The 68,438-nt window shown below is 39.9% G+C and overlaps 2 protein-coding genes across 3 annotated transcripts in view; both read right to left on the reverse strand.

The window, feature by feature from the left end:
- Positions 1-1,812: 1,812 nt before the first annotated feature.
- LOC308361325 (choline/ethanolamine transporter flvcr2b-like) lies at positions 1,813-51,655 on the reverse strand. 2 transcript variants are annotated; one of them, XM_080833636.1, is made up of 11 exons: positions 50,458-51,655; positions 40,409-40,550; positions 29,651-29,791; positions 28,596-28,663; positions 28,369-28,472; positions 26,233-26,343; positions 9,071-9,176; positions 8,740-8,851; positions 6,839-6,894; positions 5,417-5,573; positions 1,813-2,644 (listed from the first exon to the last, which is right to left on the reverse strand). In XM_080833636.1, the coding sequence occupies exons 1-10, from the start codon at positions 51,046-51,048 to the stop codon at positions 5,505-5,507; spliced, it is 1,500 nt and encodes a 499-aa protein (XP_080689762.1). In that variant the 5' UTR covers positions 51,049-51,655; the 3' UTR covers positions 1,813-2,644; positions 5,417-5,504. The 2 variants fall into 2 exon arrangements, with proteins under 2 accessions (XP_080689762.1, XP_080689761.1); XM_080833635.1 differs by lacking the exon at positions 50,458-51,655 and adding an exon at positions 43,058-43,979.
- Positions 51,656-67,049: 15,394 nt separating this feature from the next.
- The window catches only part of batf (basic leucine zipper transcription factor, ATF-like), a gene marked incomplete at both ends in the record, with an annotated part of 4,272 nt that continues 2,883 nt past the window's right edge, over positions 67,050-68,438 (reverse strand). Inside the window, one exon of the mRNA XM_080831971.1 lies at positions 67,050-67,253. Within this exon, the coding sequence (XP_080688097.1) occupies positions 67,050-67,253 (204 nt within the window). The remainder of the gene's footprint in view (positions 67,254-68,438) is intronic.

Raw genomic sequence — 68,438 nt, forward strand, 5'->3', positions numbered from 1 at the left:
AATGGTGGCAAGTCTGAAGCCATTCTTATTGGCACGCCCCGTCAAACAAAAAAGGCCGGTATCACCCAATTCACCATAAATGGTCACCCCACCCCCCTCTCCTCACTCGTCACAAACCTTGGTGTCAAGCTGGACTCTTCATTGTCCTTTGATGCACACATCAAATCCATCTGAAAAACTTCATTCTACCACCTGAGAAATATCAACAATCAACCAGAGAATAATCTTCAGAGTCCTACTCCTAGTTCACAAGGCCATAAACACCACCGGTCCAGCCTATCTCCAGGATCTCCTCACCCCTTATCTCACATCAAGGACTCTTAGGCCCCCTTTATACACCTATCACACCTATCGAATCTTTTAATTTCGTAAAGACAGAGCCTGGTAACGAGAGATTTGCGTAAAAACAGAGCCACCAGATTGTGTTGAACGGGCTGTAGTACATACCCCACGCCTGTGGGTGGCGCACGGTAAATGAGCACAGCACACGGATAAACACATTACACATTCACGCTCCAATTAGCAACATTACATTATGGTGGTTAATAAAATCAGTGGTCAGACTAAAGGATATGCGAAAATGAATTCTATTTTCTACTGATAATAAAGAGTTTGGAACAGTACAACATGACATGTCTGTCATCCCATTTCCCATGAGGCTTTGCTCCGACCAGTTTACATACATTTATGAATAAAAAAGCAAATTAAATCGCTGGCCAATTTATATTTGTGGTCATGAAATTTATGTAACTTCTGAATAAAAAGAATTAGATCAATATAGGAGGCTAATCAAAAATCAGTAGGCTGGATTATTGAAAGTGAGTGAGAAGTTGAGGGAGAACAAGTGATATATATATTGGTTGGAGATCGCGAAATGATCACATGGGGCAATGACATCATCAGGTTGCGTGAATCCGTGCAGCCAAACACCAGCTCCGAACACCAAATCTACTCACTTTCTACCCCAGATTTGGATCGTTGCGTATAGAGAGTGCGGATAGAGAGTGCTCGTCTAAATGATAGGGCTATCTGTATTAGTTTGACAAACTAGGCTCCATGTAAACGACCTCTTAGGTCTGGACATGCAAACCTGCTTGCAATTCCCCGGACAAATATGACCAGAATGGGAGATCGTGCCTTCTCCTCGCTGGGGCCTCGACTCTGGAACAAGCTCCTAGAGAACATTAGGGCTTTGGATTCCCTCACTACTTTTAAATCACACCTCAAAACCCATCTATTTATATCTGCCTTCACCTAAAGTCCTGGTTTCTGTTTTTATTTATTTTCTGTATTGTTTTTAGAATGCACTGTTTAAATTGCTATTGTGACCCTGTCAAGCACCTTGAGACCTCTTTCTATGTGAAAGTGTGCTATAAAAATAAAATCCATTATTATTATTATTATCTGCCACTTTTGGGTACCCTCCCTACCTTCACGCCAAGAATCAAGTTTTAAGCTAGAAAACGAGAACCTAGATAGATTTGGCCAGTGCACGGCCAAGGCAAAGTCCTCACTCTGATGGGCTAGTGTGGTCAGGCACTTCTTACATTTTGTAAATGTGGTTGCTCTGGATGTCTGGCTTGGATACAAATCTTAGTTATGTTTATGTTCTATGACTTATCACATGAGGCCCTTACCATCCTGAATCCTTATATAACCTTTGAGCTCAATGTAGGTCATTGCAAGTGACATGTTCTAATGATGTATTGTTTTATTTACTAGCATAACAATCTCCCAAATGTGAGCAGGGGATAGAAATAAACATCAAAACTCAAATCAACTTCTCTCCCACTTATACAATTATAGGCCCAACTCATGACATTTCAGGTCAACTTGACTTTTCATGATGCTGTGTTATGATCTGTCTACTTAGCTGAAACCACTGGATAGATGGATGTCAAAGACTCAACTTAATATCCTTTTTTTATTACACATCTTTATCTGTGCAAACAGATACAAATCAGTTAATGTCAAATTACAAAAACACTATCATATAAAACTTTCGACTTGTTATCATTGTCATAAATTTGTGCCAAAGTTTAAATCACTTCACAGAGGTGGTATAAATATGATAAAATTCATGTGCTTTACAGAAAGAATACAGTGATTGACCCCACTGTAAGATACAATTACATTTTCTTCTTCAAACTTCAGTCTAAGCAGAACACATACATCTTTTTCAAACAAAGATATATAAAGAAAAACCACACCCCTTAAACATGAAGAAGATAGTGATAAGAACTAGATAAGAGATTTCTATGGCTAGTGTTTTGTGGACACGTCTGATTAGAAGAAATAAGTCATGTATCTAAATATGTGAAAGGATCGTTTTGAACCGAACACTAGGCATTAATAATTTATGATTTACAAACCATTATCCGAGAAATTATACAAAAATCAAGTGAGCGTTTGACACATTTCTATAGATGCTAGTAATGTAATGGTGATAAAAACGTTAAACAAACAAACAAAAAATAAGCCCAGCTGAAGTTTCTTTGTGCTATGAGATGACTGCAAAGCTTCAAGTCTGGTTATGTGCACATGTGGTTTCCCCTCAGTACAACAGAAGGAAACATCCACATCTTCTCTACAGCCTGACTTCATTCAAAATGGCAGAAGAAAGAACAGCTCCGTTCCGGTTTTCCTGTGTGCAAGAATTACATTTTTTAAGTGCCACATACCATCACTTGTCAGATGTCTGTTTGGCAACATTTCGCTGTCATCTTCAGGGTAAAAAAACACAGTTTATTTCTTAATTGTACCTTTTGATTTTCTAAATTCAGCAGTGTATGTACAGTGACTTGCTAAATTATTCAACCACCCTGAAGGTCATCTTACACATACATATTATTTATTTTACATATTTTTACAATCAGCATTGTCTTTGTGAACATTAATTCTGCAGAATATTTAGTATTAGTTTATTTTTTGTGTACTAAAATGTTAAATAAATAAATATAAAAATATTCTGCTTGCATTAGTAACCCCTATACATTGATACTTCTTGGTTGATGGGATGGCGGTCTTGGAGTGTAATGCCACAGATTCCCAGTAGGATTTTAATCAGGCCTTTGACTGAGCCATTCTACAATATTCACTTTGCTGTTTTTGGGCAGTGTTAGATTTATGCCACATAAAGCGCTTTAAGAATTGGCCTCAAATGTTGGTCCCGTACGACTATAAAATCCTTTCCCCACATCTAAGGGCACATCCAAACATGCTTTCATGTGGATCTTCTAAAACAATGTTTTTTTGCTAATAGCTCTTAAGATTATGGACTCCTACCAGCCACTGAATTTGATAGATTTTTCAGGGTGCTGTGTGGACAGTGGCTGCTTCAGTCACCAGTAAATATTTCTTTAGATGCTTGGTTTTGTGGACAGGTTTTTTTCTACAAAGCATCTGGTTGGTGTGATGCAACTTCCACCTTATTAATATGGATCCAGTGGTGCTCGATTTGACACCTGGATATCATTGAAGTCTTTTCATCACTTTATTCTTTATTCCTTCGGTCATTTCACAACCTGGCTGACAACCCTTAAACAGACTTTTTTTTTATCCAGAAGAAGATATCTACTGTAATTTTACTATCACAGACCATTGCCCGCTGTTTATACATTGATTTTGCTAAATCTCTGCAGCCCTGCAGTTAATACGCAGGTTCGGCCTGTACACATTCTTTGGCACAGGAACTCTTCCAGGTATAGTGTGAATGGGTCGCTCTATCTCCCTCCCTTTTTCAAACATGGATTTCATTAATGTATCAGGTCAAAACAAAATGAGATAAAGATGAAAAAAATTAAATAATTCACACTAAGTCTTCCATAAGGATTAAGTAACGGGTGTAATGCATTTTCACCTAACCGTATTTAGTGGGATGTTCTGGAGCACGTACCTCTGCAAGAAATGTTAAACATGCGATGTCTCAAGCCAGTTAACCTATTGTAGCAATGAACTATCCTAGCTATCTCTAACTTAGGGATCTATCTTAATAGTTGATGGTTGCTAGCATGTGTAATATGAACTTATGTTAAAATATGAAGCTTCAAAAGGCACCCAGAGGGTTTCTACCTATCGTAGCTTTTTAACTCTCCTAGCCATCTCTAGCTTAGTTAACAATCTTAATAGTTGGCAGATACTTGCATGTGTTAATATCTACTCGTGTTAATATGAACCTGCACAGGCACCATGAGGGTTTCTGCCTTATCCATTTATAATTATATCAGTTAAATTGAGGAGACTGTTACATCAGCTAAATAACTGGTATAGCTGGTAAATTAATAGGTATAATTTTATTAAAATGGCACGCTGCCATTTAAACAGTTTTGGGTTATTTAACAGTTTCCCGAGCTACCTAGCGTAGCAACTGGACAACCACACCAATCAGGAATTATTGTTTGTTGCATAGACTGGAGCAACGTTTAATTAAAAAAAATCAGCTCACCAATTTAAGGCAGTCTTGCATTCAAAGTCAGAACCTTGAAAATGTACTAGAGCATAAATGTTCTCTGATTGGGAAATCATTTGTAATTATCTTTTGTAATTGTAAAAATGGGTGATGAATACTTTTGCAAGCCTCTGTATATGTACTGCCTATTTTACTTCAGATAAGTTTGTTCATTTATAAAGTTGATGACGTCATATTTTTCAATATTACAAGCAGTACACATGTTTCAACAACGTCTTTCTGTTGCTCAGCTGGAAGAGTGATGTTCCAACACCCCTTAGTTTGATTGCCAGGGAGCTTTCTACCAATGATTGACTGTAGATCATTTGCAATATCAAAATGTATGCCAAAGGGATAGAATTTACATTGAAATATTATCACTATCCTGGGGTATCTGAACCTGTTTCAATTCATGTAGACTTTGGCTGGTAAAGAATAGCATGAGTGAGTTCAGTCAGGTGTGATAGAGCATGGAAACTACAGATGGCAGATATTTAGTGCAGCTGAATGCTTTTCATTAATAGCATCACATAAATAGCCCTGTATGTAAAGAGTGCAAAAGGCTCAGACAATGTATCTGGAGGCCACTCTGAACCATACTGGAGCACAGGGGTCCTACTAATTATAGCAGAGTAAGGGCTTTTAAAGTGCTCCTATATGTGCCCCTATGTTCAGTTTCTTAGTTAGCCACAAGGGGGCAGACAAACTCCTTGACTTAGACAGTCATGTGAGAATAAATAAGCTTGATGGCGAAACCTCAGCAATCAAATGGTGAACATCATGTCAGTGTATGTGTCTGTGCAAACAGGTGTATATGTATGTGATTGTGTTGAAACATGATTGACTATGATTAGCAAGCAGATTGAAAGTAATGGAGGGAAGGGTGAGAGTGGGAAGAGGAGGGGATTGGATCAGAGGTGCAAATGAATGAATGAGTGGGAGATCAGCAGCCAGCTAGCTCCTTCCTACCTTGCGTGTGGTGGCGTGGATTTGAAGGACAGGGGGGGAGTTCAAAGGGGAAAAGGGGGTGGGGAAATGGGGTGAGGTGGGTTTATGATCAGAGCTGTGGAGGGGTGATCAGAGCCGCGGTGCCGTAGTCTCTCCCCTCGATACGTTCTTTCGCAGCCTGGCAAAGGAGGTGGGGGAGGGGGAGGTGAGGTGGGGTGCAACAAGAGCAGGAGGTGCATAAAGAATGTGGGTAGTGTAGAGGTACACGGATATCAGACACCCTATACCATCAGAAGCATTCTCACGCCGTCTGGTAACATTGTTTACACTCATGGGTAACACTACCACAACCACTGTGCAGAACAACTCTTTGGAAGGTGCAAGGTCAAAGTAAGAGGACTACTTTCTCCCCCCGAAGTGAGTACTAGTACAGAATCCCGTGGCTATAAGATTGGCACTATTGCTATGGATCCGTCCACAGTGCCGATGGTCTGTGGCCCCAATGTTCAAGTGTATCAATTTATTATAGCCAGTTACTTTAATCAATTTATGATGTCACAAAGTTACTGACTAAACAAACAGCATGTGGTGTATACCCGGTCAATGTCACCAGATGCTTTTTGATGGCACTGAGGAGCCAATAGGAGGATCCTGCAAATGTGGTTCACAGAGCAAAACACAATCTTTATTAAGCTGATTGGTGGAAAAATGTGACTAGTGATTCTGTCATAATTCACAGTTCAATCACACATAGTATGTGGTAATATATGAATCAGCTGCGACATCACATGCAAAACAAGGTGCTACTATTGGACAGAAGTAGTCTACTTCTTAACTTATTATTTCTGGAATTGTGTCATTAATTTGCTTATCACAGCAAACAGTCATTCGTGGTTATGTAAATCTACTTGTAAATACATTTGTCACCTTTGAAATGTATGACTAAAATATTGGCCTAACATTATGTAACGAGTTACAGCTAATTTGGTGTTATGTACTTTTAGGCATAAACATGTTTTGAATTTGAGAACAAACAACAACCGTCATGTTATCGCAAACTGACAAAAGACAAATACGCTCCCCTATCAGATGAAGCCATGCTCCTCACAACATGTGCAAAAATCTATACCTTACACGTCCACATGTGGAGGCCTATTGAGTTTGATCTTTACAAACAAGTGAGAAGGAAAAAAACAAGGAGCACATGTTAAAAATGGAGGAGGAGGAGGAGGAGGATGGGGAAGAATGGGGAAGAACTGGCATACTCAGCTAAGGATTACCTTTGTCAAGGAACACACAACCCTTGCTCTCACACCAAGACATGCACACACACACACACACACACACACACACACACACACACACACACACACACACACACGAACACTCTCACTCTCTCACACACACCTCTCAGAGGCAACGTTTGTTGACTGTCATACTCACAGCTTCCTTGGCCAATGCATTTGCCTTCTGTCTCCGCAGGTCTGACTTGATTAAGGCTTTAAATGTAGTATGGCAGGAGATAAGAGAACAAAGAAAAAACACCCGTCATAAATCACCATCACACAAACACATTCCTTTTTTAAAATCTCCCTCTTATGTAAAAGCATGTTTAACAAGTTTCTGACAGGGTATGCCTGAGGAATCTAACACCTTAACTCCAAAAGGAACCCGACCGACTTGCTGACAAAGTTCTGGACTGGAGTAATGCATGGAGAAATAAATAGTCTCTTTAACAGATCAAACAAACTCTCACAGTTATACAACAATATCAGAGAGTGTTTTGCTTAACACTGACCAAACAAATCCCCACCCGCTGTCCGAGGTCAGTGCCCTGCACTGCTCCCAGAGACATCAGAGAGCAGGTGCTCCCAGCGAACCAGGCACTCTTCCAACTACGTGACCTAATGAACCCTTCTAACTGTGCACGAAGTGTATGTTGGCAGATGTAAGGGGCAATGGAAGCACGCTCTGTGTTAGCTAGAACAATAATCCTGGAGATGAGCACGATTTCAGAGGCCCACAGGACCTCCCAACTGTGGGCAAGAAATGGAGAATGTGTAGGAGAAAGAAAAAAAATGTCCTTGCAGAGCAATCAAAAACCTTTTTCCCAGTATAACAGTGACCGGTTATATTCTGAGAAACACCTCTTGGTTGTTTTTAAGACGTTGTATTTGTGTTGCATACAATCCTAGGAGTGCCTGCTGACCAGTTGGTCACTGCCGGGTGACCTTTCATTCAATGAACTTGTGTAACTTGAACTGTGAAATTTAGTGTGTTCTAAATGTATTTAATAATAACTGCAGTGAAAAACAAAAGGATTGTTGCAAATCTGTTTTAGTTTTACTACACCTTCAGATGTAAAAATCTCGTTGTGCATGATGTATCCTTAAACATTGCTGACAATGTTTTGTCAGAGTGTGCATGTACTAGTGAAAATAAGTTTAAATAGTAAGTGCTTTTTTAAGGCTCACTGTGATTTAAGCTTAGGTAGATCAAACAAATTTTGAACACTGTGCGATGTAGTTTAAAGACTGACTAATGGAGGATCGAGTTTAAGAAAACAAACCCAAATGTAATCCAACCCGACCTTATGCCCAACATGGGTCAGCCGACCGCCAGTGCCAACGTTCTCTGAATGATTTCCAGAGGGGTCGCTCTGTCGCTTTTTTCAGCAGAGCTTGTTGTTCAGTAGCTCAAAACATTTCCAACACGCTCTCTGTGATGAACCATGAATGTAGTCTGTCATTTATAGCAATGCCGACAGTGTTTACCTTTGAAAGCGATGGAAAACAATTGAAATATAACCACACAGATGGCTTTTGCCCCAGTGGGTTTAATGAGAACACATATTTCTTTAAAAAAGTCTCTTCCAGGAACTACACTGTGTACTTGGATATGGATTTCCCAAAAAGAAATATAAACACAACATGCTGCAGAAATTTTAATGCTACAGTCATAATAAGTAATAATAAGTGAACAAGATATAATTAAATTGTAATTAATAACATGACTCATCTTAAGTTTCAGGAAAACTACGTAAAATGACCAGTTTAATGTGAGATCTGAACTGTGACGTGACCTCAACCGGCAACATGGTCTTTCCTCTGATGCGTATTGCTTACTCCTAGAAAGGTTTCATCATTGCCTGCTTGAGGCCATGTTACCTGGTTATATAGCTTTGATTCTACGCAAATCCTTGTTTGACCAAGCTCTACATAGGATACATATCGTAGATCCCAAATAAACCCTTTTATGTCAGTGCACAACAAGCAGATTATTCACTGTGGAGTTCGTGGCCACATAGAGTGACTGTGCCAAATCATGGTTGTGTGTAATAATACCAGTCATGATGGTGCCGATGAGCATGAAGACACAAAGGAAAATGTTGCCAGCCAGAATACCAAAGGAATCGATGATCTTTCCCTGGCAGATGATGAAGATGATGCCAAAAATCTGACAGAGGAAGAGAACAGTTGGCTGTAACAGCTAATCATAAACACACACGAACATACACATTAGGCATACTGTACACACAAGCATAATCATAGAAAAAGGCCTTGCACAAACGCTAATAAATACTTATGCACATATATATTAACTTAGCCAAAGGCTTATTGACAGTGCACGCACGCACGCACGCACGCACGCACGCACACACACACACTCTCTTACCTGAGCAGAGCAGTTGAGCAGTCCCGAAGATGTTCCCTCTGACTCCGGATAGGTGAGCTCCACAGCAAACTCAAAGCCAAGAGGCAGGTAGCCGGTCATGAAAAACCTTCACACACACAAACATACTACATTAAGCTCAGTCAAACAAAATAAGCCATCTACATGAGTGGTGATGGCTGATGGGACATGGGTGCAGGACTTTATGTTTGAGGGGCTTCTTTGAATGTGTTTCCTGTGTTAACTACTACCCGGCCCAAGTCAAGTTTCTTCTCTGAAGGCAACAGACTACATTCAACCTCATCTGAATCAATTGTAATATATTCAAGATCACCAACAGCCTCTTAGAAGACAAAGCCTTCACTTTGCTATGTTTCTCAGAGCAGTAAATATTTGCATTTATTTGTGGTCACATAGCATTTGCTTTTTTGTTTGATTGACAGCTGTCTGGCACAGAGTCTGAAGCCGGTCCCTGCCAGCTATGGGCCTGATCCGCCCCAGGGTCAGCTACACTACGGGCCAGAGGGCAGCCGCTTCTGGAGCCTCACTGCATGACTTCAACCACAGAGGGGCACATACACACACACACACACACACACAGACAGAGTATGTGGAGGGTCATTTTTCAGCCTGGTCATGACCTGTTGGCTCAGCAATGTGTTTTCATACAGTAGCCTCATATTACAGCCTAGCAATACAAGCAAGCCATGGGTTAGAATTGACCCTTCGCTAAGCCACGCCCAAAAACTGCCCCAGGCCAATCGTAGTTTAGCAACGGGTAACTAAGCGCGGAGGACCTGACAAGCATTTGGCAAAGTGAAGATTCCGAAGCACTGTGCCTATGGGTTGTGCAAAACCGACAGCCGATACCCAAAGAGTTTGGAGGGTGGGGTTGAATTTTTGCTTTCCCAAAACCCAAAACTCAATATGAGAAATGCCGTGAGTGGATAAAGAAGTGTGGGAGGCCCCAATCGTAGCTGAATGTTTACAAAGAACACTTATATTTGCTTACAACAAGCTAATGTTAGCAAGCGAGCTAACTCATCTCAGTATTGCTTGCATACAATTACAGTTCTTTGTTCACAATGCACATATTTTAACGTAAAATGAGACATAAGATACATATCTACTGTTCGCGTTTGACATACTGTTGAATGTATTTTGGCACTTTGTTAAGTCTCCAACATGAGGACAAGCTAATGTTATCAAGCTAGCAGATAGTTAACTCATCTCAGTATTGCTTGCAAATGATTACGGTTCTTTGTTTAGAATGCGTACATTTTAACGTAAAATAAAATGGTAAGAGACAAGATGCAGGCTCGCTTTGACATACTGTTCAATATATTTTAGCATTTTGTTAAATGACGGCCGACACACGACTTCCCCAATCCGATTGCTGCTCTCCCTGTGTCAGTTCCTACGTGGGAGCATCAGGGGGGTTGCCGGAGGTTTTAATATGTATTTCCCCATTGTCTGACTTCGCGCAGATATCATGTATGTATCCCTCAAAAGCATACTGAAGCCCCTTTTGCCTCGTTCTTTCAGAGATCTCCCCTGAACTCCAGAAATTAGTAATTATCTCTCTGCGGACGTCAGATAACGGCACTTATCATTGAGATTGATATGCCAGGTACGAAAGCTTGTCAGGCGTAGCAACAGTAGTTAAGGTGGGCGGGGCTTAGCGAAGGGTGAATTTGATGAGAGGAATTCACTGATTGGTAAATTGTTACAGAAACCCTGGAGGCATGCCAGCTAAACAAAATATATCTCATTAACTAGAAGGGCACCCAGGGAGAGCTGGCCTCTGAACCAGATTGTGAAATCCTTGTTCTGGATCCGCTCTAAAATGTAATGGGTGCTTATGGGAGTGCTTACTTGGCCCATGCTACAAACCTGTACCAAGTTTCATGAAAATCTTTTAAATATAATCCTGCTGACAGCCGACAGACAAACAAACCCAACCGAAAACATAACCTCCTTGGCTGAGGTAATAAGACAAGTTGCTGAAATGGCCACACCAGCTAAATTGTGCAATTCCATTTAGTACATGGAGACTCTGGAATTTCAAATCAAATGGAAGTTTACCCCAATGGATGGCACTCTACTTCAGTTTAGTCACAAGACGAGAATCATCAATATCAATAACAAACAAGCAAACATCGGAGAAGACATTTCTCTTAGAAATTATGAGCCATTCCTACATAGTTGAACATCTAATTTAGTCTTGTATAACTTCGGGAAAAACTGCTAAACAAACTTTCAGAGGAGTCTACCGAGATTAACTTTCTTAGTACTCCATCTCCCGAGAGTCCTGAGAAGAATTTCCGTTGTGACCCAGAAGAATGTTCAAGCATTACAAATTGTTCACAAGGGTTTCAAAACATGCTAACAAGACATAAGGGCATGATTTACTAACATTGCGACCACAGCTTAATCTGCGCCTTTGCCAAAGCACGGTATTTTGCATCCTATTTATCAAACAAGAACGTCGTCGTGTCATTAGCGCCTAACCCTGCCCATTAGTGTTAATAGTAATAGCGTAGACACATAGCCTGCGTTTTCCTGCCACAATGGATGATGAGTTCAAATTAAAATTAGAGCTTTTGGTTGACGAGGTTACAGCAAACTAACCCGGGTAAATATTGAATCTCATAAATATTTCTCCGTTTAGCCCTCCCGTCCACATTAAAAGTTGTGATCACTTAGTTCATCACTGTCCTATTTTGGTGAGGTGATTTTGGGAAATTAAACTTTTCAATGAACATTGAGTTTCTGGGTTGCTATGGCTACCCCTCAGTGTGCCTTTGCAGCTTCATATTAACGAGTTAATGTTCACAAGTTCATATTCACACATATTAACATGAGTTTATCACACACAGGCAACTGCAAACTGTTAAAATGGTTCCCTAAGCTAGAGATTGCTAGGATTAATAGCCAGGTAAACTGCCCATAGTAAGGTGACCAGATTTCTGAGACAAAATCCGGGGACAATTTCAGTTCAGATACGTTAACACCTCCAAAACATGTAAAGTTTTTGTCTTTGTAAACGGAAAAACGGGGACACTGGCTGGGCCCTTTTTCATAAAGCAGTTTATCTTACCCTTGTTCTTGTAAATTGCAAGGGGAAGTGTCAAACAACGAGTATTTATCTTAAAACTAATCACAAAGTGGCTGAAATGAAGAGTAGTAAAGGTAACAACCTTTTGCCAGATAATTAGAACCATTTTTTTGTGATAAGAACCTCGTTGACTCAAGCTTCCTTGCAGTAGGCCTAACCTCTGTGCTTGGCTGATAAGTGACTGGTCTGCACATATGGGTGTCAGGTGTATGTTTTTCCAGCATAGAACATGTTAAGGCCATTGAGGAAACTAAATGCAGTGTATTCCTATATTCTGTGTAATCAGCTGGAACAATGAAAATACAGATTAGGCCCATACACTCCATGATCTTTGGAATTGTTTTTTTTAGGTATTACTATACCAAAAGTGATTTAAGAAACAAACAAACAAAAAGATTCAAAATACAATTTCAGTAAAAAAAATCCAAGCAATGTCAAGGTGAAGGGGGGAGATCTGAATAATCTAAATAATAACAAGTTCTGTGGCACACTTCCAGTTGACATCTTTGTTAATGCAGAATATGTGAAGTTAATGTGGGGAAAAACACATTTCATTAGTGTCTTTTAAGAGACCACCACAAGAACATACGTTTTTTGTTTTAGTTTTTAGGTAATGTAGTCCTACCCTTATTCTAGGCTACATGAAAATCTATGTAGCCTAAGCACATGACTCATATTTTAGCACATTTTTTAACCTCCTGCTTAAAATTGAACTGATGAGACTGTTTTTGCTTCCTCATCTTGAACGCAACCCACTGCCATAACATCAGCAGTTTGACTAAACTTGACAAAGAAAAAAATATTCTTCCGATTTTGAGTATAATGTTATAGTGATAAAATAGACATCTGACAGCCTGGCCCAGGGCTATTTGAAAACGTATGTTGATACAATATAAAACGAAAACGTTCGTGTTCAACCAGGCTGTATCTAAAGCCTACAACAAAATTGATGGCAGGGAAGAGTGGTTGCGCGGCTTTTAAACCAACGTTCCCGGAGCCACCCAGACAGAGATAGCATACCTCATACGGTTTGTGATTAATGTAAGTCCGCACTCCTCAGCTTTCAAGTGGTTTCATTTAATGTCAAGTTGCCAACTACCTCTAGTAACCCAGATTAGTGAAACTGTAATATCATAGTACTGTAGCTAGTATCACTGCTAATGTTAAAAAGTTAACAAAGTTAGTTAGCAAGTCTACAGATGTGACTGACATCTGACCAACAGATAGCTGCTGCTTAACACACACATTGTTGCAAATTGTAGATCATAGGTTAAATAATATGATTATTGTAGATCATGGGTTAAATATGTAGATCATGAGTTAAATATATGACATAGATGATAAACAATGACACTAACCTATCCCAATGCTATCCTATCTTGTTATACTCGTATTGTCAGAGCTAGCTGGCTGAATGAATGAGTGAACGCGATCTCTTTCTAAATAATAAAAAAAAGCCAATGGCAAAGATTCTACCGCGCTGCATATTCCACCAATCAAAATACTAAAACGGTCATTCTAGATCTTTGAGCTCCGAGCGAGAGCTTGCTGCCCTGGCTGCTGGCTGGCTTGCTTGAGCCTGTGGTATGTAGGCTACGCAACTAAACGTTTTGGTCATTGTTTTCTTTTTTAATTTTTAATTTCTATCCCGGGTCTATCTGTGAAAACCGGGGACATTTCCGGGGACAGCTCCAGCCGGGGACAGGCCACCAAAAACGGGGACTGTCCCCGGAAACCGGGGACGTCTGGTCACCTTAGCCCATAGCATCCCGTTAAATAGTCTGGTAGGAATACACAACATCCCTTACTTTAAAACGGTGTATTCCAACACTGAAAACCATGCTTTTAAAAAACGCTGCCCTCGGCGGATACATTTGAAAACTGGACTTGTAGCGTGGACAGGGCAGGGGAAACTGAAGTTCAGACTTCAGTTGCCTTGGAACTTATTTTGGTTATAACGTCAAAACATGGAAGGTGAAATGAATATGCTGCTCTGGCTCTACAATTTACTTAGTGTAGTTAGTGTACTTCGAGTACAGGTAGTAGTGATGCGCGGGTTACCCAATTACGCGGGCACCCGCGGGCCGGGTGGGTTGGGTAGCAGTTTTCTCTAAAGGCGGCTGTTTGGTTCAGCGTTGGGGGTTAACGGTTGCGCAAAATTTACTCAGTGCAGTTCATGCTCCCAAAGGTTGCGCGTGTTGTCATGAGCCTGCCATTTGCTTGGCAGATAGAAAGCTGTTTCCCTAACAGAAAGTCTGAAGCTTGAAGTTCTTTTCAAACCTTTGCTTGGGTAGCACTGTTAAACTGAGCAGACATGCAGACTACATTTGAGTAATCTCATCACGTAACATTCGTTTTTTAAAAACAATCACATAGTATTGCATGTTTTACTGTGGTAGAAAATACGTTAGCTTAATGCTAACGTATATGGAAAATCCTATAGACACCGCTTTAGGTATTAGCATCAAGTAGTTCACGTTAATGTTTTTGTATGAGCCTGACATTTGCTCTGCAGATAGATAACAGGTTCCCTAACAGAAAGTCTGAAGCTTGAAGTTCTTTTCAAACCTTTACTTGGGAAGCACTGTAAAACTGAGTAGACATGCAGAATATTTTAGTAACCTCATCTCGTAACATTCGTTGATAGAATGCAGGCTGCGAGGCTCGCATAAGACCTTACGTAAAAATTGACGCTAGTCTAGAAAAAGGGGCCGACGCACGCAAGACGTGAAGAGTCGCGCAAGGGTCACGCAAGGGGCTTGCGCGGCCTCTTGCGCTTACGCCGCCGAGCATAAATCAGCCTTAAGTATCGCGGGTTCGGGTGGGGCGGGTCAAAATAGTCAAAACCCGCAACCCGGAACTTTTGGAATACATAGCCTAGGTGAAATCGCAATTTTGCGTTAGCCTACAGAACTTATCAATTGCATACATCCCACTGTCACAAAGTTATTGCACTCAAAGCTCCCACTCCTGCTAGTCGTCTGAGTTAAGGCTGATTTATGCTCAGTTACGTAAGCGCAAGCGCAAGAGGCCGCGCAAGCCCCTTGCGCGACCCTTGCGCGACTTTTTACGTCTTGCGTGCGTCGGCCCCTTTTTCTAGACTTGCGTCATTTTACGCAAGCCTATTGTTCTGGGTGTGAATTGCTTGGCAACGCAACGCGTAAGCACCTAGCAATTCATGCTCCCTTTAGAAGCATGCAAGGGCCTTCAGGCTACATAACCTTGGTGTCCACCTCACATTTTATTCTATACTTTATATTTTGTAAAATTATGTTACCTTTTAGAATGGTATAGTTTTAGATACAGCTCCGGTTAGTTTATCCCAACACGCCATCCGTAGTTTTTGTTTGCACCGCCAAAACTTCTAGGATGACTCCAATAATGGCTGACTTAATAAGAGAGAAGATTAAAAAAGGCGATGCAAAGGTTGTACGGAAAGCCGACCAAAAGAGCAAGGTGTGGGAGACATTTGGACAAGTCGTGCTGTCCGATGACACCATTGCAGACTACGTCATATCTTCAATGTGAGGCGCTGTACAAATATGATGGTCATAAAACAGGTACAGTTTATTTATTTATTTATTTTATTTAGTAGGAACCTCGTAGTCAGGTGAACTATTGAGTATGCTACTTGTTATGAAGTGGCTGTTACCCTTTTGTTTTAGACAAAACTGCGCTAAGAGTCTAGTTAATCAGATTGTCATATATCTGGGCTACATTGCCTTTGATAGTTTTGCCAGTTAGTGCGTGTGCATTGCCTGCGCTATGTGTCTGTTTGTGGGAACATCATAGATAGACAAAGGCTATGTCTTCCACGCATTTGTTAACAGTTCTTCAATAAATAATTGCGTAAAGCTGTCGTTGTTGTTGTTGTAGACCTGCCGTTGAAGTTTCACAATAATGCGAATTTAGCGCAAATCCTTCTCATTTAGTTACGTGTTAAATTAGGCATAACCCTCAGCCCCAGGCTTTTTAATTTTATTTGTTGTTATTATTATTTTGATTTTTTGCGGGTCAAATTGGGCGGGTCGGGCGGGCCGCTTCAGAATATACACGGGTCGGGCGGGGCGGTTTGGAAAATTCCTTGGGTCGGGTTGGGGCGGGTGTTAAAATAACGCCCTCTCGCGCATCACTAACAGGTAGCCTACTTTTCCTGAATAGATAGGCTACGTGTTACTCCTACGCAGAAAAACTATGGTTTGAAAGTAAACCATACAAAGAGCAGTATTCTGGGTCAGACGTGGCCGAACAGCTAGCTGGTGGGACATTTTGTACATATGCATATATTAAATGATGTATCAAATATAAATATTAAAAACAATTACATTTCTGATGTTCGAGTTTTTCAAATTTCTCGCACATGCATAGTTTCATTTAGTAGCTGATATGTCATGCTTAAACACCTCTTGGTTCGTTACTTACCCTCGTGGAAAATCCAGTTGAAAATCCAATAGGAAGCCTACTGGTGTGAACTGGTTCCAACTGGTTCCAACTGGTTCCAGCTAGGTTTTTAATTTTCTACTGGTTTACCCAGTTAGTAACACCAGTAGAAACCAGTTGAAACCATTTAAATACCAATAGAGCTTTTGGACTGGGGTTGCTCACCAGTTCAATCCAGTTGAAACCAGTTGGATTTAAATGGTGTCTGCCATTTCAATGGTTATTGGTCTCAATTGGTTCAGTAACTGGTCTCAACTGGTCTGGCAAACCAGAATAATGCTTTTGGACTGGGGTTGCTAACCAGTTCAATCCAGTTGAAACCAGTTGGATTTAACTGGTGTCTGCCATTTCAATGGTTATTGGTCTCAATTGGTTCAGTATCTGGTCTCAACTGGTCTGGCAAATCAGAATAATGCTTTTGGACTGGGGTTGCTCACCAGTTCAATCCAGTTGAAACCAGTTGGATTTAACTGGTGTCTGCCATTTCAATGGTTATTGGTCTCAATTGGTTCAGTAACTGGTCTCAACTGGTCAACTGGTTAATCGGATGTGTTTAACTACAAATCAGTCCATTTTGCGTGTGCTGTTAGATTTACTTTTGTTTTAGATAAAAATCAAACTTTAAGTAAGTGGTCCTAATGCCAGGAAGTAGGAAATACAGGTAGTTTGTGAGTTTTTGCAAAGCACATGTTTACTGTGGATTTGGGAGTTAATTTGCTGGCCATTTCCAGGGATGCTACTGGTAAGATCTGTTTTTTTTAATAATAATTTTGATTATCTGTTGATCTGTGTAAAGTAAATTCCGATTATTTTTTAGGATCTGTTTAATGTTAATTTCGATTGCTGTATATTGTGTTTGTTTCTTGTAAGGATTTCAACCTATGAAAAGACTGCTCTAAAAAGACATATTGACTAAAATAAATCAAAGAAGATTGAAGAACCGTCTTGAGTTGTTTCCATTTTAACCCTGTTGATGGCCAAGGCCTTTTTCAAGTTTGGGCAGAAATGACAAAATCCCCTGATAACTTGACATTGCGGGTTGGTTTCCCGGGCCTAATTAATAGCCTGCATTGCAACTGTGGGCATTCCAGGCGGACTCTACGCAGTTGTAGACCGCCTGTACATATTTGTTTTACAGACATTTTGCCACTGCATTGAAGATGTGTACTACAGTGGATGGACAATGGAAACATACAAGGACATTTCAATTTACCCTGGCCTATTATGTAAAAAAAAAAAAAAAAAATGTTTACATTTTCATAAGTGAAGCAATTTTACAACGATTGATGGACATAGGACGTCAGACTAATACAAATGTTTTTGGAGTAACAGAATTTTAGTTTATGAACAGAAAATCAGACACACAGGGGATAATAATTAACAGGAGAAGTACTGTGAAACAGGCTGGACTAACTAAGAAGTCTAAACAAGAACAGACATACATTAGCTTCACTATACACAGTCACTCGGGAACACAAGAACACAACAGGTAACTGGATGGTAAACTAAACATAAACGTAAACTAAACACCTTAGTCATGCTCATAAAAATTTGGGAACGTACACACATACAATTTATCTGTATGGTTTATAATTAAGCATTTATTTACAATGTCACTTGGTGATACTATCATGATTTTGTCTGTTAGTGTAACATTTCTGATATGAATGGTGTTGGCAACTTTGTGACCAACCTTGAAAATATTTATTTGAAAAAAAAAAACTGCCAAGTTAAAAGTAAAAATTTTACGAATTTCTCCGAATGTGTTATTGGTCAATTACACTATAGAGTTGTTTGGTTTTTTTGATCTAATGTACTCCAGGCTGTCTATTCTTTGACCATGGCATATAGCTCTTGTGTGGACAGTCACAAATGTTACTCTGAAGCCAAGTCTGTCGAAGAGCTCCCTCTCCTCAAAATTTAATTCATAGGGGCGTCCCTGTCCTAAAACAGTTGTGCCATCAAAATTCTCTGCGACTTTCAATCTTGGGCATGATGTTAACTCAAGACAGAATTCTAAGATGGTGTTATCGATTGAATACATTTTTGAAAATACCAATAAGGTGTTCTTTAATATAAATTTGTCAACAATTTGTGTGGTTGCACCTCTTGTCCCTTGTATGAGTTTCAGGATCTCCCCATTGGCCGATTCAAAAACAAAAGCGCTGTGGGCCCAAAGAGGTCCCCAGAGCTTTACGCTCTTGGCTAGGTGGAGGAGCGAATAAACATTTGAGGTGATTTGTTCCTCGCCATACAATTCCTGGACACCACACACAAACTCCAGTAGCATAATGTCTGCATTATTTATTTCGTGGGGATAAATGTTGGTTTTAAGAAGGGTGTAAACCGCATGTACTAATTTAGAGAAATGTTGGAGATATTTGGTGGGGAGAATTCCAAGTAAACAGGGCACGGAGTAAAACAATAGCCAATTACGCCACTCGGAGGCTTTCCAATTTTTTCTCTCTGAGAGGCTTCTTGTAAACGGGACATTTTAGGGGGGCGAATTGCAATAATTCTAGGGTCAATTTTTTTTTAACTCAGAGGGGGCACCTATATAACATGCTCTGCCCACAGAAGACAGCCAGAGTTCTGTTAATTGTTTGGTGACCCCTAGAAGCACAGAGTGCATGTAATCAGGAACAAAACCCCAGACAATGTTAAAATATGGCAGGTTTATGAGTGGAGACGGTCCTTTAACACCGTTCCGACTCTTGCCAGCTTTTAGGGCTTCTTCCATGTCTCTCAGCATTTGTTTTTGAGTTCTCTCTGGGCAATCCTCTTGTGTCATTGGGTATTTTATTTGGCCCGACACATATTGGCCTGGGTGCAAACACCAGCTGCACCCGAAGTACCCATTGAACTGTGTGGTGTTCTGCATAATGGGTCTTGCCACAGAGTCCACTACACAGCACAGGCCTATGAATTTAGACAGGACCCAGCCGTGACCTCTGGACATCCACTTCACCTCTACCTCTGCCAATGTTTTGGCATCATCGACAAAATTGTGGAGGAAACTGGTCATCTTTGGATGCCCCTTCCCAAACCATAGGGCAGCTAGAGCCATGTGTTTTCCTCTCTCTTTTGGCGACAGCTCATTAATAAGTATATGGATTGGCCAAATTGAAAAAGGGGAGGAATTAAAAACTGTGCAGCCATCACTGTTAAATATATAAGAAAAATTATGGTCATTATTCAGAATGTGTCCAGGGCTTGATAACTTTTTGTAAACGTCGCCATCTAATATGTCCGAAATGGAGTTATTTGTTTTTCTGTTTTTTTCTGTAATTTAAAATATCTGTACCATCTAATTGTTCAAGTATACAGTCGTATGCAAAAGTTTAGGCACCCCTGATAATCTTTATTACTTTCATTTATGAATTGTTGGGCGTTTGGATCAGGAACTTCTTTGTCACATATATAATACTACATGGACACAGTGATATTTTAGAAGTGAAATAAGGTTAATTAGATAAACAGAGAATATTCCAAATGTATAATAACAGAATTAGACAGGTGCATAAATTTGGGCACCCCAACAGAAAAAATCACAATAATATTTACGAGAGCCTCCTTTTGCCAAAATAACAGCCTCTAGACGCTTCTTATAGCCTCTGATGAGTGTCTGGATTCTGGATGAAGGTATTTTGGACCATTCTTTCTTACAATACAGCTCCAGCTCTGTAAGGTTTGATGGGTGCCTAGCGTGGACAGCCTGCTTCAAGACATCCCATGTATTTTCAATTATATTCAAGTCTGTGGACTGGGATGGCCATTCTAGAACATTGTAGTTGTCCCTCTGCATAAATGGCTTAGTGGATTTGGAGCAATATTTCATGTTATTGTCCTGCTGGAACACCCAACTCCGCCGTAACTTCAGCTTTGTTACAGATTCTTGAACATTATTGTCAAGAATTTGCTAGTACTGAGTTGAATCCATGCGACCATCAACTTTAAATAGATTTCCAGTTCCTGTACTAGCCACACAGTCCCACAGCATGATGGACCCCCCACCTAATTTTACTGTGGGCAGCAAGTGTTTTTCAAGGAATGCTGTATTAATTTGCCTCCATGCGTTACGCCTCTTGTTGTGACCAAATATCTCTATCTTTTTCCAAAATGAGCCTGGCTTGTTCAAATGTAGTTTGGCAAACCTCAAGCGAGCTTGTTTGTGGCGTATGTGCGGAAAAGGCTTCTTCTGCATCACTCTCCCATACAGCTGTTTTCTGTGCAATGTGCGCTGAATGGTTGAGCAATGCACAGTGACACCATCTGCAGCAAGATGACCTTGCAGATCTTTGGAGGTGATCTGAGGGTTATTCTGGACCATTCTGACCATTATTCGCCTTTGCCTCTTTGTTATTTTTCTTGGCCTGCCACTTCTAGCCTTAGCAAGAACTGTGCCTGTTTCCTTCCACTTCATAATAAAATTCATCACAGTGGAAACTGATAGCTGAAACCTCCAGGATAACTTTTTGTAGCCTTCCCCTAAACAAAACTGCTGAACAATCCTTGTTTTCAGATCATTTGATAGCTGTTTTGATGCCCCAATGTTGCCACTGTTCAGAGGAGAATCAAAGAGAAGCACAACTTGCAATTGGCTACCTTAAATACCTTTTTTAATGGTTGGATGCACCTTTCTATGGAATTGAAGGCTTGACGAGCTAACCAGACTAATTCTGTGTTGCATTTTATCAGCATTGAGTAGGTACAGGTATTCAAATCAACACAATTATCAGGGTGCCCAAACTTTTGCACAGCCTATTTTTCACATTTGATTTAATTTCACACCAATAAATACTGCTACTCTAAATATCTTTGTCTGGAAAACACCCTAGCACTCAGTGATAACTGCAAAATAAATATTTGACCACTGTGATTTTTTTTTGGTGAAGACAGAGTCAATTATCATGCAGCATTAGAGGGGTGCCTAAACTTTTGCATACGACTGTACATTGTAATTGTGGAGCTAAAGGCACACTAATAAAAAAAATAGTTTTTTTTTTAGATCATGTGTTTTGCACTTATTATTGCACTGAGGACACTCCATTTCTGTCACATCACGAGAGTCTGGTGAACCAATATATGAAAGACAGAAAGTGCAGTAAAAATGGAAATTGAGCATGTTTGATATTTTTCCAAATACTTTTTGGAATAAATGTTTCGAACTATCAAGGACATTCATTCCAAATAATACGTTGATTAGCTGTAAAAGGTCAACAATTGCAACTCCACTAAGGGAATGTCTCATGGCAAATTATAGGACCATCAGTAGTGCTTCAGCTTTTGTTACACGGCCAGATTTACTCAATGGTTTGTTCAAACCTGGTGTACTTCCAAATATGTGAAATGGGTCCTTTTCATATTCAGATGTATCCGGCTGCCCAGGTGCTTCTGATGCAGTATTGTCCCTGTCACTGGTACATCCATTGACACTAGCCTAAATAGACAGAATAAATAGATGGACAGACATTGATTTTTGTGCTGTTTCCTTCATCATCACCTTTATTGCACAACATTGTATCAACACAAACAAGGCTATTTTTGATGCAAAAGGCCATAAAAGTATACAATGAAAGTGAAGTCGTCACATTCATCTAGGCCTACCTCCGCATGGTCATCTTCTTCTACAAACTCCTGTCAGACACACACAGGGAAGCCATAAGTTCAGTTAGTTTGACATTAACATCAGAATATTTTGAGAATTATTTTCAGAACCGCATCCCACTCTCCTTCATCCAAGTGTTCAGTGGTGACACCCGGTCAGAAAAGCATAAAAAAAATCGAGAGTGTAATTGTCAACCTAGATCAGATTGAGCGTCACTGAATTCCAGGTCTTCTTGCCAACACAAGGGCGCGTCTCCCCCACGTCCCTGTGAAGCAAAAAAGTATGATTTTGGAGGTAAGATAACTCAATATCAATTCAACACAAAGAATGTGTGGATTCTGAGTTTGCCCATAAGGTAACGCCCTGTACATATGCCTACCTCCGCATGGTCATCTTCTTCCTCAAACTCCTGTCAAAGACACACAGGGAAGCCATAAGTTCAATTAGTTTGACATTAACATCAGAATATTTTGAGAATTATTTTCAGATAACGCAACAATACTGATTTTCTACTGTATACTATAGGCTACCTTGGTCTGGTCTGTACAGGTATTGGTCTGGGTTTTTCTCCATGTTGAGTTTCTGGGAATGGAGGACTCCCCCTGTGGCTCCAAAAAAGTTTTGTATGTTCTCTTTGAGGTAATTTCTTGGATATGCCTATAAATACAAGTACAATATGAGTAAATTAACATGCCTATATTGGATGTTTATAATATGTATAATCCAACTTTTAGAAATCGATCACATACTGTAGGTCTTCACTGACAATGCCGACTAATCTGTCTAGTGATTGTATGAAGTAGCATAGGCCACAGTAGCCTACACTGAATGCCCTGGTAGTGACATAATAGTTTTTAATAATGTTGCAGATTCACTCCCATCCATGATGATTATTTTTTAGTGGGGTATAAAACATTAATTCACTTAAGGCCTAAAAACTATTTAATGGTATGATGACTTGGTTATATACAGTAGGCTAGCTCTGAGTTTGGCTAGACATTCTTATTATGGTGGGTGTATGGTGTCATTAATAATAATAATAATAATAATCTACGGAATACCCAAACAGCATTATAGCAACATTAAGTTACACAGCATATTACATCATTGGCAGATACCGAGACTCACCTCAAAAGTAATACGGCTGTTTGACAGGAAAGTTGACTTCATCAATGAAAAAGATGATGCTGTAGTAGTGTATCTTGATTGGCCAAACTCCCGTACTACATTAAGGTGACCAGATTTCTGAGACAAAATCCGGGGACAATTTCAGTTCAGATACGTTAACACCTCCAAAACATGTAATGTTTTTGTCTTTGTAAGCGAAAAACGGGGACACTGACTGGGCCCTTATTCATAAAGCAGTTTATCTTACCCTTGTTCTTGTAAATCGCAAGGGAGGTGTCAAACAAAGAGTATTGAAACTAATCACAAAGTGGCTGAAATTAAGAGTAGTAAAGGTAACAACCTTTAGCCAGATAATTAGAACCTATTTCAGTGATAAGAACTTAGTTGACGTCAAGCTTCCTTGCAGTGGGCCTAACTTCTGTGATTGGCTGATAAGTGACTGGTCTGCACAGATGGGTGTCAGGTGTATGTTTTTCCAGCATGGAAATGCAACTAAAGGCAGTGTATTCCTATATTCTGTGTAAAAAAACAGCTGGAACGATGAACATACAGATCAGGCCCATAGACTCCAGGATCTTTGGAATAGTTTTTTTTAGGTATTAGCGTAACTATTCCGGATATCGGCCGCTTTGTTAAGAAATCGCTATACTATGTCTATTTATAGATTAACGTTAGGTGTAAACTTACCCAAACCAACGGTTTTCGAGAGAGATGTTTGTCCTTTTCAACTTGTACGACTCATTTAACACCGTAAGAAACCGTATTTCAAAATATTTCTGTTAATGTTTACGGTGACACGTTTTCGAGTAAGTTTTTAAATGAGTCGAATATCGTCACTCCCACTTTGTTCCACTTACCGCGTTGAATTCGTGATAATAAAATGCTTTTCCTCTTGCTTTGACATATCCTGGTTTAATTTCTGTACAAATGCCTTAGTCACAATATGTTTTGTCAAGAAAACGTTCATCTCAATAGTGTTATTTTAGTTTAATTAGGGTATTTTGTGGGCTTGCTTTGACCTGATTCAGTTGTAGGTGCAGTCTATTCACTTAAACCTGCACAAAACAAACATGGCGTGATTATGTATGTTATGTATTAAAAATTAAGACATCAATACAAGGGTATTGTAATTGTACTATTGTTAGTGGAAATACAAACATTTTATCTAATTCAACGTTGTTTTAGGTAAACTGTAAACGGAACTACGGAAGGCGAACTTCTTCCGTCCAATTTCTCAACTAGTGCCTTTCATATTGACATGGGTCTAAACGACCAGAGTAATCGGATTTGATCTCTGTGAGCATCCGTACTTACATTATGTCATGGTATCTGTTTTGGCATTTGATATGACAGTTTAAAATGACAGTTAAAATTCATCTTGGAGAGAACTAATCCGACGGTACAACTTAAAGACCAAACGAAATATTCGTCGCGCCACTGAGTGTTCCACACTATTAGGTACACGCAAAAGTGCACTATAAAAAACACTATTTCGCAAGCTTAAATTAGGTCTACAGAGTTAATTTTTTCCACAAGTAAAGCTTAAATGCCATATTTTTGTGGGAGATTACGTTTCTCTCCATTGGTGTCCGAAGTTGATCACGAGAGTGAATGTAAACATGACAACGAGGTATGGTGCCGATATTCGACGTGTGCCGATATTCGACTCCGTTCCGCTACTATACCAAAAGTGATTTAAGAAACAAACAAACAAAACATATTCAAAATACAATTTCAGTTAAAAAAAAATCCATGCAATGTGAAGGTGAGGGAGGAAGATCTGAATAATCTAAATAATAACAAGTTCTGTGGCAAGCAGTTGACATCTTTGTTAATACAGAATATGTGAAGTTAATGTGGGAAAAACACATTTCATTAGTGTCTTTTAAGAGACCACCACAAGAACTTACGTTTTTTTTGTTTTAGTTTTTAGGTAATGTAGGCCTACCCTTATTCTAGGCTACATGAAAATCTATGTAGCCTAAGCACATGACTCATATTTTAGCACATTAAACCCCCTGCTTAAAATTGAACTGGTGAGACTGTTTTTGCTTCCTCATCTTGAACGCAACCCACTGCCATAACATCAGCAGTTTTACTAAACTTGACAAAGAAAAAAAATTGTCTTCCGATTTCTTTGTGTAATGTTATAGTGATAAAATAGACATCTGACAGCCTGGCACTGGGCTATTTGAAAACGTATATAATATAAAACGAAAACGTTTGTGTTTAACGAGGTTGTTTCTAAAGATTCTACAGTGCTGCATATTCAACCGATCAAAACACTAAAAAGACGGGCATTCTAGATCTTTGAGCAACGAGCTAGAGCTTGCTGCCCTGACTGCTGGATGGCATGCTTGAGCCCGTGGCGTGGAGGCTACGCAACTAAACATTTGGTCATTGTTTCTTTCTTTTTTTCAAATTTGTATCCCGGGTCTGTCTGTGAAAACCGGGGACATTTCCGGGGACAGCTCCAGCCGGGGACAGGCCACCAAAAACGGGGACGTCTGGTCACCTTATTATACATACACAGGCGCACCTGGTTAATACGTGCTTTTATGAGGCGCATAATTATCCCGCAAATTTGAGACGCAGTCTCGCCAGGCAGTTTAAGTAAATACCACGGAATACATAATTAGGCGCACTTAACGCCTCTCCTCCCACCTCTTTGCGGCATACACCCACTTTTCCTTATACCCTACCACCAGCGGTGATCTGCGTTTCTACTCAAATTTGCCTCCTTTGTAAACACCGTTTTATGCTTACACCCGCTATTTTACACCTGAATGGGCGCTATCCTGTTAGTAAATCAGGCCCTTAGGGTCCAAAACATGTTTTTATGGGTGCCAGAAGTTTACTTGGCAGTCTCACCCTAGTGCCCCAGCAGTGATGAAGACAACCCACAGGTGTCCCAGGTTGAGTGTGCAGGCGAACAAAATCATCCCGAGAAAGGACATCACGTACACAGCCAGAGTGGTCTGCCTAGGAAGGGAGAAATTAAAAACCAGTTTAGTTTTCAATAAGACTTGACTGAGCTCAGCTTACATTATCAGCTAGTACTTCTTTTATGAATATCACATGCTGTTGACAGGGTTCCCACCTATTTTCATTGACAATTCAAACACTTTTAAGGAACCTTTCACAACCTACAAATACACAAGATAGAATACTTGCTCCACATGTTAGGCCTGATTAAAAATGTAAATTAAACCATAAACCATTACTTTTCTAAGATATCTTACTTTTCTAAGCTAGTTAAGTTACGTCAATTGAAGTGAAAACTGTATGATGCAGAAGTTTGCACAAATAAACATTATCATTGGAAGAGTACAATAACATAATTAATTTCATTAGACTGGACAAAATCAAATTTCATGACTTTTCGAAAACTTTCAGGTATAAGATTCAATTACTTTTCCAGGATTTTCATGACCGTGGGAACCCTGTGTTGATGTTTCAGGCACACCACGGTGGTTTTGCAATACCACATAGGTTTCAAGAACAAAGTGTTTTCGTAAAGCCTGGTTGTGTTCACTGGTTGCGGATTTAGGATGGGTGTTTTGATGGCTGATGCTTTTTTTGGGCCATGAATGCTACAGGTAACAAGGCGAGTCAGTAACACTGGGGCTCAAAGAGGCAAAGACCCTGCAGTCATCCTCTGTTCTGGTCTGGTATGTGCTGGAACTAAGCTTCCCTACTCCAACGCTGCCAAGAGGCATCAAGCTTCCCTGCCCCCAAAGCCATGCAACTAGCTCACCCTGACACCCATCTTCCTTCTGACAGAACTGTGCAGCTGCTACCAGTTTTGACTATTTAGAATACCCTGTTAAGTCCAGGGCAACCTTTGCCAATCCAAGAAGAGTCCCCCAAGGTTTCATTCTTCGCCCTCTATTATTTAACATCTACAGTATATTGTCTTATTAGGGCGGATAACAAAGCTACTTACCATGGCCATACAGATTATACTCATGTGTACTTAACACTCTTAACAAATGACTATGGTCTCTTGTAGTTTGTATGTTGACGCATACTATACTCTCCTTAAATCAAAGAAATCATGTCAGAGAACAGATAGTGTTCTATTAGGGATCAAAGAGGAGGTTCATTGTGCTTATAAACATAGTATATTTGATCATCTGGGACTAACAACATATAAGAGAAAAAAAGTTATTTGGCCATTATTCTACCCACAGCTGGTATCAACTCTAGACCTATTTTGCATTGCAAAAGGTTTTTGGCCTTGTGCAGGGGCCAGGACCTAAAGTTCTGTTTTGCATGTGTGCCACAGGCATTGGACGAGGGCCAGTACATTTTTGGGAATGATACTAAAACAAATAAACCAAACCGAATGAAAACCACACAAGGGTCAAGGTTCACTCAGTCAGATGTACTGCTGTTTCCAAGACCCCCCTGTTAGTACTTGGATTAATCAACCGAAAAGCCACACACATTCCTCAACATTCCTTTTCCGTTTTTATGTTTTGTGTAAATCCCTTTCAGAAATGAGCAGCTAAAACCTTTCCTTGTGACTACTCTTTCTGTGCAGCCTCCAGTGAATGAGGAGTAGAGCGATGTTCACCACCAGATGATCAGCTCTGGACCATAAAGCATGTTATACTTATAGCAGTGGTGTAGGATTCCTATCTACACAGGGTGGAAAACATCAATAACATCCTTACTGGTCACAAAAAAAACCATACATTTATACTGGACCTAGACAGATAGTTATGTATGTACACAAGCTCACACCTTTCCCTTTTAAAGGGTTAATTGCTTACTACTTTATCTACCAAGTGTTGGTGGGCTGGCTGAGCAGACTCTGCTGAACTTTGTCTACAGAGATGCCTTGCACACTCCTCATTCACACCCATACACCTGGGGGCTGTTGGGTGCAACCCCAGTAAATCAGGGGCCACACAATGGGTGTGGACAAGGGAGGGTAGAATGCCTTGACATTTATGTCAGCAACATTCTTACAGAGTCTAGCCTCATAATGGTCTTTCTTACTTGTAGGTTTTTGACCGGTCAAGCCAGATGCCACAGATCAAGGAGCCAACCATACCAGCGATGACGATGGTGAGTCCAATTCTGCCCGCATTCACCTCCTCTCCCTACATAATTAAATGCACAGACACACAAGATATACATAATTTAGGTTCATATCAAATCATTTACATTATTATCTTGTGGTCTATGTGTGTGTGTGTGTGTGTGTGTGTGTGTGTAAAACTCACTGGATAGTACTCAATGATCATCCGGTTGAGGAGCGTGCTGACAGCATAAAAGCAGCCCACATTGAGGCCTGCAGAGACAAGGGGGAGAGACAATGAGAAAGACACAAACAACACACTGAATAAGACATAATTACATGCAAACAAAGTTGGAAAAGGTGAGCACATTGAAGGCCAACAACAGACATCCCCTGTTTCATGTCCCACAAGTTGGTGAACGCATGGCCCTAAAAAGCACAGAATCTGCACACAGGCAACCGAAATGACGCAGCGAAGACATGATCTCTTCTATAGATCCGCCACAATCCCCTCTTATTATCTCTTTGCCACTCCACAAGGATTCATGAAGGTGGAAAGAAGTCACCAACACCACAAAGCAAATCGTTTTTTTTGTAATTTAGTTTTACAACCATAGTATTGGGCAATTTCAATGCATATAAAAGTGACTGTAAACTGGCCTAGACAATGCTCATCCTTGTGTCAAGTGGGATGACCAGCTGAAATCATTGTCAGAGAAATCTAATCTTATCTAATCTAATTTTATCTAATCTGTTTAGATAAGAATCACATAATGGATAAATGAGACTTTATGAAGGCAATATTGTTTAATAAATAACATGATGAACAACAAGGTCAGACTTTCAGGAAACAACTGTAGGGTATTTACAGCTCTGAAGGCCAAAGATAGCAGCCGTTTAATCATATAATGATAGGAATATTGAAGAAATCTAGAGGAAAAACAAGTGAGATGAGATATGGGATAAGAATAATGTACTCTGGGAATTAAAGAAGTTCTTCAAAAAACTAAAAGTTTGTCCCTGAACTTATTTTTTACCAGAAATTCTTCTAGTAAAAATAAATTCAGGGACAAACTTTTACTTTTCCTGGGAAAAAAATGCTCCTTTGCATCATAAGGCCTGGCAGTTGATGGACCATTTACAATAAGAGTTTCTGCTACAGCCTTCAGAAGTTCCTCTGATTGGGACAAATCAAAATACCCATGAGGGATCTGTATATCTGTACGTCCTTGTTTTCCGAGTGTACGTGTGACCACTCACCATAGGTGATGACGAGGAGGATGAAGTGTTTGTTGCAAAGGAGCCTCTTGATGGAGGCCATGTAGGAGTAGTCCTCTGGCGGAATGTTTCTCGCTGTGGCCTGGGCCACGGTTGGTGGAATCTCTGGCTGTTCCTGGAACGCTATCGAGAGAGGAGAGAGTAATCACTTTCATCTGTGTCTAGAGCCTGTTAAACTCTCTGAGAGCTTTGAGAGATTAGTAGTGTTCAATTAGTCCATGCCATATTGTCAGAAGTGCATTACTGTGTACCACAATTCCTTGTTTTCAAGCATGACAACCCAATGGAAAAACAGACAGAATGTTTGAGTGTCAGAGTTTGGGTTGACGTCCATCAGAAGGGTGCTGAACAGAAACAATGAACGTGCTACATGAAACACATATGACCCACAGCCGTGCTGACCTGAAATGAATGTTACTGCCCCTATTGACTGGAAAAACACTGACACTGGGTCAAACTCAGGGGTTGGTAAGATGCCCCAATAAGGGACAGATGCACAGATGTGTTTTTTTATGATTGTTAGGGCCAAACAGGTTCCCCTGAGGGTTTTAAGGGGCCATCAAAACGACAAGAGAATGTTTTGAAAGCAATGTTTTCCCTTCGTGTTTTCAAAAGTTGTTTCCATACAAGAACATGTTGAGAACTTATCCGTGTCCACAAGGATTTGCAAAAACTAGTGAAATTGAGTAGCAGCCTATGCCTATTTTGTTCTTGTTGGCCTGGTGAAATAATTTATTTTACCGGCCAAATGTGAAACTTAAACGGTGCATGTATCAATAACAATCTATGATACTAACATAATTATAATGTAGCCTAGACCTATATTATGTTGCCTAAATCTAGCTTGACAAAAGAATGACAATGTCCTGAAATCCCTGACTGTTAGCAGAATGTGAATATGTCTTCTGGTCCTAAGAACTGCATTGATAATACAATGAGACTCTTCAGGACGGGGCACAATGGGTGGAGTGACCTCTAACCACACTTTGTCCCAGCAGGCCTTCAACACAGTAGCACTGTAGAGTGGCACTGCATGATAAAACTGTACAGTGGCACTGCATGATAAAACTGCACAGTGGCACTGCATGATAGCACTGTAGAGTGGCACTGCGTGATAGCACTGTAGAGTGGCACTGCGTGATAGCACTGTTGAGTGGCACTGCGTGATTGTGTCTTCCACAGAGTGCAGGGAACTCTCTTTTTTTGGAGATGTGCAATTTGAACTATTAAACTGTAATACTAGTTTGACATACTTTAATAGACTTCTCTACCATGTGTCTGTGTTGCTCTACTGTGATCATCATAAAAGGCACATCCAAGAAACCTCCAGAGGGCTATCATTTCTGAGACGTTTTCTTTGCCTAATACTGACCTTGTGACCAACAGGATAAGCGAAATTTGATCATGGGTAAGCCCTCTCTACTTTCTGTGTACTCCTGCTGTGCTGGGATTAGAACAGTAAAACAGCCAGTACAATCTTCCCTTGGCAATCCGAGCACAAATCAGCAGGTTAAAAACTAAGTAGAGTGACAGACATACCACTCTCCCATCGTATCCTATCCCTGCTGTATTAAGAAGAGTTGAAATGAAACAGTTTGTGAGTTGTGTTTTTTCGGCCACCTTGCTATCCTTCGGCTTTTCTAACCTTTTGAGTGGTGGCTGGGCATGCTGAGGGGAAGCATTCTCTGTGAGACCTCCAAGAACATGATCTCAAATGAAGACCAAGATGTTCTGGACATTAGTAAGCACAGATAGAGCCCTGTGTTGGCCGGTGAATCTTTGACAAGCTACACAGGCACAATTTGACACATGACCAACGAACGACTCACACATGGCCGTAAAAAAAAAAAACAGACTTTGAGACTTTGTTGTGGTCCCGAGGGGTGTTTGATTACTTTGTTTTTGCACTTAACCAACATCTGCAACATCTGATTTCTGTACTTTTTATTGTGGGTCGCAGGTTGACAAAGTGTTTATCAAGTGATAACGGACCTGCCTGGTGTGGCAACAGAGGAGTAAGTGATTCTGTAAATTAAGAGTCACCCTCTTAAAATAAAACAATTACTTCAGAGTAATTTCAATGGATAACTGCGAAGAGGCATGAAGACAAGCAAGGTTATACACCATGTTTAAGATCTCTAAACCTGTTCAGCTATCTTTTCACAAATGACTTCAAAAAAGTTGTAGTTTGTTAACATGCAGAGGAAGCTTTAGTTACTGCCAATGTATTAGGTTCTGGACAGGAAGTAACAGCATTTTAGCTGGCAGGGAGTCATCTGCAACTCCACGTGTCAGTGGGTGGAAACTTCCACTTAGAACAGAATGGAATTTTCCAATGAACATAATTATGCAGCCTTGTAATAATTAGAGGGGTTAATAAAACAAATACAATTAAATTCCACAACCAGACAAGACATTCCAGCGCATAAAAAAACTATTCTGAAATGCTAAAAATACTGCAATCCCTGAAAGGATTAGAGATAATTAATAACACAATGTATCTAGTTTAACCTTCAAACATTATAAAGTGGGCAAATGACAAGTTTAAACAACCAATTGCTGCAGTAGTGTCACTACACAGACTCTAGATGTGGCAGATACACACCAGATCAAAGATACAGCCCCATCTTTTCCACACTGACAACAACAAAGGGAGGCAGAGGCCCCTGCTCAAGCGGATATATGCTGTTATCTCTACGAGCAGTTCTAGTGCATTCCATGGGGCTAGGCCTTATTGAGGCAGCTGTGAGAAGTCACAGGTCACACCTCTTCCCAGGTTCTGCCAAATAATGAATCAATAATTACAATGGTCAATGTAATGAACAGACATCCTTTCTACTACAGTACCAGCAGTACGTTTCCTAACGTACTAATAAAGCTGCTGGTACCATAACTATTGCCAGCAACAATCACAACAAACCCTCCTGATCCTGTTGGACCACAACAATCAAAATTACAACAACAACTCAAAAAAACTAAACTTTCTAAAACTGATTGTTCAAATCCTTGATTGTGATTGGCTAAAAGCCGTTGTAAAATCCAGCATTACCTTACAACCTTACAAGTTGTCCTCATAACATTCTATAATTACATTCCATATTACTGCGCATGGAATATTTAAAAGAAAAAAAGACGTTACAAAGTTACAACGTAGCAAGCAACCTAGGTAAAAAGAATGGCAGATTTTTTGGTGAATTTTGATTTGCTGGGTGGGATGACGTTTGACGAGTGGTGGGAGACTATTGACCGAATGGAGGAGAAAGAGATAAAAAAAAGACCAGGCAGGTTAGAGAAGGTAGTTGCTTCTCGACTTCAGGACCAACCCAAACACAACAACTTGTTTGAAAAATTTCAATCAGGATTTTGTTCAGCCCACAGCACTAAAAACAGCTTTGCTCAGGGTGACAAATGACCTGCTGATGACAGCCGATGCAGGATCACCCTCACTCCTCATCCTCCTGGACCTGACTGCTGCATTTGATACGGTGGACCCGACTATCCTCCTAGAGCGCCTCCACACCACCATTGGACTATCAGACTCTGCACTCAAGTGGTTTTAGTCCTACCTTTCTGGCAAAACTGAATATGTCTCACTGGGAAGTTGCAAGTCCAGACAGCTCCCTGTCTCCTGTGGTGTTCCGCAAGGGTCGGTCCTCTGCCCCATCCTCTTCATTATTTACATGCTCCCCCTTGGTTGTGTCATCAGCAGACATGGGATGTCCTTCCACTGTTATGCTGATGACACACAGCTTTATATCAAAACTGCCCCAAGCCCCATTGCAGCCATGTCATGTCTCACCGCCTGTCTTGGGGAGATAAAGGCATGGATGAGCAACAACTTTCTCCAGCTTAATAGTAGCAAAACTGAAGCCCTTCTTGTTGGCACTCCATACCAGGTTCAGTCATCCTCCTTGACTCATCTCACCTTCGACAGCCAGGTCATCCCCCTCTCCTCCACAGTCACTAATCTCGGAGTTAGGTTTGACTCTCACCTGAACTTTAATGATCATATAAAACACCTGTGCAAAACCTCTTTTTATCATCTAAGAAACATCTCCAAACTCCGCCCCACTTTAACCCCATCAGATGCAGAGAAGCTTGTCCACGCCTTTATCTCCTCAAGACTGGACTATTGTAATTCACTTTTCTATGGGATCACTGGCAAGAACATCGAGAAGCTGCAATACATCCAAAACAGCGCTACCAGGATTCTGATGAAGGTCCAGAAATATGAGCACATAACACCAAAATTACACTCACTACACTGGCTCCCTGTCTCTTTCCGGCAAAGTCCTTACCTGCAAGAATGAATTACTCCCTAAACCTCCACCTGCACCCTCAGGTCTTCAAACAGCTCGCTCCTCCGCGTCCCCAAAACCAAGCTCCGCACCATGGGCCACCGGGCCTTTTGCTCTGCAGCGCCACACTTATGGAACAGCCTCCCTGACCACCCAAGGGCAACGCAGACGCTGGACTCCTTTAAAGCTGGACTTAAAACATTTGTATTCAGGAAGGCCTTGTGTTAAATCTTTTCTGTTATGCTTATGTTAGCAATTTTTTATTTTATTATTATAGTTAGTTTCTAATATGTAGGCACTCTGAGATTCTTGTGAATGAAAAGTGCGTTAAGAATAAAATTAATTATTATTATTATTATAGGCATGCAGATATTTGTAGTAACAGTTTTAGAAAAGCAATAAGCCCCGCGAGTCCGTGGTTAAATAAGTACACCTTTTTTGTCTGTAGCGTCAAGTGATTCATCTGGCTGTTGCGTGGCAACGATTCATGTAGGAACTATATTTTGTAGTGGCGGAAGAATGACGTTTTTTTTTATTAAACTAGTCTGTTTCTTAAATTGAATTTTCTTTATTTATGAAACCATATCAAATATTTGTAGTAACAGTTTTAGAAAAGCAATAAGCCCCGCGAGTCCGTGGTTTGCGCTGGCAGGCAGTCCCTCCAGGATCTTGCAAGGGTTTGTTGGGATTGTTACAGCCAAAAGTGACTGAATTTGCTGTGGAAATTGTTTAAGCAATAAGCCCCAAGACACGGCTTCTACTTTTGCAATTGATAATGTTACAACTGCCAGTAGAACTACTACACATTTAATTTAATAAACATGTCACATGTAACAAAACGTTATTAATAATCAAGCTGTATTTCAGTGCACCTGGGAGAAACACCTGTACAAACCAACCCTATGGATGCTGCTCATTAAACCAAGGGGTGTTATGCCTCTAGCCAGCTGGAACCAACTGTGTGTGTACCCAGTGTTTTTTGACCTGATCAGCTTTGATTTATTTTCATACAGTTGAAGCTACATAAGCAAGAACTTCAAGCATGCTGGACAGCATTTGATAAAGGTGCGTGCACACAGACATAGGCAAGGGCTTCCAACAAAGATGCCGTTTCTTTTCAAACAAACAACGGATGGGAAAGATGAGAGAAACAATGGGAAAGGGGACTCTGCTGTTGCTCTGTGTGTCAGAATGCATCCTTTGTTTGCCCTTTCTGTCTGACCATGTGTGTGTGTGAGTGTGTGAGTGTGTGAGTGTGTGTGTGTGTGTGTGTGTAGTTGGGGTATGCTGGCAGATTTTCCTATCTGGGGAAAACTGAGATTCAATTCTTTATCCTCCTCACTGCTCTCCCTTGTTTCCTTGTTTCTGGCTTTGGCCGTTGCCACATCTGCTTAGGAAACACTGTACAACACTGTGCATTTCACTGGTCAAATTCCTGGGCTATGTCTTGCTTAAAACAAGTGTCAACCATGTTCATTGATTAATGACTTCAGAACATTTCCTAACCACAGGCTATTTTTAAAACATGCCAACATCACTTTACTAGATGGTGAATGTTGAATGCTAAGATTAAAACCAAGATATTACTGTGTGGTCTTGGATTTGTCAAGAAAACAACTTTCCCTCTTAATTACCTCCAGCAAGGAGGTTATGCGATCGGGTCCGTTAATTTATTTATTTATTTATTTGTCCGTTTGTCTGTCTGTGGACAAGATTTCTCAGAAACTACTGGGCGGATCTTTCTGAAATTTTCACAAGAGGTGGATCTTGGTCCTGGATCCGGATTTGTGTACCTCCTTGCTGGAGGTCAGAAATCTCGGATTGCTCGTTAACTATTTTTTTTTTGTTAAATGTGAAAGAAAGATTTTTACAAGGTGTTAGATATCAGTCTATTTAACGTGATCAAGCTGGCCTCCTGACCCTTTTGTAATCAATGGGATTTAATCAAGGTATTCATTCAGTGTGATTAAATCAAGGTCAAAGTCCTAATTAGCAATCACCCACTCAAAACTGATACATACCTCCAGACACACCCATTCCCTCCTACATTCAATTTACCTGTGTATAAAAGCTTGACCCTCTTTTTAGTATGTTGAGAAAGAACCGTTCGTGCAACATGCGTTCGGATTGTCCTGTGACGCTGAAATAAACATATTTCTACTGGTGGACACTCTCCCAAGTTTCCTGATTATCTGCAAACCTGACCTTGGAGTATAATCATCTTTCCTTTGTTGAAAAAAAGAACGGAAAAAGCTGTGTACGTCAGATCCATCTAACAGATATAAGGACTTGTAAAGATTGGGCCCATAAGTGAACCTGTTTTTTCCGAGACAGATCATTTATGAGTAAGTGGTACATTTTAATACTTAATTGTATGCACTCGATATAAGGACTTGTAAAGATTGGGCCCATAAGTGAACCTGTTTTTTCCGAGACAGATCATTTATGAGTAAGTGATACATTTTAATACTTAATTGTATGCACTTTGTTTTTTGCGGGACAGAAGTCACCGTATGGTGTGTATGTGTTACGGTGATAAACCGTTTTCGGAAAAAACATACAGTGCAAGTCGAACGCAGAGTAGACTGCAGACAATTGCAAGTGAGAGATAGTTTATTTTATCTCAGTGAAGGCTTCAGCTGTTGTTTTTGTGATCCATATTTTGGCAAAAGCCAAAATGATCGGAAAGAACGAAAAAGTTAAGCAGAAAACCACCAATAAAAGGGGTGGGCGAGCAGCTCCTGAAATTGATGAAGAAACCATAATTTCATCTGTAAGAGGTTTCATCAATGATCATTTGAAGGTAGATGTGCTACAAAAGAAGCTGGAAAACAAATATGACATTGTGCCTGACAGTGACAATGTATGGCCTATTGACGATGCGAAGCGTGCGTGGGGAAAGATGCAGCGAGTGTCGGATAAAAGCAAATTGGCATATGCCGTCATAATTCTGAGTCAAGTTACAGGTAGGCAAAAAGCTGATGAAAAAAAGAAACTTTCTGCGGAGCTCTCAAAGTTGAAGGCCGAAAAGGCTGAGAATGACCGACAACTGGTTGTTGAAAGAAATAAAGTCAGGGCTTTAGCGGAAGATGTGAGATCGCGGAAGGCGGAGAAGCTTTTAATGATTCAGGCTGGAATTAATGCTTCTGATCAACTGACGCTACCTGGCGAGTCTGAAACACGAAGACTGTTGCAATCAGCAATGGCTCCCCACACAGACAGCGACGTGTGTGAGGACAGTGATGACGCAATGGACTCGGATAATCCAATCAAGCTGAGACCTTTAACGACCAGGCATGCCGGTGGAAATGTGACGTATGGATATAAACCGGCAAAACCTCAGGACATTGATCACTGGTCTAGAGACATAAAGCATCCTCGTAAGGCGGGCATGGAGGCATGGTCCAAAATCAACCGTCTGCGAAACATCTACCAACTCCATCCTTTAGACGGCGTTGCAATGATGTGTACAATACTCAATGCCTCTGAATCAAGCAAAATAAGGCGGGCTGTTGAAAGAGGCCTAGGAGACAGTCAACAGAAGATGGAGGAGGGCTGGCAGGCATTACGTGATTACATCCAAAGTTCCACTAACGCCACCACTGATTGGGCCAAGATAGCCGCCTGCAAACAAAGGACTAATGAGGCTGTTGATGACTTTTCACAAAGATTCATTGAAACCTTTTTAAGACACTCAGGCATGAGTGGTTTGACAGAGGAGAACATTGGAACAAGCGACAATGGTGCTCTCAAGGCTAATCTGTTGCACAGTCTTAATCCAGAGGTGAAACAGGCTGTCAAGATGACCACACCTACATGGGAGGATACCACGTTTACTTTCGAAATGCTTATCAACGTGGCAAGAAGGATGGAACGGGATGTCGAACACAAACTCAGATGCGTCAACACCTGGGATTCGAATTTGGAACAGGAGTGCATGTTGAGACTTTTAAATGCACAAAAGCCTAAACAACAGCAACAATACAAACCACAGTATGAACCCAGAGACAGATCATATGATGCATGTTATAAGTGTGGGAAACATGGCCATTGGGCGAAACAGTGCAACACTCAGAAACGTGGCAGATATACAGCTCGCTATAACCATCACAAAGAAGGTGATGAGGAGAGTAATGATGCTGAAGACATATTCAGAAGGTTTGCGAAGTTGACGGATCATCAGAGACAGACCCTTATGTCCGCGATTCCGGGAAACTAAGTCTGCCCTCCTTACGGTCTCTTACGGTGGCTGAAAGCCAGCAGCTTGACAAAGATGATGTGTGTGTGCCTAATGATAAAGATGGTCTAGGTTCGGTGCAAGATGAAATACCCCCAGTTGACAGTGAGCTGCGCCATGTCGAATGGCCAGAGCCAGGTTACTGCGGGATTATAGAAAAGGCACAGGAATCTGAGGAGCCATTGATTCCAGACGTGGGAACACACATATCACCGGAGTCAGTGGAAGATGCAGGCGAAGCTGAGGAAGTCATGAAGAGAACTGTAGGTTTGGAGGGCCAAGGCTTCCTAACAACCTGATAATTGTTGAGAGTCAAGACTGTCCATCAAACACTGGAGAAGTGCAGATACCGCCAGTGGAGAGACAACGACTACAGCCATGTGACAGGAAGAATTTGAAGTGTAAGACAATACACAGAGCACTGTCACTTTCCCAAACTGCAGTCATGGTGAAGGGGGAAACCAAATTGGACAAATTCACCAACCCCATAGAGCGCATGCCTCCAGAACAACCACCTCTGGCGGGGCGCAAAGAAAAAACGTATGATTACGGATAATTTAAGTCATGCCTTTTTGTTAATCATGTCATTACTTTTAGCAATGATATGATGATTTGGATGGGAATTTTAGATGCTGACTTAATCATGAACTTGACTACGAGATATTTTTTACTACGAGATTTTATTTTTTTGACGACATCAGCCATCAGCATGACAACAACGTCGCCAAGGCGTATCGAGTGGATGGCGACCATGAGTCCGATGGTGATGTCGCACACGCATATGCCCATGCCCAAAGAGAACATTCATGTTGGGTGTGCGGATTGCTACCCCAGCCCAACGCTTCTTTGCAGCCGTCATTCTAAACTATGGTATTACCGTGGTGATGGATGAGGTCAGAGAAGTAGCCTCAATTATGGACAAGATTGCGAATGACACCGCAGGAGCCTTGTCCATAGTCAACGGAGATTTCAGTATGCAACTATCAGGTTTTCAATGTGCATTAATACCACTACACAATAGGAACCTACATTGAAACCAATACACTACACTATGAAGACATGTGTGTTTGTATGTTTAATCGTGATGTAACACTGATTGATGATCATAGGGGGGAGTTGTTAGATTTAACCACTACACCATAAGAACATGTGTTCTGTTTTCAAACTTTTTACCACTACACTATGGGAACACATGTTTGTTGACATTTTGTAACAATGTTGGATTGTTTTGATCACTATGTCTGATAATGTTCCATATGGTTTTATTAGGTTTTATTGTGATCATGATGTAAGATTGATCGATGATCATAGGGGGGACTTGTTAGATATCAGTCTATTTAACGTGATCAAGCTGGCCTCCTGACCCTTTTGTAATCAATGGGATTTAATCAAGGTATTCATTGAGTGTGATTAAATCAAGGTCAAAGTCCTAATTAGCAATCACCCACTCAAAACTGATACATACCTCCAGACACACCCATTCCCTCCTACATTCCATTTACCTGTGTATAAAAGCTTGACCCTCTTTTTAGTATGTTGAGAAAGAACCGTTCGTGCAACATGCGTTCGGATTGTCCTGTGACGCTGAAATAAACATATTTCTACTGGTGGACACTCTCCCAAGTTTCCTGATTATCTGCAAACCTGACCTTGGATCCAGGACTAAGACAGACTTGTTTCAAAGGGGTCAAGAGAGGCCATGGGTTTGTGAACAAAACCGTTCCACTTGTCTCAGCCTTTAATCTGTCTTCCTTTGCCTTCATCAATCTCTTCCTCTCCTATGCAAAGTTTTTGTTGGGACCAAAAGTAGACGTAGAAGCCATTGTTGCTTTTTGTTTCCCTTTCTCTCATACTTGCTGGGAACAGGAAGAGACTATGATAACAAAACTTTCATTTCTCCATTGTGCCCCTTTTAATTACCGGTGAAGTTGCCCTTTGAACTGTAATCTGTAACCAAACAAAAATAACTGGCAGCTGGTTACTGTGGCAAATATTATATACTAGGTGTTGTTTGCTTTTGCATTCACAGCAAACCTATGAGGAATTAAGTCAGAAGTTCACAAACCATCTCAATCTGTTATGCTTCCTGTCAACACTTACTATCCAGAATGAACAACAGAATGAACAAACTGTTGTGAAAGATTAGTTTTTATGACAGCAGACAGCAGCAACATACAGTCAGTGAGCTTGTCTTGCAGTACATACCAATGACCACAAGGACAAAGAGGAGCGTGGCCACGCCTGCGGTTATGTAGAACATGACACGGATGTGGCCTGCAAGTTCATCCATGTCCTCCACATTAGGCACCAGGATAGGGGGAACCAGGAAGCCAATGGCAATGCCAAGCTGCAGGAAGAAGGTCAGAGGGCACACTGATGAGTTCCTGAGATAAGCATGACATCATGGTTCACAGGCCATCTTACGTGTACACTGATAAACTTTGACTCAAGTGTACACTAGATAAACAGAAACGTAACAATACGTAAGCTTCAGGTCATCACAGAAGAAAGTCAACAGGGAAAAACATTGAAAGGGCAAACTGGAAGTGGAACATCGTCATCACAATGATACGTTGTGAACCATCTGATCACCATGTTTGCAAACCCATGTCATGTTTATAATCCAAAGTGATGGTAACTGCCTTCGATCAATGATCTCTGGCTTGAGGGTGACAGCCTATAGGTGGTGCATGGCCTTGAGATTGAAACTGTCTTTTTGTTAACCAACTGAATCAACACACAGTGTTGGCAGTTACCAATTTATGATACTGTTTGCTTTTACATTCTTCTTTTGAGTCAGGAAATAACCAATTGCTTGACAAGGCCTAAATCATCTTAATGCTATGATATGATTCTGAAGTTGGCCTATTAACAGGCCTATTTTTCCATCATTTTGAACTAGTTTATTGACTCTGCCCACCGTAAACGCACAGGGCCATGATAGCAGGTTAGGGGAAAAACAAGCCCAATGGTCCCGTGAAACGGGATCATATAACCTTGCCCTGTTATGTGGCAAAAGGATGAAGGTAAATAAGCTGGGTATAACTCAAAACTTGGTTTATGGTGAGTTTGGCAAGGTTCAAAGGTTCTAAAGCTGCACCCTTGCTCTTGCTCTGCCAGCTCAGGAAAGGCGTTGATTTAAACCAACTAGAACGGGTTTGAAGTTGGGCAGCATGGTGGCTCAGTGGAAGCAAGAAGGCCCTGAGGGCGTGGGTTCGAATCCTGGTTGTTTCTGGGGTTTGTATCCCGTTCCTTCCAGGTCCTTTCTGTGCGGAGTTTGCATGTTCTCCCCATGACTGCGTGGGTTTACTCCGGGTACTCCGGTTTCCCCCACCACATAAAGACATGCATCGTATGAATGTTAGAATGAATGTTGGTGGTGGTCGGAGGGGCCGTTGCGCAGACTGCCAAGCCCGAAGTATGTGTGAGTGCGTGTGTGTATGCATGCATGCACGTGTCTGTGTGTACGTGTGCGTGCGTGTGAGTGCATGTGATAGAGAGAGTGAGTGAGGGCCTGGTTGCCACGCCTCCGTCAGTCTGCCCCAGGGCAGCTGTGGCTACTCTCTCTCGTAGCTCACCATTACCGGTATGTCTGTGCGCTTTGGGTCATTGAAAAAGCGAGATATAAATAAAAGGTATTATTATTATTATTCTATTCTGGTTTTTTTTCTTTCATATCCATTCCATGAAGCCACTTTCTGTATTCATCACTTGGAATAAAAGTATAAAATGTTTATCACTTGTTATAAATGTTTATCACTTGTTATTAAAGTATAAAGTATACAATGTGTATATGGTTCAAAGCCAACCGGTCTAATCACATACTGTTTTGATCCATAAACCACTTTTTTCACTGTATCCAAGGAGTTTAATAACAATCCAAATAATAACTCTCTAAGATCCTTTGTGGGATTTTGAACTTTAAAATTCTTGGACAGATTTTGGATTTCTTGGTCAGACGATCAATAGACCTACTACTGTGTGTTCCTTTTTATAAGCAGGGAACATTCAAAAACATGAAGGAAAACATCAACCACACAAATCATGCACAAACATATGTTTAAAATGTCACCTGAGAGAACCCTTTGGTACTTCATTATGTAAACTAGACAACGGTGTATGCAAAGATATAACTATGGAGACCAGCTAGGCCAAACATTTCTAACAAAAATAACAAAAATAACAAAAAATACACAAATAAGTGTAGGATTAACTTCAGAACAAAAGAGTACATTTATGTTTTTAATGCTACAAATAAAGAAATCCTATGTAAGGGGCTGGTTGCTGAAAACAAACTAAATACAGGAATAATCTCACAGAAAGATACTATTGTCCTTGTTGACCGTGCAGCTGCATGAAATATGTGACAGAGGATACTGTTCTTTTATCACAAGTTCACAACAAGAGCACAGACCCAGGAAAGGCCCTGTGACATCACCGCTTTGAGATACCTGTCCCTGGAAAACTTCATCAAGCTTTAAGTCTAAATGAAAATGTCCCTGACAAAATGGGAGACCAACGAACTGTGTATCAAGTGTTCATGCGATGCTTGGACTCTACCCTCTGCTCCACTGACCTACTGCTTCTAGGTCCAAAGTAAACAAGCTATGCTTGGCAAAAGTGCACCAGCAAAGAGTATGCAAAACAAACTAAAACATAAGTCAGCCTGTCTTAACACTTCTTAATAAATTATGTCTTAATGTCTTAATATATAATAATATAGCGTGCTCACACTCACTTCTACATTCTCTCTCACTCTCAACACAGAGATAATACAGTACTATACAATGCCCATAGTAATATATACTAAAGCATAGGTTACTATACAATACTCAGGGTAAAACACTCACAAACCTGATTACCCAACACCCCGATGGAGCAGGCGGTGGAAACTTCACTCTCTCCAAACCAAACAGATGCCAAACGAGGTGGGATGCCCAGAATAAACACGGTGCCCACTGAGCACACAAACTGGCCAAAGAACGTCACAGGAAACAGGTCTTGCCCTACGCTGCCAATCTTCACCCAGGCACCAATGCAGTTGAAGGCAGCGCCAGTCAGGACCACCTCTCTTACCCCGCGCTTGTCAAGCATCCACATGACCGGCACAATGAGTGGGACATAGGTGAGCAGGTAGATCATTGAGAGCCAGTCCAGGGCCATTGTGTCGATGTTGTAGAAGCGCATGAATATATTCCCAATGATACTATATTGGAGCCACATAAATGCATTGCTGGCCGAGTAGGCACTAAAAAGGAAGAGCATCACCCAACGGCGGCGGTACAGGCGTGTCTCCACTTTGGGCACCAGACCAACCCTGTCTCCGGCTTCCACATTCAGAGACGAGCTCAGAGGGCCACCACCAAGGGAACTGTTGCTTGTTGGACCTGGGGACAACAGCTTCTTGTTGACCTTGGAGGGGAAAATCTCCCTGTTGTTCTCGGGTGCACCTGCTGGGTTCTTACTCATCGTTGAGCTTCTGGTTACTATTTCATTGCTCTGAGGCATGGTGGGACTTAAGCGGTAGTGGTGGGATGGAGGCACGAAGGGTGCAGCCAAACAAGAGTCTTTATATCTATTTTCTTCTTTCACTTCTGCTATCGGCTTTCGCTTTGTCTATGGTTACTGATTCTGCTGGTGGTCCTCTGCCTCTGAGTGTCAGTGGGGTTTCTAAAAATGTTTTGAGGTGACCAAAAAAGCAACTGGACTCCTCAGTGCTGTAAAATATCTGTCCTGGGAGTGCTGGTCTTAACCTCTCTCTTTCAGCTCCTTGACGCCTGGTCACCTTCACCCGTATGTGTGACTTGTCCAGACGTTCCAGTATATATCACCTCACACCAGGTCATGTGACAGCAAATCTTCTGGGAATTCACCCCCTCCCTCCTTCCCTCCCCAATAATGAAGACACCTCCTACCAACGTATTGCCACTGTACCATATGTCTTGACTTGCTGCAATATAATCTTGACAATCAAACAAGAGCTGTGACACAGGGCTGGACAGGACCTCACAGACGGTTCTTGTGCAATCCTACCGCTACCATCTATTCTTGGCTGGCCCATTGGATTATTCTCGTTCAAATTTTAACTGGATGGTGTTAACCCTAGAGTGAGCCATCATGAGGTACACCTTTTCCTCTGTTACTGATATTTTTTTTGACAATAATTTCTGGAGATTTCTACAACAAGACAATTATAAGAGATGTATACAACACTTGCCAATTCAGAAGTCCAACTGACAGTAAATGCTGTAATGGTCAGACATGTGCAGACATTTTCTCCAATTATCAGGAACACTTCATGTCAAATTAAGCAGTAATTTAAGCCAAATACTGAGAGTTATGCCAAAGATACCACATAATACTGAGCATACTATCTGAACAGCAATATCCACACAGTACGACCACACACAATGACACAAACACATTAACTACTGCAATAATGAACACAACACATTACACAGTAACTACACCATACACTGTGCTCAGAGTAACTATAAAGTGAGTGCAAGTAGGTAACATCAAAAAGTGGTGGATGAAGTAGGTTAACAATTCAAAGCTAACAGACTGAACAAACATACACAGTTAAAGCACCCAACCAAATTTGTGGAATTGACATAAATAAATCACATCAGTCCCCAAAGGATCAAACAGGAATGAGAGCTTGCTGAAATAGCTATAACTACTTTCAGAGCACAGCCGGTGGACATTACTGGTTCCTATTGCAAAATATAATGAACATTTTAGAGACATTCATTCAATAAAGACTTAACGAACCTTCTCCACAATCTAACGATTAAGATCTTGCCTGTCATTGCATCAATTGGCACACTGCATGAACTTAACATAGGTTCTACACATACAGTCATTAGACCTCTTTGATGAATCAAACTGCCAAAAATCAATTAATTTCAATAATTTCCCTGAAACCGCCATACCATCACAATTGTAACCGTGAATATCTTTACTCATTCTATGACCACACTGAACAAAGTTGAGTAAATACTAGTCACCTTAAATATGTTGTGTACAAACTTTGTGCTAACAAACTTCACTAACCTATTGTTTGGGAGCTTTAGTGCAGATATCCTCTTCTCATGGTGCAACCAGGAAGTAAATAGCTCTGGTCATGTGATAATTGAATTATTTTTTTACGGTCAGTACTGTGAGCAGCATGCCTCAAGAAGATAAACTCGACACTAAAATGCAAGTATGACATTGATGTTGAGTGATGTTTATTAATGTAACGAACATATAAAAAACAAAACAACTACTTAACTAGCCTATATACTAACACTAGCCAAAGGGAAGTCCCTTTCCAAAACTGTTCAGTTTAAATTTAACCATACAGCAAAACTAGGACGAAATGTTTGTAGGTAATAAGGCATTCCTTTACACATGCATGACTGGTATATCATGGAGATCCCCCCCCCCCCCCCCCCCCCTGTATGTCATATATTTAAAGCAACAATAACAGCCTCAAAATCATTTTGGTGGTACACCGACTTGTAATATGGAGAATGGGGGCTGTGCCACTGCCTCAGCACACCTGGTATTGCAATTCTAACAAATGTAATTTTGGTTGACAGTGCACAACAATTCCCACAAGAACTATATAATACTTTATGGCACCACCTAACACAGGACCCTTCTGCTAGCTATAAGAAGAAGCAAGCTATATATTCTGTTTGGGCATCATGGCAGAGGCTTGGACTGGCTTTTACTTGTTGGCAAGAGCTAAAAGTGAGCTGGCCTTCTTTCTGTTGTACTAGTCAGTAATAACTTATTAGCATTCTTGCTATGTCTTGTGTAGCACCTGGTTGACGTTTCGCTGTTAGGAAGTTGTCGAAAGTTAGGAGAGTGTTAGGAAAGTTGTGTAGTTCATCATAAACATCCCTACCAATGTTATTGTGTTTGTGCCTGTAGTTTTGCCGGATTCCCAAAGTCATAAACCTATCCCATCTCCAGCTAGCATTCAAATAAATTAATCTGATACCAAAAAGCTTTATCAGTCTTGGTCAATCTCACACCATATAAGAAACGTTAGCAGTATTTTAGCGCAACTAAAATTTGACATTCTTTTTTTGTTATTCTTTTGATTATGTTAGTGTCAGGGCTTGCCACTAAGTGTTTGGCTTAGGAGCACAGTGCTCCTAACCCAGAAAAATTGGGAGCACCAGCAAATATCTAGGCGCACCACTATAAAAAGTTGGCCAAACCAAGTAATACTACTATTGATCAATGTTAACAACCTGGAATAACATGTTTGAACAGATTATAAAAGAAAAGGCATGACCTTGCTTAGGCCAACATTGATAGGTGGAAAAGAATTGCATGGTATTTTAGGTGATTTAGATCAGGGGTTCCCAACCTTTTGGACTCAGAGGCCCGACTTTTCGCATTTGTAACAGGTCAGGGCCCAACAGACACTCCGCTTATTTTAGTTTATCTATATTCCATTAGGCTAATTTAATCTATAATCCATTAATTCTAATTAATAAGCGAACATCAGCACCTGCTACAGGTGGAAGCCCAGAAAATATAACTCTAGATATTGCATCAAAATTGTATTGCACCAAAAAACAACATAAAATCAAACACAGAACTTAGTTGCAGTAGGCCTAGGCCTATTTGTGCACAGCAAACAAGCAAGGAAATAACACCAGAATATACCCAAAAGATAGCATGCACTCAAATCAAGTGATAAAACATGCAAACAAGACCACTCAGCTAGGCCTAATTAAAATAGGTGATGCTTCAGACATGCAAACAAATAGGTTCAATAATATTCAATATAATGATTCAAATAATTGGAAAAATTATTTAAATCTGAGGCTGCAATCTATTATCAACATAAATAGCACTTCCTGGGCAGTAGTTTCGAATTGGAGAAATACACTCCAATAAAAACGCACAAAAAACAGCACTAATGCAGCTTTACTGACGTCCGTCGACTCCTTTTAAAAGGAGCGGGCTGCCTTTCATCCTTTCCAGGACCTGGTTCTGTACGTGAGTGCTGGATGTCGCGTCTCCAAATGTCGATTCAGATTTGAGCGCCTCATTAGACAGCTTTAAAACGCACTCAACACACTGCGCCCTGGGCTCAACCTCCATTCACAAAACCAAATATAATTTAATCAGGGTTGTATTTACGCTGAATATTAATTGTTTTGGTAGTAGTTCTTTCGCTTAAGAAACTTCTCAATTTTTCCGCTAATATTGCCACAGACTGGTCTAGTTATTTTCCTAGGAAAGTCGTGGAGTGTGGGTTGGCGACCATCTAACCTGAGACTGCTTTCTGTCGGGTGCTTTGCATTAAGGTGATCACTTAAAGTCGAGCTGCTTCTGTGCTAGCTAAATTTAGCTTTCAAATGCTCCATACAACTTTAGTTTGGTCGATTGTTCCGTCATTTTGCCTCTTAAATAGAAACTTTCCGCTCAGCTCTCCCCATCTTCCACTACCGCTTCGTTATCTCCGGTCTAAATGACTGCAGGCACGCGGCGGTTTCGTGTCGTGTCAACGCAAACCGAAAGTAAACAAAGTTGCATTACCTGCGTTAAAATATTTTATCGCATTAAGCCCGTCTACAATAATATCATAGATTGACGCATTAACGTTGATAGTGCAAATTAATATTGTTGTCAAGTAAAAATCAGTTCTTCTTGGAAAATTAGTGGGGTAAAAAAACACCATGAAACCCGCAATTTTTGCCTATTTCTATAGGCGCACGCGTGCGACTGTGATTTCAAATCAAGTCGCACGGCCAAAATTCCAGTCGCATGTGCGACCAGATCAGTCGCACTGGCAAGCCCTGAGTGTTCATCTCCGATGTCCCAATAAATAAAAATACGCAGAGACATATTTGTGTTAAATCTTGTAATATTACTCTACCTTGTCAGTTTTTTCATACTTTGTCTGACATTGCCTTTGCTGGTTCCATATCCTTTAGCTTGTCAACAAATAGGGGTTCTTCAATTTGTACTTGAAAGTGGTGTAAAGCAGGGTTTCCCAACCCGTTGGCCGCGGAGTACTATCAACTGGGCCACGAAAATGTTTTTTTTTTAAATTTTTTCACAAATGTTCCAAGAAGATGCGATTTTTATTTGAAAACAATATTAATTTGTGCTGTCAAAGTTAATGCTTTAATCTCTGTGATTATTGTGGCCGAGATAAATGCGATCAAATATTTTAACCCAGTTAATGCAACTTTGTTTTTTAAGTGCGGTGTGCGTTGACCCCTGTCACCAAACCGCCGCGTGCCTGCAGTCAGACAGGCGAGACCGAGACGGTAGTGGGAGATAGAGAGAGCTGAGGGATTGTAGGGCGGAACATTTCTGTTTAAGAGGCAAAATGACGGAACAAACAACAAAACTAAAGTTGTATGAAATATTTGTCAAGCTGAATTTAGCGACCACAGAAGCAGCTCGTCTTTAAGTTATCACCTTAATGCAAAGCACCCGACAGAAAGCAGCCCCAGGTTAGATGGACGCCAACCCACATCCCACGACTTGAATTTAACCTATTTGTTTGCATGTCTGAAGCGTCACCTATTTTAATCATGCCTAGCTGAGTGGTCTTGTTTGCATGTTTCATCCCTTGTTTTTAGTGCATGCTATCTTTTGGGTCTATTCTGGTTTTATTTCCTTGCTTGTCTGCTGTGCACAAATAGGCCTTGGCCTACTGCAACTAAGTTCTCTGTGTGGTTTTATGTTGTTTTCTGGTGCACAATACAATTTTGATGCAATATCTACAGTTAGATTTTCTTTTATTAATTTCTAGACTTCCACCTGTAGCAAGTGCTGATGTTGCCACATAACACATAACAATCACTTATGAGTTAGAATGAATGGATTATAGATAAAAATTAGCCTAATGGAATATAGATTAGCTCAAATAAGCGGGGTGTCTGTTGGGCCCCGAGCAGTCACAAATACGAAAAGTTGGGCCTCGGAGTCGAAAAGGTTGGGAACCCCTGTTGTAAAGTGAACTACATTCTGCAACTTTAGGGGGAGCTCAGTAGCAAAACACACCAATTCTTGCACAATGAGGTTTTTAAACATAAATATATGCAGGCCTACAGGTTGGTTAGGATACTGAGAAACATGTACGTCCTTTTGACCTTTGAGCTCCCATTGTCAGAATATTTGGCTAAGTCAATGACAATTATGTTTGGTTTTAAGCATTATAATCTGCACAAAACCTAATTTAACTGGTAACCTTAATTAGGCTAACAAATGTGACCTTTACACCTTTCTAGTTTTAGGCCTCACACCTAACCCACTAGGCTACTACCCCCAACACGATGGATAACTCAGTGTGATTTCAAACTAAAATGTTGCAATGACTTAAGTCATGTCAATTAGTAAGTTGCAGTTTTTTTGAATGTCCGATGGTCTGGTCCAGTCCACATCTATGACTCATTCCTGGACTTCTTTATGTTTGTGGGTGAACTTCAAAAGGTTAAGTAACACATTAATGATACAAAGAGGCAAGGATCAGATGACTTGTTCGCGCAAAACACTACAAAGGTGGAAGCACCATTTTAGCACAGTGAACACAGCAAGAACTGCTGCCCAACCAGGTTTTGCCAAGGAGCCCAACATCAAACTCAGCAGCCTGCACGTGAGCGTTCTTTCAGGAAAACGGAAACAATGCACATGACCATTGATATGACCTCAGAGAGTTGGTGTCAGCAGACATCTACGGTCACGAGTCAAGGCTACTCAGCAGAAAGGAGCTTCACTCAATTCTGAGGTAAACGAGATTGTATTCTTTCATCACATTTGTTTAATTCATAGCCTGAAATATCAGTATGAAAATGATGATGATGGTGGTAATTGGTGATAAAAGGTTCTTGAGCACGTCAATTTTTGTTTTACTGTAGTGCATCATGCTGTGACTACATTAGGTTATTCTACTTAATCAAATTAATTTAAACCTCTACTGATAATACTACATGAGGGGGCAACCACTTGGAATATCACTCCATCTTTTGTCAGCACAGAATTTAGTGTAAAGAACATTATAGGTAGATTCCACTTTGTGCAGAGCCACACGAACATAAGTATGTTCTCATCGAAGCAACGATAAATAGCTGCGTAATTACGCAGAGAGTGGCACCAGCGCGACATTGATTACACCCCGGTTACTGACCTTGGGGCAATATAAGCGTTGAGACACCCCGGTTACTGACCTTGGGGGCAATATAAGCGTGGAACATAATGTATTAAAGCATGATCAACGTCGTTTGACCTACCTGGTTTCCAAACACTCCAATTGAGCACGCCGTTGAAACCTCCTCCGAGCTGAACCACACCGATGCTATTTTCGAAGGCATTCCAAGGATGAACACTTGCGCAAATGATGAGCAAAACTGACCGAAAAAGGTCACCGCGAACAGGTCTGGCCGTGCGCTAGCCACCTTTATCCATGTCCCCACACAGTTCATAGCCGTGGCAACCAGCGCAACGACCCTCAGTCCCTTTTTGTCGAGAATCCAAGTAACCGGGAAGATGAAGGGTATGTAAGTCAGCATGAAAATCATAGACATCCAGTCTATGGTGAATGAATCGACTCCATAGAACTTCATGAAGATATTGTTGATAATACCGTACTGGATCCATTGGTATGAGTTGCAGAGTGAATACGAGCTAAATAGACACACGATAAGCCAGCGTTTCTTGTACAAACGAGTGGTTGGTTCTCTATTGCCCGCGCTAACATTACCTGAAGCCAGTGTTCCACCTATAATATGAATTTGTGGGTCTTTCTCAGACGTGTCTTTTGGTACTTCAAAATAACATTTGTCATTGATATCGCCATCAGCTAATTCTTTGTTTCCGCTCATGATGCAAGAGTTTACCTATGGAAGGTTAGGTGGTATGACTTAAGCTCTTTTACTTAAGAAACCTTAAGTTGCCAAAGCAAGCGGACCACAATTGAATTGTCAGAGACGTCAAAAACGTAAACGTCACTTAACCAGGCTTATAGCTAGTTCCAATAGTGGTAATGTTACCTTTACCGGTGTTTCTTTGGGAGAGCTTCACGTGCAGTTCACCAGCAAGCTATGTATCCTATCTAGCTAGCTACCCTAATCTATTCCTTCTCTCCCAGTTAATTCATAGAACTGTAGCCTACCAGACGTTAAGAGTGTATCCTACCGTATTGTACCTTCATCGACATTGGACTAGACTATGCAAACAAAACTTTACCCAGAGCAAGTTAGACAAATACTTTAACAAGAACACCACACTGTCAGCACATACGCATGCAAAAGCAGAAGTTTGTTAGCTAATGGCTAATACAAGCTAACTCGACAGTTTACGTGTATACGTGTAAAGGTAGAACAAACTTCTAGCCCGTAACATAACCTATTTCAGAAATCGCATTTTGGCTCAGAGTGTTCAATAACATCGAACGTTTCTACCTCTACATTACCAAGGGACCACAGCAGGTTACAGTAGGCAGTAGGCAATAGCCTACTTTGTTCGAAATGTCAAGTAACCAATGTGTTGATGGCGCCACCTCATGTGATCCGTCAATTTCACCCAATGAAATGTCACCAGTGCAATTCAATAGACTACAGTTATCTCCCCTAGTGAATTAATTTAATTTGTAATCCAGCAAGCCTGCAGCAAGAAAATACAAATATTTTCTATTAATAATAATGTGAATTCGAATTGTTTAGTTCGAATGAAATTACATATTCAATTTTGTGTATGTATGGAAACTTCGGTCATATCGATGGCATTTTTTAGACGGGGCCTACATGATTTCCACTTCTTTTGATGGGTTATAATGATGCACATAGAATGTATACCGTGGTACTCTATTTGTATTTAAATTAGTTGGGGTTCCACAATGACGGCAGGAACGAATCAAATGATTTCGCTTAAAAAGTAGACAATAAAGATTGCAACATCGCAACCTAACACAAGAGTATTTTCACAATAGCTTCAAAAACCAAGAAAATCAGAAAACCTGGCAGGCTACACGGCAGCAGCTCTTACAGGCTGTAAACTGTCTGGAATGTCGTCGTTGATATTGGAGCGCCCTCTGCTGTAGACCTAGGTTTAATGAGGGGTTTACTGCCGTACGACGTGGCATTACAATTGCCAAATCATAATCGGATTCAGTCAATTACTAAAGCACATGTGCCCTCCGACGTTCCACACGGTCAGACGTGTTATACGATCTGGCAAAGGAGCGGAAAGTAGAGTAGAACTGAAAGCAATGCTGCCGAAAGATACATCTACTTTCATAAATAACAGCACACAAGTTTTAAAAATGATATAGTTACTAGAAAATGCATTTCCTGAAGGAAATACCAGTGCATGAAATGCAAAAGTTAAGAAAGAACGAATAAAAGAAAAGAAAAGTGAAAGAAGGAAGGAAGAAAGGAAAGAAGAGTGGAAGAAGGAAAGAAGAGTGGAAGAAGGGAAGAAGAAAGGAAAGAAGAGTGAGGAAAGGAAAGAAGAGTGGAAGAAGGAAAGAAGAGTGAAGAAAGAGAAGAAGAGTGGAAGAAGGGAAGAAGGGAAGAAGAAAATAAAGAAGAGTGAAAGAAGGAAAGAAGAAAAGAAAAAGGTAAGAAGAGTGGAAGAAGGGAAGAAGAAAGGAAAGAAGAGTGGAAGAAGGAAAGAAGAAAGTAAAGAAGAGTAGAAAGAAGGACAAAAGAAAGGAAAGAAGAGAGGAAGAAACAAAGTAAGGAAAGAAGAGTGAACAAGAGTGGCTCTGGATAAAGACAGTAAAGAGAGAGTGAAAATGTTGAAAGAAGGAGAAAAAAAGAGTGAAGCAGAGAGATGGAGTGTGAGAGAAAGTAGAGTGAGAGTGATGGAGAGAAAGAAGGAGAGAGAGAAAAAAGTAGAGTTTGGAAGGTGTCTATTAATATTCCTAGTTATACAGTTGAATGGAGAGGTACAGAGAGAAGAGGACCCTTGGAGGCTTGCCGCAGGTGTCAGTGAAGCACAGGTGCAAGCCAGTTTAATTACCCTATTATGATGTCATAATGGCCCAATGTAAGTCAATGGGAAAATTTAGATTCGTTTTTCTTTAACCCTCTATACCCCAATAGAATTCTAGAACACTGCAGCAAAATCCCACGAAAAACAGAGAATTCCTTCATTTTTTGTTATTCTGTAAACAAACAGTTACAGTTAGAAAACAAAAGAAAAACTAGAATGCGTTTCGTGAACGAACTGCGAGAGTGTGCTTGCTCTGTTGCGGCCATGACCGAGAGAACAAGTGCCTTGGAATTGGGGCAGGTGTCAGCTCTCCAGCTCTCCCTGCTGGATGAGCATGCACAAATGAGTATGCACAAATGAGTATGCATGAGTGAGTATGCATTAGTGAGTATGCATGAGTGAGTAAACATGAGTGAGTATGCATGAGTGAGTATGCATGAGTGAGTATGCATGAGTGAGTATGCATGAGTGAGTAAACATGAGTGAGTATGCACGAGTGAGTAAACATGAGTGAGTATGCATGAGTGAGTATGCATGAGTGAGTAAACATGAGTGAGTACGCATGAGTGAGTACGCATGAGTGAGTAAACATGAGTGAGTAAACATGAGTGAGTATGCATGAGTAAGTATGCATGAGTGAGTATGCACGAGTGAGTATGCATGAGTGAGTATGCATGAGTGAGTATGCACGAGTGAGTAAACATGAGTGAGTATGCATGAGTGAGTAGAGCCCTGGTATGGAAGGTGTCTCTTAATATTCCTAGTTATACAGTTGAATGGAGAGGGACAGAGAGAGAAGAGGAACCGTGCGCTGGTGTCAGTGAGAGTTGTCAGTGAATCACAGGTGCAAGCCAGTTTAATGAGCCTATTATGATGTCATAATGCCTCAAAGTTCTGCCATGCAAGTCTATGGAGAAAAAAGGTGATGGAAAAAGAGGAATAAAAAAGGAGTGGCAAGGAGTACCGCCACGAAAAGTCATAGCAACCTGCACCGGATCGGGCCGGACGTTTTGGTGTTTGAATGGCGTCTCTAGCTCAATCGGGCGAGGAGTAGTTAGCTGCAAGAAAAACTACTAGAATAAAAAAAATAGTAAAAAACGAAGAACAATAGTGTGCTTCCCTTCGGGCAAGCACACTAATTACAGTGCATGAAATGCCCTGTATTGTTATTCCTAGGCTTCTTCTTCTTCTTCTTATTCTTGTTACCTTTTTCTGCGATTAATTCAGCCCGAACCGCTTAACGTAGAAACTTCATTCAAACTTTGTCGCGTAGGTCTTGTAAACGACACTTATGCTATGTATTTTTCACTTTTCAAAACTTTATACTTTTTAAGATATTAAATAAAAACGAATCGAAATTTTCCCATTGACTTACATTGGGCCATTATGACGTCATAATAGGGTCTTTAAACTGGCTTGCACCTGTGCTTTACTGACAGCTGCGCCAAATCAAAGGAACCTCTTTGTCCCTCTCAATTTAACTGTAACTACACTGTAAAAAAAAGCAACTTGTATTTGTTGGCCTAAAGCAGTACTTTATGTTGGTAAAACTTGAAAATATAAATTAGTGACATTTTAGGCAATAATGTAAGATAGCACAACAAAGCAAGAAAGTTGTATGATCCAAAACGATTTGGTGAGTTGTTAATACTTAAGTCCTTAAGTTGGGGTTCAATACGAGGGACAACAGTTCTGCTAACTCTTATTTCTGTGTTGAATTGCGGGGAAAAGCCCTCTTTGTTGTGACATGCGGGAAAAGCCAACTGTCCGTTGGCACTTTACAATTGAAGTCTCATTCTGGCTGTGCTGCTGTCTCTTGCTGGAGTCCAAACAGGTACGTTTTAAATCAACCTTTAATTAAATTAAAATGATGCGCAAATTTTATTCTGAGTTGTGTTGTGCAGTAGGCCTATGTTGTACGTCGTTTAATGGAGAAAGCGACCAAGACATTTACACAAAGCTTTTCAGTCATTAGAGAAAGCTAGCATCAGTCAGGCAACCTATTCAAACAGGACAGGCATGTTATCTTCTGATTGTTGGTATTGTGTTAAAGTAACACAATGCAACAATTATACTTCAGGATTATGGTTAGGATAATCAGTTTAACCTAAAAATAACAGCTTGAAAAAAATTGGGGCGCTACAATGACTTTTAATATGGAGAATTGCATCCGCGCCATTGCTATGCAGGGTCTATAGGCACATAACTTCGTTCTGTAGTTTTGCCGCCCAACTTTCCACTGTCTGCTGAACTAGTAAGCTTATTTGCCATCTTGCTTTGTCTTGTGTTGCACTTGCTTGACTGTGTAAGGACAGTTGTTGAGTAACTAGTTTGTAATAATGTCAAAGTCAGCACATTTCAAGAGATTTCGTCAGTTTTAGCTGATAGCATATAGCTAGCGTATAGCTATTGATCCGTTGTGCTGCTTTAATTCGTGTTTGCCAGCTTGTTACAGATACAAAAAAGACATTAGGGTATTAATGCTAACTCAAAATTGTGGTTGCAACATTAGCTGACATTTTATGCCATCTTTCAGAAGTGTAGTGTTACTACACAGTGGTAGTCATGCTCCGTCTCTGCTCCAGGTAGCAGGTGAGCAGGCTGGTTTAGTAGGGACAGAGAGAGCGCGGGGCCAGCGACAGGTTGCTGCTCGGTTCTGCAGTTAGTGTGCTGCCTGCCCCACCAGTGGCGGCTGCTGATCTTTCAAAGAGGGGGAGCTCATTTTTTGGGTACATCATACAAATATTAGCATTGTCTGCCATCGTGTGTAGTTTGTTACCTGGCTAGTTCACACTTACGACCAGTGGCGATTTCTTTAAAGCTTGGCTTCCCCTAATAGGTGGTGGGCCGAGGTGCGATTTCGTGCATTTTAACGTTCCCTGGATATGGAGAAGCCATGTTTTTGTAAATATGTTCTACGTTTGTATTCACGTTTAGACAAAAATTGTTGCCACTTGCAGTTATTGCTTATTAAGTCGTTATCGATAACTTTATTCCCAAGGCAAATCGAGAGGGCAGCTACACTTTGGGTGTTTTGTCGTTGTTATCCAATCGCGTTCTTGGAATTGCTCCAGTGAAGTTAATGAGCAGTCCAACAACACTGTTTACATCTTTGTCCATGTAGTGTGAATTGTGGAATATATGGGTCATTTTTAGACGTTTTTGATTCAGTTTTCAAATCGAGGTGATATAGCGGCTTTTTCTTGTTAAACAAAGGGTATTTTAATCTTAAAAACAATAAGACATTGCTCTGTGGGGAGCCTTTTCATAATGTTGTCAGACACTGATAATGATATGAGCCTGTCAGTGACACAAAAAGCACCTCCAGTGGATATACCTTCACAGTGAGCAATCGTAATCGTAGCAATCATTTTGGATATTGAAAAGGACAGCTGCCTGCATGTTTACTCTACTTCTTATATGTCAATTACATCTTGTAATGTTTCATGCAACTCTTGTTTCAGACATCTGACATCACTGCACATAGACAAACTGCAGCTTTAAAGGGCCTTCCCTTGTATCTCCGTGAGAGTCAGGAGAAGCTCTTCAGGAACTGTCTTGTGAGTGGCTATGAATAGAAATTGTAAATATGTTATTATACTGTATTTATAGTGCTGTATTTAACGTTGTCTTCAACCATAACCTCTCTGTCCTCCTGGTTCCCTAACCATGTCCAGAGTGTCTTCTGTAGTTTCACTGTCCTGCCCTTGACTTGATGTAGCCTAATTGATGTTATATGATGTGTGTATGAGGGTTACATTTTTGATTGTGGTGTATGGGATGGAAATAGTTAATATGTCAAACTCATAATTAATTCTATTTGGAAAAAAAATGTTTATACAATATTTTGAGTTATTTTAGATTAAGAGCTTATTCTGATTCACAGTATTTTAATTACTAATGTCTTGCAATTCATGTATTGGTGTTTTCTGTCTGTCAACACAAGGACACTGACCCAGAAGAGGGACAGACGAAAGGCCTCATTGTGGGTATCCTCACTGTGTTGGAGGATGATAGCAGAGCAGTCTCTAAAAGTGTCAGGAATGTTGCTCTTGTGTTGGAAGAAGAGATTGTCCTCCAAGATCTCCCTTACCTGCCAACTGCATTTGCCTACCTTGTTGGACTGATCTATACATTAAACCTTAGTTACCCAAAGGATTTGAAATACACCTTTGAAACTGTCCAAAAGGTCATAATGGAGCTGGGGTCGGACCTCTCTGCAACGGTCAGATCCCTAAAAAAACAAACTTCTTCAGTGAAGTAAAGTGTTGGATCTGGAATTGTTCCCTTCTGTCCATCCAACACCATGTTAATTAATCAACTGTTGTGTATTCTCGATCTCCCACTTTACATTTACTTGGATCTGGAATTGTTCCCTTCTGTCCATCCAACACCATGTTAATTAATCAACTGTTGTGTATCTCGATCTCCCACTTTACATTTATTTTGCATCTTATTTTATTTAGTTTTTTCTGAAACATTTTTTTTTTGGTTGGTTTTTCTGAAACATGTTACATGGTCTCGATAGTTTGCATTTACTTGCCCCTTTTGGAAGGGATTTGATACAGTATAAATAAAGCAAATGTTTTGAATGTATATGTTGCGTCTGTAATTATCTATGCATTTGATTAGAAGTTCCTGGTTATACATTATAAAGTTGAGTGACATTATAAACTATTGCAGTGTGCGATTTTAAATTCCTCTTAAATTATTCTGCTATACTAACTAAACCCATTTAAAGTGAATTCTGTATAAGAACTCATTACAATGTAAAATTATAAATTACTACAATTTACAGGACAGTTAGCTGAGGTGAGGATTAAAAGTTATTACAACGTTAAATAATAAGTTAGTACAATTTAGGGGAGAGTTAGCAGAAGTAAGGATTAAAAGTTATTACAATGTTAATTATTAAGTAAGTACAATTTAGGGGAGAGTTAGCACAAGTAAGGATTAAATGTTATTACAATGTTAAATAAAAAGTAAGTACAACTTAGGGGAGAGTTGGCACAAGTAAGGATTAAATGTTATTACAATGTAAAATTATGAGTTAGTAGAACTTACTCTTGAGTTGACCAAAATCAGAATTCAGAGTTGAGCAAACTCAAAAGCAAAACTTAAAATATTGAGTTTAATTGCCCAACTTAAAATTTGACTGAAGTTTGTTGCCTTAAAATTTTACTGAAGTTTGTTGCCTTAAAATGTTACTGAAGTTTGTTGCCTTAAAATTTTGAGTTCACCCAACTTTTTTTTTTTTTACAGTGTAGGAACATTAAGACACCTTCCATTCTCTACTTTTTTTCTCTCCATCTCTCCATCTTTCTCTCTATCCCTCTCAGTCTACTTTCTCTCACACTCAATCTCTCTTCTTCACTCCATTTTTATCTCCTTTTTTCAATATTTTCACTCTTTTTCTCTTTCACTCTTCTTTCCTTCTTCCACTCTTCTTTCCTTCTTTCACTTTTCTTTCCTTTCTTCACTCTCCTTTCTTCTTTCCTTCTTTCACTCTTCTTTCCTTTTCTTCTTTCCTTCAACTATTATTTCCTTCTTTCACTCTTCTTTCTTTTCTTCTTCCACTCCTCTTTCCTTTCTTCACTCTTCTTTCTTTTCTTCTTTCCTTCTTTCACTCTTCTTTCCTTCATCCTCTTCTCTCCTTTCTTCACTCTTCTATCCTTTCTTCTTTCCTTCTTCCACTCTTCTTTCCTTCTTTCACTCTTCTTTCTTTTCTTCTTCCTTTCCTAACTTTTGCATTTCATGCACTGGTATTTCCTTCAGGAAATGCATTTTCTAGTTACAATTACAAGTTTGTTTTGTTTGAAAGGGCATAAATTGTTTGTTAATATGATATCAAATATGTATGAGTGACTTCTACAAATATTAAAATACAAAGCTTTACTTACACCCTAAAGTTCAAATTCATAAGTTTTGAACCGTACAGCAGACGTAATTATTATATTTAATATATGCTTAATGTATTTAATTAGTATTTGTTATATATTTTGTAAATAAATGAATATATATTAAAATATATACACTACTTAACCATACAGATTACCAAATTTTTTGCTAATTTGGTGGAAAACACCAAACTCTATGCCTCTTCAAATGCAATGCATTTGTCGAGGAGGTAAAGGTGTTGTGAGGATAAACATCCTCATGTGTATCCATCATTTACCCTCTTTTCTTGACTACTGTTCATCTGATCCAGCCTTACAAGTGTCCTATGTGGCAGACACCAATGCCATGAAATAAGTATGAGGAGTTATGCAGATACCTACCCTGTTCAAACCCAGGGAAAGCAGACTCTGGTGACAAGCTTCAGAAAGTGAGACCATTACAGTTTTTTCCAATCATTTTCACACTTGGTTCAATACCATGTACTCTTTCTCAAAACACTTAACACATCCAGCAGTAGACTAACTAAATGGGATACTTTTCCATCGCTTAGAAACTAAATCTAGTCGATGACCACTTCTTCCGAAATTCATGGACACCTGTCTCAGTCAATGTTCACTACCAGCAAAATGCTGTGCAACTACAGCATTTTTTTTGCCGATGTTTAGATACTCTGCTCAAAACAGTTAACTTTCAGTTCAAAACCTGATTTACAGTAATTTAGATTACTGTAGATGTAAAGATGCTGTATTTGGACAGACAAATGAAGTTATATGCTTGAATCAGACAAAGTATTCTTACTTTAGCAGAAAGTTTATTTAGATTATTTAGTTTTTATTTGGCTTGCAGACTTCTTGCAGACTTCTTACTATCTCGGCAAGCATACATGTAGCTGTCCCTGAAGAGTTGTTTCCACTATTACAGTACTGTTCTAAATGTTAATCATGGGCTACCAGTAATAGACAGTGATTGAAGAATGCAATTACATTTTTTGAGAGAAGCAAACTAACATATCAACACTGTCTTCAGATACTTGGCTTGGATTGATGCATTTGCAAGATGCTATATGTTATACTGTATGCAATACTGTATGCAATTGGCAAATGCTTCACTTTTGGGTGGAGTGTAAAGTGTTTTGGCATTTTGCACCAAAAGTTAACTGATATGCTGAGGTGTGCGTCTGTTAAGACCACTGTGTGAAGAGTTTGAAAAAAAGTGAACGACACAAGTTTAAAAGTGCAGACTCTGAAAAAAACTGCAATGTGTGTCCTCCAGGAGAACATCCTTAAACTTCTTTGACCATGTAAAAATCTTTCACTGGATGAGGCCATGATTAAATTTGACGGCATGTTACTTTGGAAACAGTATATGCCTAAGAAACCTGTCAGATGGGGTATTAAGATTTGGTGTCTCTGTGACTCCCTGAAAGGATACTGTTTAGCATTCAATGTATAAACAGGCATAGAGGGCTGTGTGGAAGATGATCTTGGTTTGGGATAGAGCGTAGTAATGGATCTAATGTCAGACTACTATAGACTACAAACTCTAATGTCAGACTACCTATACAAACACCACCACTTGTAAGCTGACAACTTTTCATCTTCAATTCCGTCAGTGAGAAACCTACTCTGTCCTACTGGAGCTTCCTTACGCTCATCAGGCCTCTCGCTGTTCCTCTCAAGTCGCCCCCCACGTCCTCACTTCTCTTTGCTGCCACAGCACCCTCACTCACTTTTCTACCCTCAGATGAGCTGGAACAACCGACATCCTGACACATAAAAGAAAAAAACTATCCTATTATTGTAAGCCATCACAGTGGAAGTCATTAGTGTTTCATCCATTTTTATGTCAATTGTTTTATGTCACAACATCAGCTCAATATCCCAGTGTGTACTACATGCGGACAAGCTATATCACATCTACTATGTATTTTATGTAGTAGTGATGTCCTATTAGCCTGGTGACACCAGCCTACGTATTTCCGCCTGAATTGATTTCAAGCTCATACTCAGTCTGGCCCAGCCCCATTGACAATCGTTTCCAGAACTCAAAATTTTGCCGGACCAATCAGCGAACAGTTCAGAGCTGTGACGCAAAACTCGCCTTGCCGAGTTGCATGTAGTCCAGCCGAGTTTGTAGTTTAACAGTATAGCAAAAATGGCTACGGAGGAATAGACACGAAAAGCTATCGGAGAAGTTGTCTCAACTCTCGAGAACATCAGAAAATTAAAAGGAGAACAAGAGTATTTTCTTGTAAGTTTTATGATTGGAAAGGACGTCGTAGCTCTTCTCCCAACTGGCTTTGGGAAGAGTTTAATCTACCGAATGCTTACTAAACGTTGCTGATTGGTTAAGGGAACTTCAATGATTTTAAACCTCAAGATAAGCACCCGCCCATCTCGGAAACCAAAATGCATTGGGTTGGCCCAGACTGACTGACGGAATGAAATGGAGTCACAGTCTGGTAACGGCCAGGCTAATGTCCTATACCTTGGTCCTGATTTCATTGTGATAAAAGCATAAAAGCTGTACAAGCTTAAAATTTAACATCACAACATATTACTAGTTGGCTGTCGAATAACCTGCTGAATACCATTTCAATATGAGGTTTTCAATGTTCAATGATGTCCTTGCTATTGATAGTATTTAGGTACTGTTGTTACCATAAGCTTACAGCTCTAAAAAACGGAGGGATTTGAAATACTAGTAGAGACGAACGAAGAATAAGAAGTGAGAATATAAACAAAGTGACACATTTTCAGATTTGTACTATACATGTTATTTATCTGAATCTGATCAGTTTAGTAAGTGATGAGGCTGAGTCAATAGCTGCTATCAACCAACTCCAGACGAACTCCTCAGAGGACTAACGTTACCTCAGTCAATGTAGATAGTTAGAAAGTTAGTTGGCAAACTGGTCATGGAAATTGAGATGACGATACAAATTTTAAGACAATTATCCTGAAAAACATAAAACACAGTCGATTACCCACGTCGTTTATATGTGCACATTATAGCTCTCACACACAGACGTGGGTGCTTCCTTCGTAGGTTGCGATAGTCACGAATTGACCGCATTTTCCAAGAGTGAGGTAACGTGAAAATAAGTTTTACTGAACTTCCCTCAAAGACCAATCATTAAATGTTACATATCTCTGCAAATAAAAGTGTCATGGGTTTACAATCCATTCAAATATCACTGATCTAGCTATGACTTTTGTCTGTCTTCGATGAGGCTGATGCTAGTGACCGCCATAAGAAGACGTTACTAGCGAGTAAGCTAGTCAGAAATAAACAGGGGGATACTTATTTTTCTATTTTGAATACGTTTTTTTTTTATTTTTGACTTCTCAAACAGGATCGTTACTGTCATACAAACGTGATTAGTCGTGATAGTCGTCGTCATTGGTGCACAAAAATATGATATCATCAAGTGAGAACAGATGCAGAGAACAGATGCAGACGTCTGATTTCTAGCCTTCCTTCACTGCAAGAGACTGCAATTTTGTAGGCGATCTGTCAGTAGCGACGTTTAGCTAACAAAAACTAGAAAAAAGCTAACTAGAAAATGCATTTCCTGAAGGAAATACCAGTGCATGAAATGCAAAGGTTAAGAAAGGAAGAAGAAAAGAAAGAAGAGTGAAAGAAGGAAAGAAGAAAGGAAAGAAGAGTGGAAGAAGGAAAGACAAAAGGAAAGAAGAGTGAAGAAAGGAGAGAAGAGCGGAAGAAGGAAAGAAGAGTGAAAGAAGGAAAGAAGAAAAGAAAGAAGAGTGAAGAAAGGAAAGAAGAGTGGAAGAAGGAAAGAAGAAAAGAAAGAAGAGTGAAATAATGAAAGAAGAAAGGAAAGAAGAGTGAAGGAAGGAAAGAAGAGTGGAAGAAGGAAATAAGAAAAGAAAGAAGAGTGAAAGAAGGAAAGAACAAAGGAAAGAAGAGTGAAAGAAGAAAATAAGAAAGGAAAGAAGAGTGGAAGAAGGAAAGAAGAGTGAACAAGAGTGGCTCTGGATGAAGAGATAAAGAGAGAGTGAAAATATTGAAAAAAGGAGATAAAAATGGAGTGAAGAAGAGAGATTGAGTGTGAGAGAAAGTTGACTGAGAGAGAAAGATGGAGAGATGGAGAGAAAAAAAAATAGAGAATGGATGGTGTCTTAATGTTCCTAGTTACAGTTAAATTGAGAGGGACAGAGAGAGAAGAGGTTCCTTTGATTTGGTGCAGCTGTCAGTGAAGCACAGGTGCAAGCCAGTTTAAAGACCCTATTATGATGTCATAATGGCCCAATGTAAGTCAATGGGAGAAATGTATATTTGTTTTTCTTTAATATCTTAAAAAGTATAAAGTTTAGAAAAGTGAAAAATACATAGCATAAGTGTCGTTTACAAGACCTACGCGTCAAAGTTTGATTGAAGTTTCTACGTTAAGCGGTTCGGGCTGAATTAATCGCAGAAAAAGGTAACAAGAATAAGAAGAAGAAGAAGAAGAAGAAGCCTAGGAATAACAATACAGGGCATTTCATGCACTGTAATGACAACATACCCAGTTTCCGGTTTCAAAATAAAAGTAAGAAGTTAATCTATCCTTTAGCGATGTATTTTTTCATATATTAATGTTGTAGTATTAACACCGTGTCTTTAAAAGTTACGGCCGTCGACGGCCGCTATGGGATTCTACAAGAAGGCCGTCGACGGCCGCTGTAACTTAAAAAGTATAAAGTTTAGAAAAGTGAAAAATACATAGCATAAGTGTCCTTTACAAGACCTACGCGACAAAGTTTGAATGAAGTTTCTACGTTAAGCGGTTCGAGCTGAATTAATCGCAGAAAAAGGTAAGAAGAAGAAGAAGAAGAAGAAGAAGAAGAAGAAAATGCCTAGGAATAACAATACAGGGCATTTCATGCACTGTAATAATAATAAGAAGAAGAAGCCTAGGAATAACAATACAGGGCATTTCATGCACTGTAATTACACTGTAATTCATGCCCTGTATTGTTATTCCTAGGCTTCTTCTTCTTCTTCTTCTTCTTCTTATTCTTGTTACCTTTTTCTGCGATTAATTCAGCCCGAACCGCTTAACTTTTCTAAACTTTATACTTTTTAAGATATTAAATAAAAACGAATCAAAATTTTCCCATTGACTTGCATTGGGCCATTATGACATCATAATAGGGTCTTTAAACTGGCTTGCACCTGTGCTTCACTGACAGCTGCGCCAAATCAAAGGAACCTCTTCTCTGTCCCTCTCAATTTAACTGTAACTAGGAACATTAAGACACCTTCCATTCTCTACTTTTTTTCTCTCCACCTCTCCATCTTTCTCTCTATCCCTCTCGGTCTACTTTCTCTCACACTCAATCTCTCTTCTTCACTCCATTTTTCAATATTTTCACTCTCTTTTTCTCTTTCACTCTTCTTTCCTTCTTCCACTCTTCTTTTCTTTCCTTTCTTCACTCTCCTTTCTTCTTTCCTTCTTGCACTCTTCTTTCCTTTTCTTCTTTCCTTATTCAACTATTATTTCCTTCTTTCACTCTTCTTTCTATTCTTCTTCCACTCTTCTCTCTTTTCTTCACTCTTCTATCCTTTCTTCTTTCCTTCTTTCACTCTTCTTTCCTTTCTTCTTTCCTTCTTTCACTCTTCTTTCTTTTCTTCTTCCTTTCCTAACTTTTGCATTTCATGCACTGGTATTTCCTTCAGGAAATGCATTTTCTAGTTTTGTCATACTTCTTCAGAATTTTAAATTCCATCAAGCATTGGGGTAAGTTATGGTCTTTTTTAAATCATTGTCACATTGTTTTGATACAACTATTACCTTTTTATTCAATAAAATAGGTATGTTGCCATATGGCAACATTGTGCCGTAATGGAACAATATTTGCCCATGCTAATGCAGTAGCTTTGTATGAATGACAATGTATGGATGCACTGATATAGTTAAATGGTTGTATTTTACTCATATATTTATATATATTTGTATATATTTATAAAATAAAGTAAAAGTAAAGTATAAAAGTAAAATATATTGATACATGCATTATCAGTTTGCATCATATGTTTTTTTTTTTCAAATATTGTTGAATACTTTGAAAATTAATTTAATATTTTGTACACAAAGCTCTTGAAAACATTGTAACTAATAAAAACAATTTAATTTAAAAAAGACTGAAAAGGTCTGTAATTATCTATGAATTTCATGTCATTTTGGGAGAAAACACATCAAGCAGTTCCATTGTCGCACAATGTTGCCATATGGCAACGCACCCAAAAGTACCCCCCCAAAAATTAAATTCAAAAAAAAAATAATGAATATGTTAATTTGAGTCCATATTATATATGAAAAAACACTGTAACATTTTTTTCCTTGACTGCATAATAATGCGTGCTGTAGAGGGTTAAACTGGCTTGCACCTGTGCTTTACTGACACCTGCGCCAAATCCAAGGAACCTCTTCTCTCTCTGTCCCTCTCAATTTAACTGTAACTAGGAACATTAAGACACCATCCATTCTCAATTTTTTTTCTCTCCATCTTTCTCTCTCAGTCAACTTTCTCTCACACTTAATCTCTCTTCTTCACTCCATTTTTATCTCCTTTTTTCAATATTTTCACTCTCTCTTTATCTCTTCATCCAGAGCCACTCTTGTCAACTCCTCTTTCCTTCTTCCACTCTTCTTTCCTTTCTTATTTTCTTCTTCCATTTTTCTTTCCTTCTTCCACTCTTCTTGCCTTTCTTTTTTCCTTCATCCACTCTTCTTTCCTTCTTCCACTTTTCTTTCCTTTCTTCACTCTTCTTTCCTTCTTACACTCTTCTTTCCTTCTTTCACTCTTCTTTCACTCTTCTTTCTTTTCTTATTTCCTTCTTCCACTCTTCTTTCCTTCCTTCACTCTTCTTTCCTTTCTTCTTTCATTATTTCACTCTTCTTTCCTTTCTTCACTCTTCTTTCTTTTCTTCTTTCCTTCTTCCACTCTTCTCTCCTTTCTTCACTCTTCTTTCATTTTGTCTTTCCTTCTCCCACTCTTCTTTCCTTTCTTCTTTCCTTCTTTCACTCTTCTTTCTTTTCTTCTTCCTTTCTTAACCTTTGCATTTCATGCACTGGTATTTCCTTCAGGAAATGCATTTTCTAGTTTAGATTGTAGTCTAGGCTATATGCCTAGAGAGCAACTCTTGAGGAAAAAACACGATACATGAATTTACATTTAAACTTTGAAAAGGGACTAGAATATGATACAAAGCAGAAAATAACATTTTAAATGGTTACCTTCAACACAGACCTGTAAAACAATTGTTTGCTTATCCAAAAGGTGCAGTCCACGATTCTGGCGAAATGCTGTTATTTGACCTAAACACTAACAGACAATCACACTACACCCCTCCACTTTGGTACTCCTGAAGCAACGTGCTGAGAGCTAGAATTGTTTATAGTCCGGTATAAGCCACAATGTTAAGGATCAATTTACTGGATTTGACAAAAATATTGGTTTAGGATCCTTCTTAAAGCAAAATCCGTGTTTTGCCTTCACTTGTTTGATATTGGGATGAAAAATCTAAACAGAAAACATGCAAAGACACACCAGACACCTTTTAAAAAATAAAAAAAGGAGCATTACATTCTGCAGCCAAATGGAGAGCCAACATATTTCACAAAAGGTACACAAATAGCTATACGCGCACATATAAGTGACATAATATGCTATTATTGTATTTTGTCATTAACAATCACAATTGCACAGTAGAGGTGTAAGTTGTCTAATAAGTTGTACACACTTATGTTCATGCATACAATCATTTTTTTGTACATTCATTTCTTTTAAGAGAACCTGTTCATTTCTCTGTAAAAACTTGTAAACCATGGTTTGTTTTCTCAATTGCAGAAGCACTAGTTCTAGAAGTACACTCATCAGTTGTCAAGTTGTGAAAACAGGTCATTTCAGATGGACACTTATCCAAAACAATGTCTTAAGTGGCTCAGTTAAAGCCTCTTTTTTGCATCCAAGTTCAATCTCGGTCAGAGTGGGTAGTGCTGTACTGCAATGTGCTGGTGGAAGCCACCATGATGAGAGCCATAAAGCAGATCTGAAGAGGGTGAGCTCAGGCCGGTGCACACAGGTTCATGGTTGTTCAGGACTGAGGTCAGATACTTTGCTTCCTCCCTCAGCCTCTTCACCTCTTTTCTCAAGGCAGCATTCTCCTTTTCCAGGTTTTCACTCTCCTGGTGTACATCCATCAACATGCAGACATAACACAGAAAGGGTTAGTGAGTTCTGATACTCTTTAAAATCATACGCTTGATTAAAAAATACATAAATCATGATACATATCCACTGACTAAATGTGAAGTTGACCATAGGTATACATTAATTGAATTGATCAGAAAAAAGTCTCACAATGTATTTTGTACTACCCCTGGTTGGTAAACTCTCTAACTCCTCTAAATATGGCAATCTATCGATAATAAATGAATCCTTATAAATTCTTGTATTGTTGAGATCTGTGTAGCTTTTGCATTTCACCAACTAGGAAGTGCCTTATGCACTCTGATGTGTGAAAGTGAAATGCCTCTTGTAGCAAAATATTCCTTTAATATTATTACTGTTTTCCTACATCACATTGATGTGTAATTAGTGTAATGTGTACTTAATGGAAAATGAGATAATAAAATTAAGATTAAAAGGAATTATTTAAACTTCACCACTTTACTATCAGTTTTAACACAGAAGTACCTCACCTCATGTTACCATCTGCACTACATTGCATTTTTGAGTTTCATGTTAATGTAATATGAAACTATCAGCTCATTAGATATTCAATAGCATTTAAGGGAGCACTACTGTGTTTTCGGAGGTGTTGGAAAGACAGGGCTGTGTGGGGGGGAACTTCTGTAAAAAGGCTGCGTGTGTTTTTGTGTGATAGGAGCCTGGGGAAATGGTACGTGCAGGCCCTAACCTTACTGTCACAGATAGGCCTGGGTAAGCCCCGGCATTCGCGTCAGAAAGCCAAATACAGCCCACGACAGTGACAGAGCTTTTACAAGAAATGACGAACTAAACCTCCCTTCCTGCGCCCACGGCCCACAATCTACAACCAGGCCTCATTAACACTGAAGAGCGAATGAGAAAGGGAGTGAGAGAAAAACCAATTCTTCAGAAAAAGTACAACTCAGGAAACATGTCACAAGGAGGGAAATTTCAGTTTCCTGTTTATCAAGTGTGGCCATGACACGGTGACAGACAAAAAACACTGAATACGCCAGCTCCTGAAGATCTAATTAAAACAAGCTTGCTTTCTATCTGTATCAGAAAAAAGAAAGCCACAGAAAGGAAGGTAGTGGTGAAAGTCATGCAACAAGTCTTGACTCTCTATGAGCTTGAAGATACAAAAGCTAAAATCTCCTAAA

The sequence above is a fragment of the Sprattus sprattus genome (genome assembly GCF_963457725.1).
Source record: "Sprattus sprattus genome assembly, chromosome: 2".
Lineage (NCBI taxonomy): Eukaryota > Metazoa > Chordata > Actinopteri > Clupeiformes > Clupeidae > Sprattus > Sprattus sprattus.

Bases quoted from the DNA above. Each gene is read 5' to 3' on its own strand.
- LOC308361325 (XM_080833635.1), bottom strand. From the start codon at position 43,711: ATGCCTCAGAGCAATGAAATAGTAACCAGAAGCTCAACGATGAGTAAG. The intron at 29,792-40,408 runs GTATGTACTGCA...CTCTCTCGATAG, and splicing joins CTTTGTCCTTGTGGTCATTG to CGTTCCAGGAACAGCCAGAG. The intron at 28,473-28,595 runs GTGAGTTTTACA...TTAATTATGTAG, and splicing joins TGATCATTGAGTACTATCCA to GGAGAGGAGGTGAATGCGGG.